The following is a 72,089-nucleotide window of genomic DNA, read 5'->3' as shown; positions in this document are numbered from 1 at the left end:
CACCTATGTTATTCTCAGTTTCTTTACACACACACACACACACACACACACTTTATTTTATTTTATTTTTTAAGTAATCTTTACACTCATTGTGGGGCTTGAACTCACAACCCTGAGATTGAGTCATGTGCTCAACTGACTGACCAGCCAAGTGCCCCCCCACACACCTAAACCTAAATTTATCAATATGCCTTGATTTTTTTTTTTGTCTGTTTATCATTAGTTCTTTCACCACACACTTTCCTTCTAAATTCAGTTTCCTTCTTGCTGAAATACATTTTTGGTAGCATTTTCATAAATATAACCTGTTTCAGCCTTTGTACATCTTAAAATGCTTTTTTTCTAATTTAAAAATTCCAAGGTTTGATGTTCTCAAGTTTCACCATAGTGTGTCTAAGTATGGATTTTTTTGGTTACCCTACTCAGAACTATTTGCTCCTTGAATATGAAGATTCATGGTTTCTTTCATTTTCAGACTGCTTTTCTCCCAATCTCTTATTCTGGAAAGGATATTAATTAGATTTGTTAGACATATGTCACAGATTCTCATTCCATACTCCCTGTGTCTTTTTAAAATTTGTAATACAATTTATTTGTCAATGAGTTCAATTAGTTGATTGAGGAATAGCATTCATACAGTATGTTAGGTATCATGTTACTTAACTCCGTATTTATCTATTATATGTATGTAAATCTAACCCACTGCATTTAGATGAATTTTCAAATCTGTTTTCAAATTTACTAATTTCTTTTTTGTGTGCAATACACTGAATAGTTAATATACTGAGCTTTTCCTTTCAATTATTATATTTTTAATTTCTACGATTTTCACTTTATTCTTTTTCAAAATTGCTTCTTTTTAGGAGATACTGCCCTTACAAGTCCTTATCTATATCTTTGGATATTTAAAGCAAATTTTTATTCACATTGTTCCATGTTCTATTGGTTTTAACCTGTGAATTCTTGGGGCACCTGGGTGGCTCAGTGGGTTAAAGCCTCTACCTTCGGCTCAGGTCATGGTCCCAGGGTCCTGGGATGGAGTCCTCATTGGGCTCTCTGCTCAGTGGGGAGTCTGCTTCTCTGTCTTTCTCTGCCTGCCTCTCTGCCTACTTGTGATCACTGTCTGTCAAATAAATAAATAAAAACTTTTTCAAAAAATGTGAATTCTCCTGTTTGTTGAGATCCTGGGTCACATGGAGATGTTTCTTTGAATGCTTCAGGTTTTAGTCGGAATCTATCTTCAGAGTCAGTTGTTTTCAAAGGATATGTCATGATTCAAGCTTGTGAAGTCATTATTGTGGGTAGTTTTATGTCTACCTCTGCCAGTCCCATGGGTCTCTCAACCAGTTTTTACAATAATTTCATGACCTAACTTTCTTTGACCAAGTGTATCATATGAACTCAACCCCCTATCCCCACATAGTATTAGTTTAGATTTCTCCCAGATGATTAATTTCCAACCATGACCTAGGACAGACAGCCTATTTTTCTTGCCAAATTCCCAGTACAGTGGAAAGAACTTTTCTAGTCCCTTTCGGGTTCTTGGTTTTACACTGAGAGTACACCTTTTGCTTCCCGTGCCCCCAGGTCAGCAAACCCAACTTTTGTCATCTTTCCCAACTCTCTATTCTCAAATTAAAACCTCAGTGACTTAGAACATCCAGAGCCAGTAGGCGCACAGCCCATCTGGCTTTTGCTGCCATTCATTGCTTAGCTTCAGATTACCTGTCTTTATGTCTGGCACCACACGGGTGTTTTTATTTCTTGTGTTTTGTTTTCAAGCATCAGTATGGTTGTGGCTGGTTTTGTGGTTGTTACATTCTATTCAGTAGTACTAGCTGGAGCAAGGAGGAGGGGAGGCCAGTCAGCCATAATGGCGAAGACCTCAGTTCCATCTATATGATACCACAAAGAGAATTTGCATTCCTCCATATCTTTAGTTTGCTTACATTTTTACATTAAATAAACCAACAGGTCACATAGGCTGTCTTGAAAATGTAATTTGAGGGGCACATGGGTGGCTGTCATTAAGCATCTGCCTTTGGCTCAGGTCATGATCCTGGGGTCCTGGGATGGAGCCCCGAATTGGGCTCCCTGCTCTGCAGGAAGCTGCTTTTCCTCTTCCACTCCCCCTGCTTGTGTTCCCTCTCTTGCTGTCTCTCTCTCTCTCTCTCTCTCTCTCTTTCTGAAAGAAAGAATGAATGAAAGAAAGAAGGAAAGAGAGAGAGAAAATGCAATTTGAATTCTATTGCTCTTCCTCTGTCTTCACATGTCATGGTTGTCAGAGATGTCAGTCTTCTAGGGGACAAGCACTGCACCACATGCAGATTTGCATTAGCGTCATAGAAGAACGAAAATAGACACAAACTTAGAGTAGCTTGCATCCTGTTTCTGAGGGTCCTATTTGCAAGGAAAAACATCTTTTCCTAAGCTGGAAACTTTCTTCTTGGCAACTCTATTTCATAGCTTCAGACTCAAAATGTAACTTTCTTTTTGGTTTGGCAGTCGTAATTGGTGTCTTCATATTATTTCTCTTCTTCTTTAGAATACACAAGTTTTGCTCCTGCTTTTGCCTGCCACAACCAAATCTCAAGAAACTGGAAGGTTACTGGGTACTAGCCACAGTCATTCGCTGCAGTCTGTTTAACCCAATACTTGGTCAAATGTTATGAGATTTTGTGTGTGTGTGTGTGGGTAGGAGAGGTAAAATTATGAAGTATAAAACCAGAGTGACAGGAAGGTGCTAGGAGAAATGTTCAAAACATTGGTGTGATTTATGAACATATGGCAAACAGATGTGGTGGAGGAATAGGGACCCCATCTCCTTTTATAAATTTGGATCACATTTGTGTCCTTCCCACATCCCCCCAACTCCAGGTTCATAATATGCTTTATTAAAATTCTCTGCAGGGCATATAGATGATTAATAATTGTTGATGACAGAAATTTGGTTTTGGTAAGCTGCACAGTGAAAGATAAATACAACGAGGCTATTTTAACCTCTGTACATTAAGCTTATTAGAGTAAGTCATCTCTGTAAGATGGTCTGTGTTGAGATTGTGTGTGATTTATGGAAATGTCACCAATGACCTTGGTTCTGGAAAAATTCTTAAAATCTCTTTTGTTGTTATCATCACTTGAGTTTCAGTTGTCACCAGGGAAAATCATTTTTGGAAAAAACATAATCAAGGGTGGTTAAAATATGTTTCAAATAAAATAAATATTGGGTAGCTATCTAGGAATAAAAATACAAAGGAAGGCTAGAGATGGATATTGGAAATAGAAATTTATTTGTAACCAGTTTTAAATGTGGTATGGAAGAGAAATGAATGGATAGAGAAACATTGGAATATTGCCTTTTGATTCTTTCCTCAACTCTAACATGTCTGGAAAATTTGGATAAACCTTTTAATTCTTTCTCCCTTTGTTCAAAGAGCAAGTGTTCTGGAAGTAGTGTCCTCAATACAGTTTGAAAAAAGAATTAATAAAATAAAAAATCCTAACAGGCATCTATGTGGCAAGACATCCAAACAGTACAAATGTGTTTGTAGTGAAGAATTCCTTTTCCTTTCATCCTTCTCAAGTTCACTTATGTAGAAGCAAATACTATGAGTTTGAAATTATTAAGAAAAGGTCCTAATATTATAAGCCAGCCTTTCAAATAGGAATATTGAAATTTACCACAAATTTTATGTAGTAACCGTACTATTTACCATGAGGTAATAGTCACTTGTAAAGCTGGTAATTATAGCAACATCATATAATTCCCACCTCACTCAAGGGGTATTTTGAGGAAATTTTAAAAAGGATAAAAGGGAAAAAATCAGAAAATGATGAGAAAAATGCTGGAGGCCTGGTGATTACTGATTTGGTGAATTTTGCTCTGGCTGGGACTCTGATAGGCAGAACGAGACGATCATACAGCCCAAACACTTGATTTGCAATTTCCAAAATCCCTCCACTTTTCCCATCCAAGAGTATGGCTGGCAGTTGTCTGGAAGTTGAAAGGAATGATTGCTGGATTGGGCCTCCTACAAAGTGTTAGAGAAGTCAGCATGAGGCAAGTCTGTGCTTAATGTGTGAGGTTAAAATAGAAAAAGAACCGAGAACCTCCATGCTTTTCTTCATGCCCTCATTTTTCACTCAATTAGGGTGAATTATAAAAACAGTAGTAAAAATGAAAACACACATGGTAACAATATCCTAATGCGTTTGAGAAATAATGCAGAAGATGGACTTAACCACCTCAAAAAATTTTGGGAAACTGTTCAGGGGTCTAAATGGAAGTCTGGTATTTTGATTACCTAGACAACTTTCCTTCATTTCTGTTCACATCATCAGCTTCTCTCTCACCTCTATCAGGAATGACTAATAACTCAAGTTTTATACTTGTTTCTTAGAGAATGTATAAAAGAGCTTCCCTCAAAAAAAGAAAAAAAAAAAAAAAAGGAGCGTTGTTGCATTTTTTTGTGTTGCTGCAGTGTTTTGTCCTCAGTCTGAAACTGGGTTAAGACACTTGGGCTTGAATAACTGGCAAGTCTCTTGATTCTTTTCTAAATTGAAGTGCCTTGGTGGTTAACAATTGAAGAATGATTTACAATTTCTGGAGTACTTTGTGGGTTTGGTTTTTAAAACTAGTTCTTAATATTCAAGCTACTTGGAAGCTGGAGCTTCAATAATAGCTAGTCATTTCAAAAATGTGGAATTTATCCAGTTTTGAGTAAATACCAAACCGATATATTTTCAAAAATGTAAGTTACCATAGTCAATTGTCTTGGAAACCAATGGAGAAGCAGTAACTTTTTCCTCCAAATTGTAAACTAATTTGATATTAGATATTTTAGAACTAAAGAGAGCAGATTTTCTTGTGCAGATGACATAGTCCTGATACAGTTCCCATTCACTGTAGTGTGGCCCTACTATGACATTGTAAATCTCTATGTCTTATCAGCTCAAAACTTGAGAATGAAGAGGGAGTTAGATTATTTTGTGCATTTTATCAGAACAAAAGTTAATGTTACATTAACCCAAACTTTCAAAAATAAATTCAAATATGTTGGTGTCCTATTGTATGATAGTTATGAACTATCCTACCAATGGGACTGGTTCAGCTCCTGACTACTCTTAGCTAACATGAAAAAAAAAATGCCTGCAACTTTGATCTTTCTTGAAACTAGTCAATAAACCATTGACAATATGTGTAAGCTGAAAAGCATTAAAGAGACGAGGCAACTATATAATTAAGAACTTGAAAACTATCTTTACATCTCACCTAATCTATTCTTATCACCCGCTACATTGCTGAATAAAACCTTTACTCATTTTCTCATCAATTCTACAAGTAATTATTCAGCACCCCTTACATATTAAGTCTTGATAAGAACTAAGTGTGTAAAGATTTAAAAACAAACAAACAAAATGAAACAGCAACTAAAACCACCGTCTCTGACTTTTAGTAGTTTATCTTGAGGGAAACAGAAATACAGCTGTCTAATAAAAATTGTACACAATATGACTGCTATAATAGAGATATTTACAAAATTCTGTACACATACAGGAAAAGGAAGGACTTGCTACCTCCAGAGAAGCTAGAAAGAAGTCATATAAACTGTGTCTCATGTTGGTGTTTTCTAGAGGTGAGATTAGAAAGAGCTGTGAGCAACAACACAGAGCTGTGAACAGGAATATTTGGGAACAGATACTGGTAAGGATGCTATTACAGAGTGCCCTCTATATCATATTAAGAAATTTACTATATTCACTATATAAGTAATGAAGAGTCTTTTAAGATTTACATGTAGAGAGATGGACATGATCAGATTTGAGTTTATATAAACCACTCAGATCTATAAAAAATGAATTCTGGGAAATAAACCTGGTGAGGAAGAACAAACAGAAGGCTATTGAAAAGATGGTAATATGAACCAAGAAAACTGCAGAGGGAGAGGATAAAAACAAAGGGAAGGAAATTAAATTCCTCAGCCCCAAGGCATGACTATATATGTTCATCCCTGTGTCTATCCATGCCCTCCCCCAGCAAGCTCTCTCTCTAAACTCTTCCCACATTCTACAAATTTCCCATTTACCTCTTTTAAAACTATGACATATTTCAGACATTCAGAGACCATATGGACTAATTTAATAAATACCTGTGACCCCACTACCTTGTTTAGGAAATAAAACATTAATATGAATGAAGGCTTCTATGTGACCCTCCATGTTGGCTCATGTCGCTTTCATTTCTTGATTTTTGTTGCTTACTAATGTTCTAGTATATAAACACACAAAGACTTATTTATCCATTTTTTATACATAGATGTTCAGATTGTTTTCAGTTTTTTGATGTTATAAGCAGTGCTGCTATAAAAATTATTGTATATGTCACTCTCTTTGCACATGGGGACTTTTTAACGTATGAACATAGAAGCACAATTCCTGTCAGATTGTGCGTTTTAAGCTTCATTAAATATTGCCACATTGTTCTCCAAAGTGTTTATATCCATTGTATTCTCATCAGCAAATTAAAAAATCAAAATATATTAAATTTAAAAATCAGTAAAATAAAACCACTTGGTGTTCCACAACTTTGCCAATATTCAATATTGTCAGACTTTTCAATTGTTACTGGATTGTGTCAGACCTTTTAAGCCATTGAGGATTCTCTGGCTTTTACTATAAGTGAGATGAGAAGCCTCTGGGGGAATTTGAATAGAAGGACAAAATGATCTAAAAATCATTCTGGCCATTGGGCTGAGAACAGAACTATAAGGAAGTAAAGGGACAGAACCAGTTAGACTAGTTAAGTGGCTGTTGCGTAATCTATTCAAAATGTGATGGAGGATTAAACTAGGGTGGTAGCAGTGGGAGAGAGAGAATTAAAAACAACCAGACTCTAAATATGTTTAGAAGGTGGTGACATTGTGAAAGTAAAAACAATGGATTTGCTCTTAGCTTGCAGGCAGAGTATGTGAAAGACGCCAAGGTTTTGGATCAGTAACTGAAAGAATTCAGTTGCTGTTTACAAAGATGGGGAGGAATGCAGGAGGACCTGGTCGGAAGAAAAGATCAGAAGTCAACTATTGGGCTTGATGTGTTTCGGAAGACTATTAGATGTCCAGCTGAAAATAGATAAGTCTAGAATTAATATGATAGTTTAGAACTAGAGTAAAAATTTTGGAATTTTTATCATAGAGATAGTATTTAAAGCCTTGATACTAGAAGCCGTCACCAAAATAGTAGTATAATCAGAGAAGTAAAAAGGTCCATGGACTGAGCCCCATTTTTAATGGGAGATAAGGAGGAATAGAAGAGAAAAACCAAGACAGTGTCTATGCCAGAAGTGGTGGCATCCCAGCAGGGGTGTCTTGGTGGCTCAATCCATTAAGCCTTTGGATCAGGTCATGATCCTGAGGTCCCAGAATCGAGTCCCACATCAAGCTACCTGCTCAGTGGAGAGTCTGCTTCTTTCCTGCCCTGTTCATGCTATCTCTCACTCTCTTTCAAATAAATAAGTTTAAAAAAAAATTTATTTGTCTCCCCTGCTGCTGACAGACCCACTAGGTTGAGAGCTGAGATTTGACCATTAGATTAGCAACATGGAAGGTCATTGCTGATTTCTCAACAACAGTTTTGGTGGAGTGGTATGGGTGAAAACCTAAGTAGAGCATTTTTTAAGAGAGGACAAAGGGAGGAAATAATTATTCTTTATGTGATTTTTGCTCTAAAGGAGAGTAGGGAAACAAGACTTGTACTTGGGTGGTAGATTGGGGTCGAGAGGATTTTCGTAATATTGGAAGAGTATTAGCATATTTATCTGCTTATGGGAAAGATTCAAAGAAAATGAGAAATGATAATGCAATGAAAGAAGAGACAGATTCTGGAGTGATGTCCAGGAGTAGCAGATTAGTGAAGGGAGTAGAGACAGTTCTTCAGTGCTGGCCAGGGACAAGGCAGAGTAAATGGCATTGCTATGAGCCGAGGGATAGAAGTGGTGGTAAGAAGGCAAAGAGTTGATGGTTTCTCTGTGAAAAGAGAAAATAAGCAACAGCCAACGGTGTGGAAGGAGAAGTGTTAGAAGTTCTAGTAGAGAGGATAAGTATGGCATAGTGACATAGGAAAAAGAAACTTGGAATTGCTCTTTCTGATTTGCAATCTGTTTTGGATTATTTCACTGTACTGGTCTTCTAGCTTTTGTCCTTGCCCCAGATTGATTCTCTTTAACAAAATCATGTTGTTCCGCTCGAAACCTTCCAATAGCTGTACACCTTGCTCAGAGTCTAATTCAAAGTCTCTCACAGCTGCTACAGAGTCTAATTCAAAGTCCCTCATACCTGCTACAAGGCTCTATACTACCTGTTCCCATGTTGCCTCCTTAGCTTACAGTTTGCCTTCTGCAACTGCTTTCCCCCTCCTTCACTCCATCAAAGCAGGACAACTGTGTCTATTTTGTTCACTACTGTATCGTCGGCACATAATACAGTGCCTAGTACATAATAGGCACTCTAAATATTTTTCAACAAATTAAGCAAAAACAGTTTAATGATAAACAAAGAAGAAGATAAGCAAGGTCACCCAAACTGCCGTCTTTCTCTGAATGGATTGGGTTTGGGACAGACCGGTAATCCAGCCTTTTTTTTTTTTGGTTATAAATTGGGAATGTTTGGGCCAGAGAGATGCTGTGCTCATTTAAATGCCACTTAAAATTGCCTATATTTTCCACTCAAAAAATTTAAGAGATGGAAATTCCAAATGTTTTTTGTGTACAGGGTGAGCTACATAAAGTTTGCAGTTCACATATATTTACATTCAGGCATGGACTAACATAAGCTAACCTCATTCAGTGCAACAAACAGAGCCAAAGTGAATAAAATTCTGTAAAGTGTATTGTATTGTGAATGTATTGTCCGTGAATACAGTGAATTATTGTTGCTGAATACATTTTTTTTTTTTTTTACATTTTATAATGCTCTCACTATGAGACTAACAGCAGAAAATTCTTCATAGTGCCAGAATGAAGAACAGGCTTCTTTTATCATTATTTCATAAAAATTGCAAATTGTGTTATTGATTCTGTTCCTTTCTTTTCTTTGGCTGTAAAGAAACTCAGAGTCAAACATATGCCTCTTGTTTTTGTCAAGCACTTGTGAGCTGTGAGTTCATGTCTGCTCCTTCCATTATTAAAAATAACCACATAAATAACTAGATACATAAGAAGTGAATCATGCATGATTCAGTGATCTGTTTCTGTGTATCTGATATGTAAAAGGAAAAGCAAAATAATACCAAAAGGAAGGTTCACCTCTCCATCAGGAAATGTGCTCAATTTCTAAAATGCATTCTGAGTCCTAACCTTCCTTCTTGCTTCATCTTGTTTATTCCAACATGCTGTTCTCTTAAAACCAATTTGATCTCCCCCATTTAATTTTAATTTCATTTTGCCCTATTACCTCAGAGGTTCTCCATGTTTAGGAAGGATTATTAGTACTTCTAGGTTTCTGCGAGGGATCAAAGCTTAGACAGAACAGGTGAATCAGAGGAAGAAGCCATAGCCTTGGTCTACGCCACTACATTGGTTTTCATAATGATGGTTTTTCTTTGTTCCTCCAGTACCATTTAGATTTATACTGGAAAATGACCAACACCCAAAAATTTATCTCTTAATCTTTCAAAGGTATTGATGTAGTGGAAGCAGAGAACTTGACAAGACTTTAAGTGGCTTATAAAAATAACTGAAAGAGCTTAGCCTCCCTAAAATTAGGAAATAAAATGTCACCATGAAACATTAAACCACAGTTAACCCATCATGTTGTCAGTGCCTGAGAGCTAGAAATTATTGAAGTTACTTCCAGTCTTCCTCTTTTCATGAAAACTGGTGATTTTAGAAGTGCAATGAAAGTAATTTTGCTCAGAGGAATGCTTGCTTCCTTTGTTGCCATGCTAGAATGATCCACTGGAAAAACCCTTATTAGATCCAGCAGCAACTGACTCAACCCCATAGGAAGGAGTCAGTCTGTCCCTATCCTGCTATGATGGGTGGAAAAGAGTTGAACTGGGATCTAACTTCAGGAAGTAACAGAGTCCCTAGAGAAGTCTAAATAGTGGCACTACTTAAAACGTCAGCCACATTTAATCGTATGAGCATATCATTTTCCCTAGAACCACCAGAATGCCCATCTAGATAATTTCAAAGTATCATTCATAAAGTTGTAGTGCTAGAAATCACTAGGTGTGGAATCAAATTATGCATTTTAAATGGGATTTTGGATTTTCAGACATAGAGAGAAATATACCAAAAATGAACTGCAGTTCTCTGGGATTTATATTGCCCAGATTCAGATACTCTCCCCACCTCTCAACCCCAACCAGTCCATTCAGTCAGTTGGCGCTTGGGGCATTGCAGAACCCTTCCCTTTCTAATTTCTGGTGGTGGTGGTTGTTGTTGTTTTCCCCCTCAAAATGCTGCTAGTATGAAATCGATAAGAAACAAAAAGAGAGAGGAGTCTCCGAAAGAAATGTGACTCTAGTCATCATCTTAATGAAATGAGTGTTGAGATTGGGGAAAATGCAGATATGAGAATGAAGGAGACGACTAGAAAAAAGGAACAAAAGAGAACAAGAACCCCAAAGAAGGTAGGATAACTGCGTCTTTATCTTCTTCTATGGACCAAAAGCAGATCTTACGCAAGGTGAGAAGCACCCATTTGTCTATGTGCCATGTCAGTGGCACTATTTTGGGGCAAGTCTATAAGGTCAACAGAATTAAGCTGGCAAGAGAACACCAGCCCCTACTTTTCCCTGGAATTTTTTTATTCTGCTCTTTTTTTCTACTTTTGCCCAGATAGTTAACTGTTTTAGCTCAGCCTCTGATACAAATTTTACCTGTATCATGACACTAAGCTGAAGAACGTGGTTTTTCTGGAGAGGATTCTTTCAATGAATAGGTATTTCAGTAACATTCACCTCCCATTTCACCAAGATTCTTCTTAGGAACAAAGAATCACCTACAGTAAGATGTATTTTCCATAATTTTATTTATTTTTTTTAATTAATTAATTTATTTGACAGACAGAGATCACAAGTAGGCAGAGAGGCAGGTCGGGGGAGGGAGCAGGTTCCCTGACCGGCAGAGAGCCCGATGCTGGGCTCTATCCCAGGACCCTGGGATCATGACCTGAGCCAAAGGCAGAGGCTTTAACCCACTGAGCCACCCAGGCACCCCATATTCTCCATAATTTTAGAGATAAAACTCATTTTAGGAGATCTTTAAGGGTGAATATGTTTGTTAAAAGTATTAGTTTCTGTCCTTAGAAAAAGATTTAAATTGATAAGCATAGAGATGATAATAATAACAATACCACAAATACAGCATTTAAATGTGTCACATGCTGCTCTCAGCATTTTACATTTATTAAGTCAGTCCTTATAATAATCCTATAGGACTGGTATTATTGTTATCCCCAATTTAGCAATGTGATAGTCCCAACCAAGGTCCAACAACATATTACTGAAATACTTAAGACTCACACCCAGGAAATCTGGCTCTATAACTTGAACTTTTAACAATGTTATATTCAAATAAACATTTGTTAGATGAATAAACAGGCAGATTAAAGAATAAAAGGGTGGTTAAATTCAGTAGTTTCTAGATATAGTTCTTGATATGTATTTTGGTTTTTTGATGTATTTTGGTTTGTTGAACTAGAAACCCTTGTGTATGTGAGTTTTATTAATGTCTGGAGATCCAGAAAAACATAGACACACACAAAAAACCCATCTATACCTGTGTGAGTGTGTATGTATATGTGTGGCAGAGGGGAGAGGGAGGGATTATTTAATTTAGAAGGTTTGCACACTAGAGTTTTTAAGATAATTTGAATCTAACAAAATGAAGACTATCTTTCAAGGACCCGTCTGGTAAATTGGACTGAAATTGGGTCTATCAATTGTATGACAACTTAGAAGAAAAATTTGGTCTAACAGTTTAAGAACCTTCAGAAGTAAACAGAGAATGTGGATTGAAAACAAATTCTTCCTTTTATTCTGGTAATTGATTGATAAGTTTGGAAATAAAATTCAGTAGCTCTCACTTTCTTGTCTTTCTTAGATCTGGCCAAAGAGAGAGAGAAAGATAATACATAAGCCTAAATAAAGTCAAGAGAAGGATTATCTATGATTCTGGTGAATTTGTGCCTTGTTAAAAGATTTTGTGTGGGTATAGAGCTACTATACCAGAGTTCATTAAACCACTCGCAGAAGGAATCTATAATACATGACACCAGACTCATAAAGTTCTTAGGCCACTGTAAGGCAGAACCACCATTGTCACAGGTATGTTTTTTGACCAACAAAAGTGATGGATTTAATATTTTGAAAAACCGAGAAAGCAATTGGGCTTCTTTGTTTCTAATTATAGTGCTTTCCAAATTGAGAGAGTGATGGATAAAAAATATATATATATATATATATATATATATATATATATATACACACACACACACACACACACATATATATATATGATGTGTGTGTTTACTTAAAACCCATTATCAATTTAGAATGGGATTGCATCCTCCCAGGGTAGCACAGATTAGGTATGAGAGTATTCTCTGTTAAGTTTCAGGGCCGTCCCCATCAACTGTAAACTCACTAGCGGGGATATCCGGGGATATTTTGGCCACGTATTGTCTTTTGCTGGTCACAGGGCCTAGAAACATAATCTATCCCCAGTTCTTCCACCTTGTGGGATTTGACCCTTGCTCTAACTTTTCTAGATTGTGACATCAGATAGGTTGCTTTCTTTTCAGCTTAGTGTCATCTATAAATTTGGCGAGCTTACCTTCTCCAAGCTATAGATCCATGTACCAAATAGAAGCCAAGGGCAGAACCATATAGTTCTTTAGCAATTGCATGCAACATTTATTAAGAAATTGATAAGTTGGGGCGTCTGAGTGGCTCAGTGGGTTAAGCCTCTGCCTTCGGCTCAGGTCATGATCTCAGGGTCCTGGGACTGGGCTCTCTGCTTGGCAGGGAGCCTGCTTCCCTTCCTCTCTCTGGCTGCCTCTCTGCCTACTTGTGATCTCTGTCAAGTAAATAAATAAAATCTTAAAAAAAAAAAAGAAATTGATAAGCTAAGGAACTAATTTTTGGACTGACTAATCATCTTAAATGCTGACTATAGTGGATGTAAGCTAGGAGAGTAATCAATTTGACAAAGGACTTACTAGATACAATTGAAGGCATTAAGATATGTTATATTTAAGTGAGATGAGAGCCCCCTAATACTTCAAAAGAAAATAAAATGTACTTCAAGGGACACCTGGGTGGCTCAGTGGGTTAAAGCCTCTGCCTTCAGCTCAGGTCATGATCCCAGGGTCCTGGGCTTGAGCTCCATATTGGGCTCTCTGCTCAGCAGGGAGCTTGCTTTCTCCTCTCTCTCTACCTGCCTTTCTGCCTACTTGTGATCTCTGTCTGTCAAATAAATAAATAAAATCTTTAGAAAAAAAAAAAACCTACTTCAAAATTGAATAGTAATACATCTAAAAGAAATTATATTAAACCACATTTGCAAATTATTGCATCCTTACGGTATATATATAACAAAGAACAGGTACTCAGTTGAATGAGTAGACGTAATAAAATGAAAACTACCCTGCTTGAAATCAGTTTATTAGTAAAATAGGCATTCTTTAAAATGTGCCTAGATGGTTTCTTTTTTTACATAATACTTTCATTTAAAAGCTATTCTTGTTATGTCACTCTCATACACTCAGTCTCTTAATGGCTTTCTGCTCCTTACCCTGTTACTTTGCCTGCATTTCTAAGATGTTCTACAATTTGACTTCAACATGCCTACCCAGTCTCCAATGTCCACAGCCTCCTGATTGTCCCCAAAACACACCATGTACACATTCTCATTGCTTGGCTCAAGTTCTCCAGGCCTAATGCGCTCCACTTTTCTGTAAATTCATCCAAATCTTGCCCATTCTTCAAGGCTTAGCTCCAATCACACCCTCTCGCTAGCAAGCTTTCTTGTATAGCTCCAATCTGCTTGTCTCCCTCTCATCTGACATCAGTTATTCATACAATGAGTATCTGGATGCTAAGTGCCCAACATTGTGCCAATAGCATATGTAAAACACACTTTCCCTGCTTTGCCATCAGACTGTTTGGATTTGAATTGTTACTATGCAACCTTCTAGCTCTTTGACCTTGGGCATTTTCTTAACCCCTTTACAGCTCTATTTCTTCATTTGTAAAATAAACTAATAGTGATACCTATCTCACTATACAGTTCTTCTTATTATTTTTAAACATTGTATTTGTTTACTTGAGAGAGGGAAGGAGCATGACGGGGGTGGGGGGTGGTGGTTTGGGCCGAGGAAGAGAAACAAGCAGACTTCCTGCTGAGCAGGGAGCCCAGAGTCACTGCTCCATCCCAGGACCCCAGGCTCATAACCGGAGCTGAAAGCACCACACATAACTGAGCCGTCTAGGAACCCTCGTTTGTATTATTAAAGGAGATAATTACTTAAAGATAACTACTTTTAAAAAAGATGATTTGTTAAGCAAAATATTTAATGAATCTTTGTTGCTCCTCTGTTTTGTGAGACGAAACAATAAACAGGCAATTGCAACCAAATAATGAGTGTATTGATAGTTGTGCACAGGATGCAAAGCCACAGGAGGGACACGTGACCTAACCTAAGAGATCAGGGAGGCTTCCTGGAAGAAGTGATTCTTAAGCGAAAGACTGAAGGATGAATAAAACACCTACAGCATTCAACTGTCCATACCACTCTCCAACTGCAGGCTCAGCTTTATGTGTAACAGCATTCTGTCATAAGTTTATGAGAAAGATTTTTCATGGAATTGGTCTTTGTGAACTTGTTCCTTATCCATAACACCACACACGCAGTTCCTTCCCTAAACCAAAACCCACTCCCACCTGCACCCAGCTTTCTTGGGACATTTTAAATAAAAGATAGGTGCTTTTACCAGGGAATTATGAATTCACAATATGATTAAAATACAGAAATAAAATGTAACGTATCAAGTCAGTAATTTAACAATGAAACAATGAAACAGTAATTTAACAATGAAACAATTTCCCTTATGACTAAAACCCAGTCTCATCAAATGACTGGAGGTTATAGTTTCTTCTCCAATCATTTTTAAAATTCTTACTAGGGCCTCAGTTGTAGTCACTCATCTCCAGGCTTCTCCATGCCCACAGGCTACACTGTTACAAAGAACGGTTGCTCAGCTGCATGCTCCGGTACCCAAGTTATGTTACAATCTGCTCATTAGCACCCAGTGAGGGAAAAAGAAACAAACCACATTCCCCTGTCCATGGTATACGCCATCTTCATTTTATTTTTTCTCCCTTCTTTTTCATTTTATTGTTACATATATTTTCTTGCTATTATTGTTTCATGTGTATTAATCTTACCTCCAGTTTTGCCTGCTTCTTCCCCTTGCTCCGATGGATTGTAAACTAGTTGAGGACAGGAGGCATGAAGGACTGCTGCATCCAACCCTGCAGATGGGGGGTGCCCTGCTTAATCCAGTGGTACCACCATCAGTGCACAATATGAACACCCACTGTGGCTGAGCAATGTGGTTTCCCTGGGGCTCCAGGCAAGAGTTCTTTTTTTTTTTAATATTTTATTTATTTATTTGAAAGACAGAGATCATAGATAGGCAGAGAGACAGGAATAGAGAGAAGGGGGAAACAGGCTCCCTGCCGAGCAGAGAGCCCGATGCGGGGCTTGATCCCAGGACCCTGAGATCATGACCTGAGTGAAGGCAGAGGCTTAACCCACTGAGCCACCCAGGGACCCCCCAGGCAAGAGTTCTTTTGTACTGTCTTGGTGTATCTAAGATAGTCAATCAATAAATATTAGTTGTTTAATTGATTATTGATTGTTTGAAGAGACAAGCTCATGTTTTTATGTTTTTATAATCAATAATCATTTAAAATATTCCATGAAGTTTTCATCTCTAGTATTTGAATATTTCTTTTCTAATGATATATAATCCATTTTAAATAATCAGAATAAATGTTAGACTGGTATTAAAACACTTAAACACTGTTGAAGACTAGATATCCGTGTCAATGTAAAATTTTATTTTGAATTAATAGATATATTTGTATCTGTGCCAGTAATAAATCCATTACATTAAATCAGACTTGGATATTAAAAGCATAAATTTACCAGATTTTTATTTTTCCTTGTAACACCTCACAAAATATTCTTTAGTTATTTATGAAACAGTGACTAAGGCAAAACCCTTCTGTGAATATATATTTCATTTGAAAATAAACAATTCAACCAGTATGTTTTAAACTAACACCAAAATGGATAATTCTGGAAATAACAGTTACACGATAATATGTACTACTGCTTGGTGGTTTCCTTCTTTTGGCTGATTTCATGATTTACTGTATTTTCTCCAAAACTGACTAAAGGGAGGTTTTTCTGAGAGGAAATAGAATGCAACAATCATATAAACTTCATAGCTTAACATGTAAGTAACCTCAGAGAGAGCTCACAGATTCACATTATAGAGGATGATCGCTCTAAATTATTTTATAAAAAGCAAATGCTATAATGACTTTACATTTGGAATCAATTGAAATGCACAAGAGCTTTTAGGTTGACTTTTGAACCCCTTTGATTTGTGGCACAGATAAGAGTAAATGATGGACTAATTAATTTGTGCACAGTTTCTTGGTGAGTTAACGAACACGGTAAAGTCAATAGTTGGCTATTTCAGGCTACCTTAAGTGCGTTAAGCACTTTAAACTCTTTGTTTAAATCTGGGGGCCTGTCATTGGTACTTGAGGAATGTTTTCAGCTCCTTAGCCATCCTTGAGACCGGTGTTTCAAGACAGGGCCTCTTTGATTTTCCATCTTGCAGTAAACTGGCTCTTGTTTTATGTCCCCTAAAGTGTTTGTGGGGCTGTGGCCTTGCCTTAATTGCTGCTTCCTACAAGTTGTTCATTCTGATCAAGATCGACTGACTCACCCTTCCTAGAGCTGCTCCACCCCCGACTGAGGGCCGAGCATGCATGGGTGCCCGTACACGTATAATTTTGTCTGTGTGTTTGTGTTTGTCATTATGGGTTGCAGAGAAGAGAACTACGATGCATCATCTGCTTCCTATCTGTACTTCCTATAGGGTCGGTACTCCCTTACTTATTTTCTTTAAACTTCATGATTTAGAAGCCGAAAGTATACTTGCCCAATTAAAGCATATTTAAGGAGAATACAAGGAAACAAGTGAGACCAAGAGGCCACATCAGCTAGTCAAGGTTACACAAACAGAGCCAGAGCTTATGCACGGGACTCCATACCTGCTGTCCTGAGACAGTTTCTCGTTTTCTACTTGCCACAGAAGCTCCTCAGGCACTTGTTCGAAATGTACATTTATGGTTCCCACCCCGCTCCACCTCATGGAAACCTAGGGATAGGTCCCAGAAACACTGTGCTCGTGTATCCAGAAAGTTCAGGAAATGATAGACGTTTTAAATGATCAAGAAATCCTGGAATAAAGGATCTGAAAACCCAAATGACTTTTCCACTTGAAGTATAGTTTTATGGAAAGTGTCAGGCACCTGAAAATAAGGGTTTATAGTGACAAATGTCTTTTCAGGACTGATTATGGCCTTATGCAAAGTTGATGCCAATAAATCTTTTCTACAAAGCCCAAGTCTCAGTCCAGGCTGGCAGTAAATCATTTTCCCTGGCACCACAATTCCAAAAGGAAAGCCAGTGAGGACAATATTATGAATGTTGCTTTCCTGGCGCTGGCCATCTAAAGATTAGTCGCACTGGCATAGCTTTTTTCTCATGACCTGTTTTTAAATTAAGAATAGGAAAATATAGTCATTTATCTAGGTAGAAAATTATAAAGACTGGAAATAAGGAAATAAACCAGAGTCTAAGATCTCCAAGGGGAAATCAGTGTTCTGTGCATTAAATGAGCAGGCTATTTTTTTTTTTTTTTTTTTTTTTAGTGAATAAAGTAAAAGTATAGCACAGTAACATTCAATGAGACACCAAAAGAAAATAATGTTAATTTATAAAAAGGACCTTATTAACCTACAAGTTAGGACTGACTAAGGTTATTAAGAATTTCTAAAGCTATTTTTTTTTCTAAGAGACATTCTTCATTTTCCTCACTATTTCACCTTAAATTTGGTTTTAAATAAGGTCTACTATTTGTTTTTTTTTTTTTTTGCTTTGTCTTATTTTTTAAGCCTACAATTGCCAGAATCTCAATCTATGTTAAATTTCTTGAATAAAATCGCTATTAAGGAGAAAGTGTTTCTGCAAAGGCATTTTAGTTAAAATAAAAAAAAAAAGTAGAAGAAGAAAAGAAAAAGTGAAGTTTTAAAACAGCTGGTAGCTAGCAAAGACAGAAATCAGAATGCCTAGTAATAGCAGGAGACCAGCTAATATCAACAAGAGATGGCCAGAGGAAGGAAGCAGTTCCATTGATTACAGAAAAGAAAGACTATGGTTGACTTCAAATGTCACTAATTTGGGGGAGAGGGGAGAGAATGTGATCTCAATATTGGTTCAGTCCATCTGAAAAAAATCATAAAATGTGCATAATCGTATCAGGTATTTTGTGAGTCAGGCTCATGAACCTAAGAGGAAAGGAAGGTTTCTTGATTAATGCTACCTGGAACCAGGGAATGCGTGGTCTAATTTATAGACTTCTCTAATTCTGATTATGGATACATAGGAATAAGTTGAAAATATAATCTTTTTTTTTTAACTTTTCAACAAATAATCCTTCAAAATGTATAACAGGATAATTTTACCCCATATCAAAAAGTTGGGAGTGTGATGGGGAGGGGGCAGTCATCCTTTCTTGGCTCACCTTGGAGCTTCTCTGGCTGAGCCAATGCAGTCAGAATGGGAAGGGCTACCAAGGGGGAGAATGCAATAGTGGATTTTAATTCAGGCTTTTTTTTTTTTTTCATGAAAGACGTGGTAACAAGGATGAAACACTCAAAGAGCTGGGATGCCTTGCTGGTTATGCCAATTCTGCCACACAGGCACAGAGACAGTATATGAGTTAAGGTGAAAATACAAGTGCTGCCTGTCAACCTCTGCTCATTCATCTGGCCACACTGAATATTGATAACTGCCCTAGCTCTTCTGTATTCTCTCTTTGAGGTAGCTTTCCATATTTCTGTGGATTGGCTACTGGCTATTAGAGATACTCTGGAAAAAGGAAAAAAGGCAACTCTTATTGCTTGGGTTTCTTTAAAAGATTTTATTTTTTCGGGCACCTGGGTGGCTCAGTGGGTTAAGCTGCTGCCTTAGGCTCAGGTCATGATCTCAGGGTCCTGAGATTGAGTCCCACATTGGGCTCTCTGCTCAGCAGGGAGCCTGCTTCCTCCTCTCTCTCTCTCTCTCCTTGCCTCTCTGCCTACTTGTGATCTCTGTCAAATAAATAAATAAATAAAATCTTTAAAAAAAAAAATAAAAGATTTTATTTTTTCATTTGAGAGAGAGAAAAAAAAGAGAACACAACCAAGGGGAGAGGCCGAGAGAGAAGCAGGATCCCTGCTGAGTTGGGAGCCTGATGGGCTCAATCCCAGATTTGGAAATCGTGACCAGATCCAAAGGCAGATGCTCAACCATCCAAGCCACCAAATGCCCCTATTGCTTGCATTTTAAAAATCTAAAGACTTTCTACAGCAAAGATTCTATCTACAGGGTCAGTTTATAACTCCTGCTATCACTAGGGCAAGACAGTGAGACTTTCCTTCCCCATAAGCACCAGTCTGCCCTTGTATCACTTCATTTCACCTTCAGTGCCACCAGCGATGCTCCTTTTTTTTTTTTTTAAAGATTTTATTTATTTATTTGACAGACAGAGATCACAAGTAGGCAGAGAGGCAGAGAGAGAGAGAGGAAGGGAAGCAGGCTCCCTGCCGTGCAGAGAGCCCGATGCGGGACTCAATCCCAGGATCCCGGGATCATGACCTGAGCTGAAGTCAGAGGCCTTAACCCACTGAGCCACCCAGGCACCCCAGCGATGCTCCTTTTAACATAATTTTCTCTGAAGAAGATGCTGAAGAAGCGGGATATCATGGGACCTTGCGTAGGATGCTATGATGAAGGGATGATGGTCTCTGGCCATGAAGCAGTCAAAACTCAATACAGAAGTATGACATCCCAGGCAGGAAACCATGCTTGTCAAAGGACCAGCCACTAATGATTAATCCAGATTTGCTTTTGGCATCACTAGATTCCTCTTCTGGTCTTATTTTGTGTGCAGCCCAGAGGAGCCTGATTTTTTTCTGTGGAAAATCCAGTGATTGGATTTTCTTCAAGGCTAATCAGTAATTGATTAACCTCCTTCCCTTCATTTGGGCAATTGCTCCTCATCACTAAGAAGTTACCTCTTAGACTAATGTGCCCACATTAATATTTAAATATTTAGATCTAGTACCTGTTCACTAGCTTTACCATCTTGAAAATTATATTTGCAAAAACTATAATTTGTTAAGCTCATCTTTCAGAATGATACACACTTCCAACTTTTAAAAAAGTGTTGCAGGCCCAATTCCTGATTTTCAAAAATAAAGTTATGTAGTGTGTATCGTTGACATATTTTTCAGCTCACTCAACAATATCATAAGCACTTGTTTTTATGACTACTGATTCTGATAACAATTAAGTATGATTACTCTAATGCCATATCAATTCTTTAATTGGAACCAGGTATAATAAATTATGCTACATAGAGCTTATGATTAATTAATTTGAATATTTGCTTCCATTTAGTATGAAACCAAATAAAAATATTTTTATAAAAGGTAAAAGATAAAGAAAATGTTATAATGTTTAGAATATAGGGCGCTTGGGTGGCTCAGTGGGTTAAAACCTCTGCCCTCGGCTCAGGTTGTGATCCCAGGGTCCTGGGATAGGGCCCCACATCAGGCTCTCTGCTCAGCGGGGAGCCTACTTCCTCCTTTCTCTCTGCCTGCCTCTCTGCCTACTTGCGATTTCTGTCTGTCAAATAAATAAATAAAATTTTTTTAAAAAATTAAATTAAAAAAAAGAAATGTTTAGAATATATTCATGAAAATCAGTATCACCATTTTTTTTTAAAGCGAACACAAAAGATATATTTTAATCCCTTTAAGCATGGCCTTTAGAGTCAAAATGGTCTCACTTGCTATGTTAACTATGTCCCCAGGTTCTTTTAAATCCTCATTTTTACTTATATGAAAATAGGAGAAATGTTAACATTTTAAAGCAGTTAGCACAATGTTCAACACATCATGATAGCAATAATTAATTGTTATGGCACATTGTGTTTATGTTTACAATTTTGTTTCTCAAAGTCGATAATCTCAAAAAATTTGTTGCACTATAGGAACTTGTAAAAACCCAAATTATGAAAAGAAAAATCTCTTCCTTGGGTTTGATTTGAGGAATATTATACCCTGGAAATTAACAGATTTAATTAAAATGAGCCTGTGGGAAAATATACTGCTTATGAGAATAGAATCAAACTTCAAACTTGTCATGCCCCCAGAGGAACTCCTCTTCTCTGACTCCTCCTTCATCCCTACTTGGTTCATGGCTTTCCCATTTGAGTCTTCGTTCCAGGTTCTCAGAGTAAAAACAGCTGAGTTACCCTTGACTCCTCTTTTTTCTTTCCCATGCCAGATCCAATTCAACCACAGATCTTGATGGCACTCCCTTCAAAATATCTGACTATTTATTTCCACATCCATTGCTATTTCACCTGGTCTAGCCTGAAACATTAAAAATAAAATCTCATTCTGATCTGCATCTCTGTAAATATAAATAAGTGTTAAAATATCCATGACTACTCTTTCCAGTTTCCATTTTGTAGTTTGAGTCTAATCTTTAAGAAATTCTCTACAGATATTTTAAAATAAAAACCTCAAAATGAAGACAACTATTTATTTTGTGTCATAGCCTCTGCTCTTTGTAAGTAATGCAATAAAAACATACCATAAAATTCTTACTCAAATAAACCATAGCATACAAATGTAGTCATTGCAAACTTCTAAATGATCGTTTACTGATCAGTATTTAATTATCTGTACAAGCTGTATTGCATTAAACAAGCATTTATTCTATCATTAACTGGGGGGTGATCCTTTGTAGCATCATTTCTATATCTTCTTTGTTTCATTGCTTTTCTTCTCTTGGAGAAGTACTGGGACCATGAAAAGCACCAAAGAAGAGGAAGACGACATGTGTTATTTAGCCTTTCACACTGATCTTCACTAACCCGTGTTTTCATGAGCACCAGATTCACCAAGTTTTCAAAGAGGAACAGCAAGTGTTTGATGATGAAGGGAGTTTGGATTTAATTTTCACTTTGAGACACATGGATACTATTGCCTGAAAAAAACATCGGCATTCTGAAGATGTTCAAGCGTTCTTTCTCCAGGACCTACCAATAGCCCCAACTGCATATGAGACTCTGGTGGCTCTGAGAGCTGTCAAAGCAAAGATGTTAGAAAACAGCTGCCTCTTTTATTCATCCTTTGAGATCAGACAAAGGTGTTGGTGGACTTTCCTGCCACCAAATCCTTACACCAGCAACTTGCACACAGAATTTGCTCTTACAGAAAAGTGATTCAAATTATATGAGGCAAAAGAAGAGCAGTAATAAGAAAGATAACTGGGTCCTGCAGTTTACTGAGCACTTTCCATGTACTCAGGACTATTTCAATCACATCTCACATATTGTTTTTCATCTCTAGAATATAAATAGGCAAACAGTTATGGGCCACCCTTAGAGGAATGGCTTCAAGTAGAGTTATGAAGAGCTGCCAAAATCTTCAGGGCAGTTCTAAACCACCTTACAGGGTGCCTGGGTGGCTCAGTGGGTTAAAGCCTCTGCCTTCAGCTCAGGTCATGATTTCAGGGTCCTGGGATCAAGCCCTACATCGGGCTCTCTGCTCAGCAGGGATCCTGCTTCCTCCTCTCTCTCTGCCTACCTCTCTGCCTACTTGGGATCTCTCTCTCTGTCAAATAAATAAATAAAATATATTTAAAAAAAAACACCTTACAGACAAGTATTTTTAAAGGTTAAGGTAGGAACTTTATGAACACAGTGATGTATTTATTTATTTGAGAAAGAGAGAGAGATCGTGTGTGTGCGCACAGGTTGGGGAGAGGGACAGAGGGAGAGGGAGAAGCAGACTCCCCGCCGAACACAGGGCCCGACACAGGGTTCTTATCCTAGGACCCTGAAATCATGACCTGAGCTGAAGGCAGGCACTTAACCAACTGAGCCACCCAGGTGCCCAAGCACAGAGAATTCTACATAGGAAATCCTTCACTGATATAACAGTCCTTTGAATAAACACAGAGTCTGAGACACTCAACGGTGTGACCTAGAAGTAACAATAATCTTGTCAGCATCACTAAAATAGTTTGTTAATCATCCTTAAGTATTTTTTGTGCACCAGAAGTTTCAGATGTACTAGATTTTTTTCAGAATTCCTGTATTGTTTAATGTGTTGTTTCTCTATTTCTTACGTATATATTTTGATTTTTTTGATCAAGAAAAAAATTTTCCTGTGTAACTCTTCCTCCACTGTCAAGACCAACATTTTACTATTTTCCCCCCTAGAACTAGAACAATGCCTAATGTACCAGCAGATGTTTCTAATTCGGAATGTCTTATATTCTTTCCAGGGAAAGAAAAAGTTTAAACTTAAGTAGCTGCTCTTTATCACTTGATCAGGTGGTGGAAGAAAAATATCACTGTTACAAAGTACCTCTTCTTTAGCTTTCCTTCTTTATTCTGCAAATTTTCTCATTTCCATCTTGGAGGCAGCAGCTACTAACAGCCAGTTCACATCAAGGCTGTTGCCCAAACCCTTTTCCTAAGATCAGAATAAGTTTAACCACAAACTTGAACTTAAATGCAAGCATCAGATTCTGTGTTGGGTGTTTTTGTTGATTCTGGCAGTCTTTTAAGTTTTTATTTATTTATTTGACAGACAGAGATCACAAGTAGGCAGAGAGGCAGGCAGAGAGAGAGAGGAGGAAGTAGGTTCCCCACCAAGCAGAGAGCCTGATGCAGGGCTCGATCCCTGGACCCCGGGACCATGACCTGAGCCGAAGGCAGAGGCTTTAATCCACTGAGCCACTCAGATGTCCCTTGGCAGTCTTTTACCACCTTCTTTTGGTTCTAGCACCCAGCTTGTGTTTCCCATAACCACACATCACCCTGCTAAGCAGCTGATGTGTTTCAGAGAAGTGGCTGGATGAGTAGCACTTGTGACTCAGGCCTAAACTAATTAGCATTAGCTTGGTCCGTGATTAGTTCAGAGAGACAGGAGCATAACCTAATTTAGTGCGACTGGAACAAAGCCTGAGACTTTAAACCAAAGGTTGAGGGAATAGGACACATCAAGTACATTGAAGAGGAAACATGCAGCTTGAGAGCTATTGGCATCGAGTTTAGAACAACCAGAAAGATTCTTCTGAGACTGAGCTGAGATCTTGGAGGTTTTTTATCACATAGCATTATCCCAATAAAAACCCAAGTAATACAGCATGAAAGATTTGATCAGGTTCCAGATATTTGAGATGTATCCTCCTGACTTAACCCCATATTAGAATATTACCAGCAAAAAGTTAGATAAGATATATCAAGACAGGATGATAACATTTTTAATGCTATGGAAAATAAGTTCTCTATCTGCTAAGATTATTAAGCTTGGAAAATTTGAACCTGATACTGGAAGCCATCTTCCCAGACACAAAGAGGGATTCATTCCAGAATGAAGCTAATCAGAGATGGTGATGAAAGGCAGGTAGAGTCAGAGGGAGCAGAGAAGAAGAACCAAAAAGCAAAAAGGCAAAAGGGAAAGCACAACTTGCAAGAGAAAGAAGAGTGAGGCAAAGAAAACAGAGAAAGAAATGAATTAGAGGCATCAGTTTTGCATGCATATGTTAGGTTACAATTGCCCCTGTGGCTGGCATTTTCCATATAGGAAATACAGATATGGAAACTGTAAGTATACTTATTCAGCAGTCATGCAGTGCCAAACACTGTTAAGTGCTCTCATTAAAAATCTCTAAATCAGTGTAACCCTAGGAGATTGTTAAAATGAAAAAAACCTTGATATGTTAAAAAAAATAATAAAATATAATGTGTAAAAACTGTCATAATAGAGAAAGATAGTAAATGCTTTGGGAACACAAAAGAGATGAACTCTATGAGTAAATGAATATGGGTAAGTATATGGAGAAATAGTTCACATAAGAAGTAGATAAAAACTGAAGGATAAACTGATGCTTAGTAAATAAATTATCAATGAAGACAAGGGGAAAGCTTGTCTTGGTATTAGGGACTTTTAAATTCATGTGTGCTATTAATACACCTCACTGGTTTTCTTCAGTGTTTTCTTTTTAGTTGAAATTTTGCTGAACCCTCTTGAGAGAAGATGGTGAGCCACGTTGCCTGGTGTGGGTGTGTGATATTAGAAAGCATCAGCTAGACGAGATTACACGACCAATTCCGTGGGATGATCCAAATGGCAACTGAGTAACTCCTGCTCCTCTTTCCAAATACTTCCTCAATTCATCTAAAATGTTTCATTTCCTTCTGTCACTTTACATGAAAGCAATCCAATTAGAGATTCATTTGAATAATCAAGTCCATTTTTCAAAATGACAAGATAAAAGGTATTGGGGGAGCGGGAGGGGTTAGAATTCTTTATGCCTTAGCATTAGTTTAGACTAATACTTGCTTCCATCCAGCCACCTTACAGGGTATAAGAGACACGTCCAGTGCAGATGGCGATGTTGTGGACCGTCAGAACTGTACATTACAGTCAGAAAGATCTGATTTGAATCTTGTCTCTACCTGTTGACTAGCTTTATGCACTTGAGAGAATTATTTGATGTTGGAGGTGTCTAAGTTGCCTCACTGACAAGTGAGGGAAATGTGTTCATACGCTATTGTTATGTCACGTACACACGTTGACTAGCACAGTGTCCAAAGCCTGGTGAAGCAACCAAAAAATGGTAGTTATTAATATTAGGATGGAGAAAAAGTGGTAATTTTGTAGCAAAAACAATGAGATCCTGGGTGAGCGTAAGAAAGCAAAGGCATACTTTGCCTTTTCAGTACTTTTGCCTAAGACGACAGTGTGGCGATTAATGGTGGAGTCGAGGTGCAAATACATCATCACAAGTCTAATGCTTTCAGTGACAGTGGATTAATATTGCCTCAACAGCTGATCTCTTCCATGATTCTCTCTGGTTTTTTGTTTTTGCCGACTGTAACTTCTCTTCTTATGACTTCTCTTCTTCCAAAGATAGGACACATGAGTGCTTAAGGGAAGTATAAAGAGTATCTTTAAAAAAGGTGAATATTTTAAAATTCTGTATTTTGGCCTACTTTGCAAAGCCATATTTTACCATATCTAATTTTTTTCAAGTATAATTAACAAAGAGTGTTATCTTAGTTTCAGGTGCCCATTATGATGGTGCAGCAATTCTATACATTGTTCAGTGCTCATCACTTTACACTTGATCTTAGCCAAAAGGCCGAGAAGCGATGTTGTGCTCATCACTTTAATCCCTTTCACTCTCTCACCCGTTCCTTCACTCACCATCCCCCAGCAACCACCAGTTTGTTCTCTATATTTGAGTCTGTTTTTCTCTCTCTCTCTTTTTTCATTGTTCTTTTATCTTATTTCTTCTTAAATTCCACCTATGAGTGAAATCATACAGTATTTATCTTTCTCTGACGACTTATTTCACTTAGCATTGTATACTCCAGATCAACCCGTGATTGCAAATGGAAAGATTTTGTTCTTTTCTATGGCTGAGTAGTATTCCACTGTATGTATATACATCTCCTTTATCCATTCATCTATCAATTGACACTTGAATTGCTTCCATATCTTGGCTATTATAATGCTGCAATAAACATAGAGATACACGTATCTTTTTGAATTAGTGTTTTCATATTCTTTGGGTAAATTCCCATGAGTGGAATTGTGGGGTCATATGGTAATTCCATTTTTAATATTTTTGAGGAATCTCCATACTGTTTTCCATAGTGGCTACACTAGTTTGCATTCCTACCAACAGTGCCGGGGGGGGGGGGTCCTTTTTCTCCACCTTTGCCAACCCTTGTTATCTCTTTTGTTTTGCTTTGTTTTTTAGATTTTATTCATTAGAGAGAGAGAGAGAGAGCTTGAGAGCAAGAGGAGGGGCAGACATGGGGGAAGAGAATCTTAAGCAGGCTCCATGGCCAGTGCAAAGCCTGATGCAAGGCTGGATCCTATGACCTGGAGATCATGACCTGGGCTGAAACCAAGAGTCAGATTCTCAGCCAACTGAGCCACTCTGGCTCTGCACTATGCCCCGCCCTCACCACCTTATTCTTCAGGTTCTTTCACACAGGTTAGAGCAAACTCAAAGCCACACCCTTGAACGGTGACAGAGCAAAATTCTATTTCAGTTTGTTTTTTTCCCCCCAGACCTGGCTAATGTAGTTAATGGACAGAAGCAACTGCATTTTTTTTTTTTTTTGGCAACTCCATTTTCTAATCAGCTATATAAACTACAAACCTCAAGGCAATTTTTCTCTTGCCAGTGGCTGCCCTTGATGGCAAAGTAATTACCGTATTAACAGCATTCACTCAAGTTCAACTTTGAGGATTTCTCCCACAAAGCATGCTGGAGAAAAGTGCCAGGCCACAAGGCAGGTTAATAAAACAACTTTGCCTTCACCCTGACTGTGTAAATGTAAATGCCATGCTCTCTGGTCTATTTCAGCTGTGTAAGGCAGAGGTTTTTTTGTTTTTCTTTTTCAGTTTTAGTGTATAGCAGTATATTATGGTGTAATTGTTTATGGGACCAGTGACTCCACAGTTTTAAACCTAATATTTATGTCTTGAATATGAAATACTCAAATATTGTTTTGTGCATCTAGCAGGGTTGGTCTCTGCCATGACACCATACTGAATTATTTTTGGTTCCCCAGGCTGCCTCTTGCCCTCAGGTCTTGCACATGCTGAGCTGCTGAGAACCCAGTACACTGCTCATTGACTCCTTTTGCAAGTCTAACCCCTGTTCACCATCCAGGTACCAGTTCAGTTACCACTTCCTCCAGGAAGCCTTCCCTAAAGTCTTAATTCTGAATTAAGTGGCATGCAGTCCTGTATGCTCCTCACATTACATTTCCATTGCTTCTTTACTTAGTGGAATTCTCCATTAGACTGAATTTTCTGAGATCAGAGACACTGTTTTGTTCATAGAATACCTTTAGCAGCTGGGAGAAAATATTCGTCATAGTATCTTTTCAGTAAATATCTGTTGTAGTATATTTCACTTTTTGTTCATAGTTATGTTTTAGGGATTTGGGTTTGGTTTTGTTGTTGTTGTTGTTGTTGTTTGGGGTTTTTTTGTTTGTTTGTTTGTTTGCCCTGTGCTATAGTAAGCATTTTCTCCCTTCAGTTAACTTTGGCTAACTTTGATGGCTGTGTGGTTTTCTTTAGAGATGTAAGCAATGAGATGTGAGCAGATATGACATACAGCACATCTTGGTGGAAATATTAGAAGCACTTGCATGGTTTGACACTGCTCCTCTTCTTCCTACCTTCCACAGTCAGCAAATCATCTTTCAAATAGTGGCCACTCATTCTGTTAAAAAACAAAATTCAACCTAGTAAATTTGAAGATCTTTGTTAAGGGATTCATGAATCGGACAGCATCCCATGTAGTATAGAGGGAAGCTCCCAGGAATTGTACAAAACAGAAGTTTTTTATAGGAAGGAAGGTGGGGCAAAAAAGTTATGAGCAAAGGAAAAGGATTGTATCCGGTGAGGTCAGGAGCAGAAGGTTTTATCCTGCAGATTGCCTTACCTTCTTTTGAAAGATGGAGAGGGCCCAACTGGCCAATTATTGCATTGGTGTTGATCAGAGAATTCACAACTGACAGTTAATATTACATCCGTGGGGGAGATCGAAATTGCAATTAGATTTAGGATTAAGTCCCAGTTTGGAGACTCAGCCTAAGTGACACTATTTTGGGTCTGCGGTTTCCTTTTTAATAACTCAGACTTGGTTCAAAGAGAGAAGACACGTGATGCAAGCCAAGCCCAAAAGCCCACTAGAGCCAGGTCATTTGAATGACAAATGACTGTTGTAAATTGCTGAGATTTGAAGATTGCTTGTCATCACAATAAAACTTCATTAATAAAAAAATTGATACCTAGAAGCAAGGCACTACTGTAACAACAAAAAATTAAGATATGTAGTATTTGCACCATGCCTACTATGGGAACCCTAACATTAAAGGAGGCTGGAAAAATGCTAACCTATACTATCCAATGGTGAAAATTTTGATAAGACTGTCACCTGAGATCACTTGAAAGGCAGAAAATACACCTATGTACTTGTGACTTTGGCAAAGACTTTTTGAAACAGAATGTTGCTTACTGGGCATTATAGAAAGAGGTGAGCTGAGAAAATAATTAGCCTTTTTTTTTTTTTCAACTAAGTATGGAAGAGAAAGGGAGAATCCAGAAATCCAGAGACAGAGTTTAAAGAGAGTTTCTCATCTCCAGCCAGTAAACTATTTACAAATTAAGATAAAACCTCAGTGCAAAGACCAACTCCAGGGCATGGAAAGTCATTTTCTAGTTGTGTGTGCTTTTTCTTACATGGAATAATTTGAATTATTTTTAGTGAATTGAAGCATACCAGAAATTTAGCAACTTGAGCATATTCTGAATATGAAAATACCATTGTAATATGTAGGCAATTTTAAGGATAATTTCAAAGTAACTTTAAAGTGAATAAATGGAAGAAAAGCAATATATATTATCTCTTCTCTTGTAGAAGCCCATTATAAAGATTAGAAGACATGAGCAGTTATGCAAAATTAATATTATAAAGTGCCTATAAAATGTTTTGTCATCCTTCACAATATGAAGAGCTACTATTTTTATTCTATTAAATTAAAGTACACCTAGTTAAAACTATTACTATTCCTGCTTATTACTAATAAGACTCAAACTTGAGAGCAATAACCAAATCAAGACTGTTGTCACAACACTATTTCTTCAGACCTCTGATTCCTTTAAAGTGATCCCTGGTAAGTCATTTCACTTGTACAAAATGGCTCAGCATAAAGAGACCATAGATTTGGCCCAAAGAAAGTCAAAGAGTTCAAATTATCTGTAATGAAGCCTAGAAGAATGTCTTCTAATTATAGGATATGGTTATTGGCAGGAGCCATTAAGAGGAAACAAAAGTATCAAAGAAATGAACAATATTTTTGAAAGAGTCATAATACCCAAACTGACACTAGCCTGAATTGAAAGGAGTTATGATTGTTTGAACAATAAAACTATTCTTGAGCCCTCAACTTTCTATAGGCAGGCTGAGGAAGCTGTTCAGTAGCCACAAAGGGAAAGAGGATACAGGAAAAGGAAGGACCTCCTGGAAGATGATGCAAAGAGTCAAGAAGGACCACAGACTATGAATCTACCTTCAGGAAACAAAACAGAAGACTTATTAGGTTTTCTACACTAACTCAGGTTAGTAGACCTTATAGCAATTCCTCATTGGGATTTCAGAATTGCTGTGGGTAGGTGATTGCTTGCTTCTCCCTTTCTTTCCCTTGCTAGACAGGAGTGTTTATTATGGGTTCCACTATTTTATGATGGCTCTGTGGCATACAAATAACAAGTCAAGAAGAGCCATGTTTGAGCATAATATAAATTCTAAGAGCCTGAATTTCAATCTAGATGTTTTGATTGAATGAGACCTTAGAATATTGTTAGAATAGGGTGACTATGTTTGTTTATAGGAAGGAAGTGGACATTTGTAAACAATGGCAGGTGTGGTAGATTGCATTATTTTACAAATATTCATTCCCTCCATACCCTTGCCATGAATCTCTGTGAACCCAGTATACTTTCTTGCCCACAGACTTTAGCCTAGGTCATATTACTTTCTTCCGCTGAGAGAATATCTCAGTAGAAGCTTTAAATGTTCTTGCATATTTTGCATGTATCTAGTCTTTTGATTTTTCCCTCCAAAATGAGAATAGCCAAAATGTCCAACGTGCTGGCTCACTCCCTCAGCCTGGCCAAGGATGAAAATACATGTTTCACGGAGGCAAGATCTAGCTTTATCAAGCTCAGCTAAATCCACCAGAACCATCATCCTCATGAACTTGAGCACATGTATTGTTATAACCCACAAAGACATTGGGGTTATTTGTTACTATATCAAAAGCTAGCTTACATAAGTTTTGAATGAATAGTTGCTGAAAATAAATAAGGAAGAAATGTATTATCCATAAAAATGCTTGGTTTATATACAAAAACCAAGTAAGTGTCTGAATGTACATAACTAAACAAAATCTCAATAAAAATTATTTGTAGGTGGAACTTATATATACTACTTGAATTTCTTGGATATTTGGTTAGTTGGACAGAAGTTCTAACCTAAGTCAAAAGAACTGACCCTAGATTCAATAGCATAAAGGGGATTTTAATACGTTTTACAGATCACTTACATTTCTTTAAAATGAAAATCAAGAAGTATCTATAAACCCAAAATTGTAAAAGAAATTCCAGTATACATTAGAAGATGGGTCACCATTTCCAAGAATCTGGATACTTAAAGAAGAGCCCTGCAGATTTAAAAAAGAGAATGCCAAAGTTGAATGTTTGGGACATTGATTGTTTAATGTTGTATATGCATGCCCATTTGAGTAATAAAAATCTTTACCTGGAATGTAACTCGATTATATATTACTTGTTCTTTGAATTTTCTTCATTCTGTAGTAAAGATACTTATTAACTGGGAAAAAAAGACCAAAGAGTTTTATTTTAAAATGTGTTTTGAATAGCATCCATGTGTCACTGAGAGAAGAATTGAATTGATAAATGTGGAAAAACCTCATGGAATTATGAGTTCAAACATTACTTAGAAGAACAGTATGGAGATTCCACAAAAAGTTAAAAACAGAACTACCTTAGGGTCTAGCCCTTGCACTACTATTTATTTACCCAAAGGATACAAAAATACTGATTTGAAGAAACATATGCACCCTGATGTTTACAACAGCATCATCAACAATAGCCAGTTATGGAAAGAGCCCAAATGTCCATTGACTGATGAATAGATAAAGAAGTTGTGAGTGTACAACACACAATAGAATATTACTCAGCCATGAAAAGAATGAAATCTTACCATCTGTAAAGACATGGATGGAGCTGAAGTGTATTATGTTAACCAAAATTGAATCAGTCAGGGAAAGACAAATACCATATGATTTCACTCATAGGTGGAATTTAAGAAATGAGACAGATTAACATAAGGAGGAGAAAAGAGAGAGGCAAACCATAAAACAGACTCTTAACTCTAGAGAACAAAGTAGGGACTGCTGAAGGGGAGGTGAGTAGAGGGATGGCTCAAATGGGTAATAGGTATTAAGGAGAGCACTTGTGATGAGTACTGGGTGTTATATGTAAGTGATGAATCACTAAATCTACTCCTGAAACTAATATTACACTGTGTGTCAACTATCTGGGATTTAAATAAAAACTTGAAAAAAGAAAGTTAATTAGAAGGAATATATACAGAATGAAGTTATCTAAATAGCCTTACTTAAGAAAGTCTGTCATCTGACTACAGAGCTGACTAATTTCCTTACTCATCTTTTTTTCCCCATCATTCATCTTTTTAAATGGTTTTGCAATTGTGAGAGTTAGCGTCATCAGTGTTATTTTTAAATTCTTTTTTTGCAACTAGTACATTTTTAACAGAACAATATCACAAACATTTCTTTAGCAGTTACACATTATAGAATTTTTATTCAGCCCTGTCCAAATATAATTGCTATATCCAACCTAAACAATTAAAATCTAAATTGTGAGGTAGTAGAGATTGAGAAACAATCTCATTACAATGAATCAGCATCACTAGAATGATTCGCCTAGTTCAAGTTACCAATCAAATGAGTTAAGGGACGTGGTTAATATTAGATTTATTATATTAGTAACATTAAATTTAAATGGTAAAACGAATAAGCAATGTTCTGACGTAAGTTGAGAAAAAGGGGAGAAACCAAGGAAGAAGAGATGGCCCAAAGAACATTCTTTGGGACCCTTGTGCAAGACCCCAACAGCTGTGCATTTTGGCAACATGTAGTTTTATAATTAACAACTTATCAAGCCCTTCCTTGTGTGTTAACTTTTGAATGTCCCAGCAGCCTAGTGAAGGAGGCCGACTCAGAATGTCCATTCTGCACAGGAAAGAGACTGAGCTCTGAGAGGTGGATGCCTCTGCCAGGCCTGTAAGTTGTTTGGTGCACAGAATCAGAATTTATACTGAAATCTCCCAGCACCAAATCCAGGGTTCTTTCCATTCCATTTTCAGGGACCCATGGAAAGGGACTTAAGATTATGGGCACTTAAAGACCAAAAGAAAGATCGGGATGATGAGGAAGTGGGAAGTAAGAAGTGGAGATAAACACAGAGAAACGAATGAGTATAAAATAAAGCACATTTCCTTTTGAAGTGATTTCAAGTGTGAAACTTCTGGGGGTGCCTAGATGGCTCCGTCAGTTAAGCGACTGACTCTTGATCTCAGCTCAGATCTTGATCTCAGGCTCCTGAGTTCAAGCCCTGCCTTGGGCTCATGCTGGGCAGGAAGCCTACTTAAAAAAAAAAAAAAAAAATCAAGTGTGAAACTTCTTTGTAAACTTGAAAACCTATAAATAGTATTTCTAAACTGTGCCCACTCCCACATGAGGGAAAGGAGGAGAACGACTCCCTTCTTTTCCCTTCTGCTTCATTTTCTTTTTAATTTTTTTTTTGTTTTTATTCAAATTCCAGAAAGACATTATCTTTAAAAGCTTGATTTAAAAAAAAAAAAAAGCTTGATTTATTTATTGGAGAGAGAGAAAGCATGTGTGCACATGGAAAGAGGGGCAGAGGGAGAAAATCTCCAGCAGACTCCTTGCTAAGCCCCACTTAGAGCTCAGTCCCACAACCCATGAGATCATGACCTGAGCTAAAACCAACAGTCCCATGCTCAACTGACGGAGCCATCCAGGCACCCCTAGAAAAGACATGTTTATAAGAACTGGCCCCATTTCATGGATCTCTAATTTTGTGAAGTTTTAAATAATGAATCATATCCACAAAAATAATAGAAAGGATAAGAGAGCAATGGCAGGGTCATAGGAAAGCTCTATTTTTAATTTCTTGAGGAATCTCCACACTGTTCTCCAAAGTGGCTGCACCAACTTGCATTCCCACCAACAGTGTAAGAGGGTTCCCCTTTCTCCACATCCTCTCCAAAACATGTTGTTTCCTATCTTGCTAATTTTGGCCATTCTAACTGGTGTAAGGTTATATCTCAATGTGGTTTTAATTTGAATCTCCCTGATGGCTAGTGATGATGAACATTTTTCATGTGTCTGATAGCCATTTGTATGTCTTCATTGGAGAAGTGTTTGTTCATATCTTCAGCCCACTTTTTTTTTCCTGAATCTTTTTTTTTTAAATCATTTTTTTATTTATTTTCAGCATAACAGTATTCATTGTTTTCGTACCACACCCAGTGTTCCATGCAATCCGTGCCCTCTCTAATACCCACCACCTGGTTCCCCCAACTTCCCACCCCCCCACCACTTCAAACCCCTCAGCATGTTTTTCAGAGTCCATAATCTCTCATGGTTCACCTCCCCTTCCAATTTCCCCCAACTCCCTTCAGCCCATTTTTTGATATGATTGTCTGTTTTGTGTGTGTTGAGGACTTCTTTATAGATCAGGGATATCAACCATTTGTCTATACTGTCATTTGCAAATATCTTCTCCCATTCCGTGGTTTGCCTCTTTGTTTTACCCCAAAGATACAGATGTAGTAAAAAGAAGGGCCATCTGTACCCCAATGTTTATAGCAGCAATGGCCACGGTCACCAAACTGTGGAAAGAACCAAGATGCTCTTCAACAGACGAATGGATAAGGAAGATGTGGCCCATATACTCTGTGGAGTATTATGCCTCCATCAGAAAGGATGAATACCCAACTTTTGTAGCAACATGGACAGGACTGGAAGAGATTATGCTGGGTGAAATAAGTCAAGCAGAGAAAGTCAATTATCATATGGTTTCACTTATTTGTGGAGCATAACAAATAGCATGGAGGACAAGGGGAGATGGAGAGGAGAAGGGAGTTATGCTGTTATGCTGAAAAAATAAAAAATTTAAAAAAAAAGAGATTAACAAATAGCCAGCAACTATCTTTCTTAAAGGAGAACTGGTATATTGAGTCCTTCATGAATCCATTCATTGAATAAGTATTTGTTGAGTACCTGCTACATACCAATCTTTTGATCAACTAAAATGAAACTTAAAAGAAATGACTCCAGGAGTCATTTTAACTCCAGGAGTTAAAATTTAACAGATGTGTCAAGATTCCTACATGTGAAATGGGTAATAAACTCATGGTGATAAATGATTTTTTTTATTAAGAAGAATGGTTCACGAAATCAGTTCTTTGGACACATAAGAGACTGGGTTAAATAAGGTGCTTTGTTGTCTGGAGGAAGCTTAGGCCACCTTTGGGTGAGGCCCTCACTTCATCCACGACTGGCGTCTTGCCAGGCAGCACCCACTCGGCCCTTGCCCACACCATGGCTTCAGTCTCAGAGCTCGCCTACATCTACTCGGCCCATGTCCTGCGTGACCATGAAGTGACAGTCACAGAGGAGAAGATCAATGCCCTCATGAAATAAGCGGTGTAAATGTTGAACCTTCTTGGTGGGGCTTGTTTGCAAGGGCTCTGACCAGTGTCTCATCAAGAGCCTTGTCTGCAAGGTAGAGGCTGTTGGACCTGCCCCAGCAGGAGGTTGTGCTCCATCTACCATGGCTGCTTTCCCACCCTGCTGATGAGTAGGAGGTGGAAGCAAAGAAAGAAGAATCAGGGGAGTCTGATGATGACACTGGCTTTGGACTTTCTGACTAAACCTCTTCTGAACATGTTCAATAAAAAGCTGAACTCTTAAAAAAAGAGTATCTTCCTTTCTCTCTTTTTATAAATAGGACTGATTGATGGAAGGAAGGAAGGAAAGAAAGGAAGGAAGGACAGTCTACAGGGGAATCTTTTCAATTTCATAGAGGAGTTAGACTTAAGAGAAGTTTGGCCTTACAGGTGCACGATATTCATTTAGGTGAGTTCTAAGAGCAAGAACAAAGATGTAGGATGCAGGAAAGAGAATATAGCAGTATGTTAAAGAGAGTAAATTACTAAGAGGCTTGCTACTACAGGTAGTACAAGTTATATGCATATTTATACTTGAAAACTTCTGCATGCTTCAGACAATACCATTATAAAGGAAGACTATGGCTAGCACAAGTAAGATGAAAGTAAGCAGGTCTGTCAAGATCACAAGGGCCTCTAGCTTCTTTGGCATCTTTTGCTAGCTCACTGGATATCACAACTAAGGGAGAAGCATGGCTAGAACACAAGAACCTATGCTGACTTGAAAAGTTTAAGTTCTGCTTGAGAAGTACCGATCTCTGCAATCCCAACTGTTTTCATGAAAATAAGAAAACTTCTTTCATGAATATACATTGTTCATGTCTTCACTGAGCTGTTGCTGCCTGAAATGGGAGAAACTTTTAATGGTACTTGAATGGCTTATGAGTGTATAGGTACTAGTATTGTTTCGTTTTGTAGAGAGCAAAGTCAAGAGATTCCCTATGCTAATTCAACTTTTTTGGCTACAGTTCATAGTAAGAAATACATCTTAGACTGCAATCTATATACACATTCATAACTAAGATGTAAGAAATACATCTTTGACTGCAATCTATATACACATTCATAACTATGTCTATATTGATAAATGTTACACATACAAATTGTTACAAAGCAATACATGCTTAATGTTTATATGGCGTAGATAGTGTTTACTGTTTACTGTAACTGTGGTGTCAGAAGGTATAAATTTCCTTTATTGTCATTGCTTTTGTCTCCCCTGTAGTCTTTGGGTTTTCATAGAGACTCCTTCAATAGCATCTGAGGCTTTTAGTTCTTTTAGCTTCAATCGCATGATATTATACAGGAGCCCTACTGATATGCAGCAAGGTGTAGGGTGAGGGGAAAGTATGCTACGGGCCTGTGATTAGGTCTTGGTTTCTTAGTGGGTCTCAGTTTTTTAGTGAGTCTAAGCTGGGTATTTCCCTTCCCTCAGGCCAGTTAGGTTTACTAAAACCCCAGTCAGTTAGGCTCTGGTAAAACAGTTTCCCTTGAGGGTAGACCTTGCTAAGAACATATTTCAAAATATGTTCAAAATATGGTTTCTTTTCCCCTTCTCTGTCTAGAAGTACTAGGGGATTTGTCTCCCATCTTCTCAGCAAGAACAGGTAAAACTCTAGAAATGGGAAAACTCTAGAAATGGGAGAGTCCCATTAAAACTGGGTCCCCGTGGAGTTTTTAACTCCTAAGCTATTCTACGTGGAGCTATTTAGTAATTCATCCGTTACAGTTCAAAGTATTCTTACAGATAGAGAGGTTCTGCTACTGGCTGCTTCTCCCGCACTTCTACTCCTGGTATCCTGTAATTGTCTCTATCTTCCTGTCTGTCTCTCTGTTTTGGGTAGTAACACTTTGTCCTTTACCTCAGTTTTTTTTTTTTTTTTTAAGATTTTATTTATTTGACAGAGAGATCACAAGCAGGCAGAGAGATAGACAGAGAGGAGGAAGCAGGCTCCCCACTGAGCAGAGAGCCCAATGTGCGGCTCGATCCCAGGACCCTGAGATCATGACCTGAGCCGAAGGCAGCGGCTTAACCCACTGAGCCACCTAGGTGCCCCTGACCTCAGTTTTCTAATAAGTCTCTAAAAATCGATGACTTTCAGTTTGTTCAGCTTTTTCTTGCTGTGAGGATAGGAATGACAACTTACAGGCTCTTTCAATACTTTCTATTATGTGCACTTAATATGTGTTTTTCTATTCCATTTAATTCTTATTTTAAAATATTGCTGGTTTTGTGGTGCCTGGGTGGTTCAGTCCGTTAAAGGTTTGCTTTTAGCTCAGGTCATGATCTCAGAGGCCTGGGATTGAGCCCTGCATTGGGCTCCATGCTCAGAAGGGAATTTGCTTCGCCCTCTGCCCTCTCGACCCTCATGTTCTCTCTCTTTCTCTTGCTCTCTCTCTCTTGTTCTCTCTCTGTCTCTCAAATACATAAATAAAATCTTTTAAAATACATACATGCATACATACATGCATACAAATAAAAATAAAAAATTGCTGGCTACAACCCACCAAACTGGGTTAATTTGGTGATTTATAAGAGTATTTAAAAGAAACACAACTGAATTATTCTATAACCTTAAAGTGGGGAAACTATGACTCCAGGAGCAATGAAAATGATGAGTTTGAGTAGATAAAAATGTGAAAATAAATACAGCTAAATAAAAAAGCAAATGACTGGCTAAGAAAAAGTATATGTTATACATAAATGGTTCGTATCTCTAATATATATAGAAGCTCCTAAAACTAAAGAAAAAAGGCAATCCTATAGAAAAATGGTCTAGATATATGAACAGAATTCATAGGGAAAAAATGAAAATGGCTGTTAAACATAAGAAAAGTTTTCAATTACATTCATAACAATAGAAGTGTAATTTAAAACTTCACCGAGTTATTATTTCTTTCTTATCAGATTGGGAAACATCCAAAAGTCTGCAACACAAAAGCAATTTAAAGTATTTCAACTTTTCTGTTGAAAAGGCCATGAAGAAATAGCATATTAATATGTTGTTAAGGAAATACAAAATATTTCTAACTTCTGCAGTGAGTGGAGTTTGTCAATATATAGCAGAATTACCCAAGCACTTACGCTTTGATTTAGCAATCCGACTTCTAGAAATCTACTACAAAGCTATGTTGAAAAAAAACCAAAAAGATAGCTTCACAGGAATTCACTGAAATATTATTTGTAGGGATGCCTGGGTGGTTCAGTAGGATAAGCATCTCCTTGTTTCAGGTGATGATCTCGGAGTCCTGGGATTGAGCCCTCCAACCTGCTCCCTGCTCAGTGAGGAGCCTGCTTCTCCCTCTCCCTATGCTCCCCACCCCCCACCAATGCATGGGCACACTCTCTCTCTATCTCAAATAAATAAATAAAATCTTTAAAAAAAAAAAAGAAGAAGAAATGTTATTTGTAATAATAAAGATTGTGAACAACCCCAATATTTATTAATAGAGAACGGATTAAATAAAACCTTGCTGTATCAATACAATGGAATACTTTGCAGCCCTTAGAGGCCAGAGAAAGCTCCCTTGCCCCTTTCATGTGAGGTTACATTGAGAAGTCAGCAATCTGCAACCCAGAAGAGGGTCTTCACCAGAACCCAACCATGCTGGCATCCAGTTTTGGACTTCCATCCTCCAGAACTCTGAGAAATAAATTGCTGTTGTTTATAAGCCACCCCATCTGAGGTGTTTGTTTTAGCAGCCCAAATGGAAATGAACTATAAAGCCATAGAAAGACATGGAAGAAACTTAAATGCATATAATTAAGTGAAAGGAGAAAAACCTACATACTGTATGATTCCAACTATATGGTATTCTGGGGGGAAAAAAAACTATGGAGACAGTAAAACAATCAGTGGTTTTTAGCAATTAGGGAGGAAGGAGGGGAGAACAGGTGGAACACATGGGATTTTTAGGGCAGTGACACCACTCTGTATCATATTATATTAGGGCATACATGTCAGCATACATTTTCTAAAACCCAAAGAACATCCCAATAGTGAACCCTAATGTAAGCTATGGACTTGGAGTGGCAATAATGTGTCCACATAGGTTCACTGATAATAATAAATGTACTAAGGTGCAGAATTTTGATAGTAGGAAAGGCTGTATGTTTGAGGGCACAGAGGATATATGTACAGAATCTCTGTACCTTCTGTTCAATTTTGCTGTGAATCTGAAACCACTCTGAAAAATAAAATCTATTAATATTTTTAGTAACAAACTATAGAAATGATCCCTGAAAGTATAATCTTGTTATTATCATAATTTTTTAAATAAGGAACACAAACCTGACAAATGGTAACCAACAAGAGAAAAATATCATTTCCCACCAAAAGGAACCAGTACTCATTGGACAGATGGTTGATTCCAGTTCTGAATCAGGAAATTTACTGATGAGCATTTTGTCAGCCAGAAAGCCAAGAAATTATCAAAGGCTACTATGGTCTTGTCAAAGAGACTCAGGTGTCAACTTGGCCTATTGACTTGGGCCTTTGAACATCAATACAGGTATTAACCACAATGGATTGACACAAATCCAATATATTCAAATTTGTAAATTCAATAATTAATAAACTTCACTGATCATCATTTTCTTGATAATGGACTATACATCAGGGAAAGCAGATAATTGATATTGAGAAAGTTTACTTTAGGAAAATCTTCCATCTACTAAAAAATAAAGAAATGATGACATTTTCACTATTTTATAATCCCTAATAAATTAATTTCTATAAACAGTAATCCTCAATGACTACTAACATCACTGAGAGTGAGACAGACAGACATTATGTACATATTCAGAGAATTATACCTATGAAGAACTCTCAATAAAAAATATCAAGCCCAAATCTATCAATATCTAACTACTAATTAGTAAGAAATTAAAGGGATGGAGGACCATGTTAAATGGTACCATGGAAATGTAAGCAGAATAGGGGGAGTAGGGTTTCTGTAGGAAAAACCAACTAGTATCTTTCTTCAATAGCCATCCCAAAGAGAAGAGAAGGAGAGAGAGGAAGAGAGAGATAAGAAAAGACTGGGGGGAGAGAGACAGGGAGGAAGAAAAATTGCAAATAAAATAGGAAAGAAACCTACATATAAAAAGAAAATAAGGGGCGCTTGGGTGGCTCAGGTGACCTGACCTTCGGCTCAGGTCATGATCCCAGAGTCCTGGAATTAAGCCCTGCATTGGGCTCTCCGCTTGGTGGGGAGCCTGCTTCCCCTTCTCTTTCTGCCTGCTGCTCTGCCTACTTGTGATTTCTTTCTCTGTCAAATAAATAAATAAAATCTTTTGGGAGGGAGACAAACCATAAGTGACTCTTAATCTCATAAAACAAACTGAGGGTTGCTGGGGGGAGGGGGTTTGGGAGAAGGGGGTGGGATTATGGACATTGGGGAGGGTATGTGCTTTGGTGAGTGCTGTGAAGTGTGTAAACCTGGTGATTCACAGACCTGTACCCCTGGGGATAAAAATATATGTTTATAAAAAATAAAAAATTAAAAAAAAATACCAAGAAAAGAAAAAGAAAATAACAATAAGATTGATATATAAACATCATTTGGATCCTTATTTAAATATTTATTTTTAGAGATTTATTTATTTTAGAGAAAGGGTGCATTTGAGTGGGAGGAGAGGCAGAGGGAGAGAGAGAGAGAATCTCAAGCATATTCCACTCTGAGCCCAACTTGGGGCTTGTTCTCAAACAATCAGAATGACCCTTCTGTACAGAAGTCTAAATAATTTTGTATAAGCAAAACATTCCAATATATGGCCAACTTTTGACACTTTCTATCATGATCCATTTGGAACAAAAAAAAAAAAACCCATTAAGTGGGTTTCAGAACGACGACAAGGACATGTGCTGTAGAAATGTTAAGAAGACCAAAGCCAAAAAGGCCTGGAAAAGGTCATTGGATTTAGTCAGAGGTCAATAGTTACCCTTGAAAGAGTTTCAGTGGAAGGTTTGAAGAAAAATATTTGATTAAAGCTAAAGAAGTAATATGTTGTGAAGGAAATCAAAACCATGGGTCATGAATATTCATTAACTATCTGAAAGAGAAAATCTGAGGGAAAGAAGACTAACTCCATGGGTTGTCACTGTCAGAAAATTATCAATAGTGGAAAAAATCTGTGCACATGCAAAGACAAATAAGAATATATCAGTGGAGCCTGTCTAGGAATGATGCTGAAGAGTGAGAATGCTCTATCTGAGGAGTAAGGGAAAGTCCTAGAGCAAAAGTAGCAGCCCTTAATCTGGAAGAAGAAGAAGAGCTTTTTTTCTGAGATGATACAAAAGACAAGTAATGTCCAAAGAGGGCTAAGTGGGTCACGATGGAAGAGAAGAATTCCTAAGGGTCAGCAGAGTCGAGGGAAGGAGGCAGATGGCCAGGAGGAGGCTGTAGTTAGAGAAGGAGAGAACCAAATGTATGATCTTGGAGAAAGAACAATGTTTACCCCCTTGAAGGATAATTAAATCTGGGAGATTGAGGAGATAACTTAGGTTAATGTTGAATATAAAATGAAAGGGAGCAAAAATATTTATTCTTTAATAAATCAGTTTTTTTTAAAGATTTTATTTTATTTATTTGACAGACAGAAATCACAAGTAGACAGAGAGGCAGCCAGAGAGAGAGAGAGAGGAGGAAGCAGGCTCCCCGCCGAGCAGAGAGCCCGATGTGGGGCTCGATCCCAAGACCCTGGGATCATGACCTGAGCAGAAGGCAGAAGCTTTAACCCGCTGAGCCACCCAGGCACACCCAATAAATCAGTTTTTAATACATATAATATGGAAAAATTTGGAAAGGGTGGTAAGATCTTTCCCCTTATTTATCAGCTTATTTCATTTGCTTATTAAAAAGAACTCTCCGTTAAACTCTAAGTTCTATGGGGCAGGCCATGGTCTGTCTCGTTTATTTTTGTGCCATTGACATCTAACAGTGGCTGGAAGATAGCAGGTAGTTGGTAAATAATAGTTCAGAATTTATAGGTGTGCTTTGGTTCAGGAGGCAGAGTGGAAGTGCAGGGCACAAATGATAGGAATACTTAGTTATCACAGAAGAAGAAGACGGGGCTTGTGAGTGAGAAAAGAAGTCTCACTGATAAACATTTTTGAATCATGAAGGTGAAAATGACCTCCCAAGTCTTCTAATCTTGATTCCTGTTTCCAGGAAAGGCTCGCTAAATTGTTCAGCCTTAAGAAGCAAACTCAAGCAGGGGCGCATGGGTGGTTCAGTCAGTTAAGCATCTGCCTTCAGCTCAGGTCATGACCCAGACCCTCATTGGACTCCCTGCTTATTGAGGACCCTTCTTCACTCCCTCCCTCTTGTGTTCTCTGGTGCGCGTACTCTCTCTTTCTCTCTGTCTCTCAAATATATAAATAAAAATCTAAAAAAAAAAAAAAATCAACCAAACGATTCAAAATACCAGGTCATGATCCCAGGATCTTAGGATCTAGCCCTTCCTCGGGCTCCCGGCTCATTTAACCTGCTCCTCTCTACCCTACCCCTGGCTCTCTCTCCCACTCTCAAATATATAAATAAAAAATCTTAAGAAAAAAAAAAACTCAACCAAAAAGACTCATAATACCAGCAAAAACTACATTTCATTTCATTTCATCACTTGATATTTTTATTATTACCCAAATATGAAGAATAGAAATATAATCACAAGCTTTCCCCCTTCAAGAGTTCACTTTCATTTCCTGCACGGAGCAGCATCACTGATCTTTTTGAAGTCATCATTCCCATAATACTTGGGCTCTCACTCTCCACCCCTAATGCCTACTCCAGATACACCCAAAATATAAGGCCACTGTGAGAATTACAAGTTCTAAAACACTGGATGACTATGAAGAGAGATGGAAAGCAAAGGCATTATGTAACACATTTCAGTTGTGCCAGTAGGTCTTGGTGTTTCTGACTCAATAAGCTGACTCCTCTTCTAAGACTAACAAAGCAGTGCAGCATCCAGCAAAAAGCATCAACTTTGGGGCCAATGATCTAGATTGGTTTTTGAATCCCAAACACAATTACTTGCTTACTATGTAATTCTACTTAAATTATTCAACTCCATACAATGAGGATGATAATAACTTGTAGTTTCAGGTTGGTTTTGAAAATTACAGATAATGTCTATAATGTACTTGGTAAAAAGCAAACACTCAATAAAGTGCAGCTACCAATATTTTTATCCAAATACTCTATTTTGATAGCCAAAATGCCACAGCTAGGGCCATAGTTAGGTATTATGAGTTTCTGGCCATAGCAAGTGAAAAGGGGCAGTGAAAAATGAGTCTAAATACAGAAAATTACTTGAAAATCTGTTTTCTAGAAAAAGATCTGTGTGGGAAACAGATCCCACGCCCCTCCTCTCTATTGCAAACTGCAGGGCAACCACAGCGTTCATCTCCAGGAAAAGACTGGAAATATTTCTCTGAAGAGGGTAAAATAGAGGAGTGGAAGATAGCAGAGTCATTGGTATGCCTCATTCACACTAAAATTTGTGGATATTAAATCAATATTTACATTCTAAATGCTGAGCTATCCTGCCTCCTCCCTCATTTAGCTCCCAGGACCCTAATAGCCAATTCTCTAATCTGCAAGCAAGAAATTGGAAGTTTTATTTGGGCAAAGTAACCAGCCAATAAAAGAAAGACTAAAGATACTGAACATCAGAAATTCAATGGAAAAAAGAAAGAAAGAAAGAAAGAAATTAATTCAGTGAAAGGACAGACCACCAATAGTGAAGCCCACAACTGGTAAGCACTGCCCACATACTCAAATTTGCAGTCAGGTTTTCAATGGGCTTCTCTTTGAAAAAAAAAAAAAAGAGTGACTAAGGATCACCAGACAAGGGAATGGAGACTATTAAGAGAGAAGAAAAGTTATACATCCTAAGATGTATAAGAAATAAATATTATAACTATAAGGCAAGGTTAGTATGCTATTGAAAATGGAGGAGGAATTATTCATAATTTTTTAAAAGTTCTTTTGGAATTTAAAATAATGCAGAAATCAGAAACTCAATAGAAAGATTGGGGAATAACACTGCAGAAACCTTTCAGAGAATAGAGTAAGAAGACAAACAGACAACAAGAAAGGTAGGCAAATAGAGAACTAATCCAGGAGATCCAATACCCAAATAAAAAGATTTCCAGAGAGAGAAAATACACAGTGAAGTAGAGGAGATTATCAAAGAATAATCCACAATATGTCCCCAGAACTGAAGGACAGGAGTTTGCAGATGGAGAGTCCTGATGAATGTATCTGCTTTGGCACACTGGACGAAAAATGAGCCACACCAATGTCAATTATCATACATTTTCTGAACACTGAAAGGAAAGAGAAAACTCTACCCACTTCCAAAAAGAAGATACAAAGAAGAGTCAGGTATTAGAATGGCTTTGGACTTCTCAACAGCAGCCCTGGAATCTGTAAGACATTGAAACAACGACTTACAAAATACTAAGATTTTTAACCTAGAATTTTGTACTCGGACAAAAGAGTACAATCAACTGCAATTGTACAATCAACTGCAAGAGTACAATCAACTCTGACAAAAGAGTACAATCAAAAGAGTACTAATCAACTGCGGGGGAAAATAAAGACATATCAGACATCTGAAGTCATGAAAATTGAGCTGCTGTTACTCTCTCAGTAAACCGTTGGAGTATGTGTTACACTAAAGGAGAACATAATCCAGGAAAGAAAAGGTACATACAAAAGATGTAGGAAATTGGGAAAAGTCAAACAACTCCAGGGGAGATTTCTTCAAGAAAAATGAAATTAAGAGAACACCTAATATGTCTGGATGTATTTGGAGGGATATAAAAGGCGAAAGATTTATGCGGTCTGGGGCGCCTGGGTGGCTCAGTGGGTTAAAGCCTCTGCCTTCAGCTCAGGTCATGATCTCAGGGTCCTGGGATCAAGTCCCGCATCGGGCTCTCTGCTCGGCAGGGAGCCTGCTTCCTCCTCTCTCTCTGCCTGCCTCTCTGTCTACTTCTGATCTGTCTCTGTCAAAGGAATAAATAAAATCTTAAAAAAAAAAATTTTATGCGGTCTGAAGAGAAACCAGACTATATAGAAGGATATAAACAACTAAAAGTGGTTGAAATTAAATCACATATTTAGTTGAAGATATAAAACTACAAACCAAAGGATTAAATATGTAAAATCACTAATCTAAAAGGGAAAAAAAAAGAAAATGAACTAATAAAAAGAAAGTAAAACTAATCCCAGTATAGTATGTGGCTCAGCAGGAAATATCATTGAACTATTTATAAGAATTCAAACACAATGGAATATTACTCAGCCATTTAAAAAAATGAAATCTTGTCATTTGCAACAACATGAATGGAACTAGAGGGTATTATGCTGAGCAAAATAAGTCAATCAGAGAAAGACAAATACCATATGATTTCACTCATAAATGGAATTCAAGAAACAAAATGAAGGATCACAGGGGAAGGGAAGGGGGAAAAAAACAAAAACACAAACAAACAATAAAACAAGACGAATTCAGAGAGGGAGAAAAACCAAAAGAGACTTTTAAGCATAGGAAACTGAGGGTTTCTGGAGGGGAGATGGGTAGGGGGATGGGGTACCTGGGTGATGGGCATTAAGGAGGGCATGTGATGTGAAGAGCACTGTGTGTTATATACAACTGATGAATCACTGAACTCTACCTCTGAAACTAATGATACATTATATGTTAACTGAATGTAAATAAAATTAAATTTAAAAAAGAATTCAAACATTGAATATTGATTTAACTAACGTAATGTAACTATATTGGAAGGAGAAGAGTACAAGGGAAAAATATATAGGTGGGGGAGATAGAGACAGGCAGAGGGATGAATGGTTTCAAACAGAAACAAATGCTAGATCTTTATCTGGAGGGAGATGACATGAGATAATATCTAAAATCAAGATGTAACAATAAAACCATGTTGCTTAGGAATATACAGGCAAGTTATAAATAACAAAAAAAATAATTTTGTTCCTGGAAATTAGGAAATAAAGGAGTAGTAAAAGAGGGAATTGTTTTACAGAACAATTTAAGTTAACTATGTGTATGCATATCTTGGAAAATTTAAAATACACAGAAATGGAAAAAGGACAAAGAACAGCTAGCAAGCTAGCTTTAGATTCTTTATAGTAATAATTCTGATGAAGAGTTAAGAGGAAAACAGTTGGCTTCTACAAAGAGGTGACCATTTGAACAAATATTGTGGATAGTGTAAAGAGTGATAGAAATATAGGCTCATGGAAGTTGTCTGCCTCTGTGTTTGGGAGGAGAGGGCATTGGCCCTAAGGACATGGATTGTGTAACTAAAAGTATATTATACCTATCAATAATTTCCAATGAAGTAGATTAACTCTAGACACAAAGGAAGGTAATATTTAACAATAATACTTCATAATCTACAAAGTTCCTAGAGACACTGCTCAATGTTAATTTTTAGGTTTACAATCTCACATATTTCCCTGATATTTAGATTGAATTGAACTGAATTTAGTAAAATATCAAAGAAAACATGTGAGTCCTATTCTGTTATTCTGTTGGACCACACATAAGAAAGGACCGTAGTAAGAAGCAAAATTCTTTAGGTTTATAAATTTCTGATGTTTTAATGATTTTTCCATTAAAATGCAGCAATTTTCAAAAAGAGGTTTATAGTTGTTTAATAACAGAGCATCCTATTGAAGACAACACTTGGTTTTTATGGCACATTTTTCAAAATTTTAATGATTAGGTTAAGAATGAATATTTTTTAGCTTTTAATTGTAAATTAAGAATATTATGTATATAATCATTTTAAGAAGTAATCTAATAGTTTTATCATTTAAAAGGGGAGATTGGGGGTGCCTGGGTGGCTCAGTGGGTTAAAGCCTCTGCCTTTGGCTCAGGTCATGATCCCAGGGTCCTGGGATGGAGCCCCACATCGGCTCTCTGCTCAGCAAGGAGCCTGCTTCTCCCTCTCTCTCTTCCTCTCTGCCTACTTGTGATCTGTCAAATAAATAAAATCCTAAATAAATAAAAGGGGAGATTGTTGGTGTGCTTAGGTGGTGAAGTCCATTAAGTGCCGACTCTTGGTTTTGGCTCAGGTTGTGATCTCAAGGTCATGATCTCAAGGTCATAAGGCTCAGCAGCTCAGCGGGAGTCTGCTTGGGATTCTCCCTCTCTCTCCTGTCCCTACCCCTGCACTCGCACATGTGATGTCTCTCTCTTCCAAATAATAAATAATTTTTTTAACTAGAAAAAAAAATAAAAGGGAAGATTGTTTTGCCAGCTTTAGCCAAAAAATTTCAGGAGGAAAATTATAATAAATGTTTTTATATCCTGGCAATTTTCTTGTCATAGCTTATATCTGGTGACATGATATACCAATTAATAAAATACTAAAAAATTCTTTATAAACAATTTTTTTTAATTAGAGGGTTTTTTAAACTCAGAATCTTACATAATTTGCCTTTATATATGTGTGTATGAATGTATGTATACAGGATCTAATTAGATTGTCCTTGGACATTACTTAGTCCATTCCCCGTTTTTGTCCAAAGAGGAAATTGAAGAACAGAATGGTTTAGTGGTTCTCTAATGCTAATATGACACAGCTGATTGGGGGAAAAGCAGTTAAAAAAAAACAAAAAACACCTTGGTCTCCTTATCCTCAGTCCCATTCTACTTCTATATCATCGGTTGTAAAAGAAATAGAATTTTTGGTCATTATGAATTTAAATGAAAAAATGTTTAAAGTATAATTTATTCCTTGATGACAATAGCAGGAGGAAAAGGACTTTTACAAATCATTCAATCAGAGTTGGGACAGAAGAGATTTATTAAGGAAAATGGGGAAATTTTAGTAAGGTTGTTGATTGGCAATATATCCCAATCAAATTTCCTTCCTTTCTCACTCTTCAGTCTGTACAACATGGAAAGATGGAACTCTGGAAGAAAACCAGGCTTACTGCCCTGAGAATTTAGAGAACTGAGTGTGGGTCTGTCTGAACAGCTAAAATCTAAGGTGAAATCCCCTAAATGAAGGAGCAACTGAGTGAGAAACCCAGAAATCTGCATGTGAATTCCCCTCAAATTATTGGCTGACTGCCTGTAAATATGCCAGTAACAATCCAAGGAACCTAGCAAAGGTAACAACTGGGGAAGGTTCTAAGAGCTAAGCAGAGATTTTAGCTGTTGCCCACCACAAGTAAAACATACTTTGGAGCTGAAATCCAACTGAGTTGGGTGACCTTGGTAAACATCACGGACTTTCTATGAAGTTAGGAATAAAGACTAAAGACTACATCACCAAAACTAAAACATAAACCTGTCCTTAAAAAGTGAAAACCAAGCTTCCCCAAGTTAAGGGTGATCTGGCTGTAATTTAACTGACCGCTAGAACAAAACTCAATACTTTTCAGAGGAAGATCCAGAGACTCTGCAATGTATTACCCACAGTATAACAATAAAAAATTACTAGAAATGGGAAAATGTGACTTAGAGTCAATAGAAAGAGACCAACAAAGGACCTAGGTGTTAGAGTTGGCAGAGAAAGACTTTAAAATAACTGTAATAAATACATTTAAATGTCTACAAGAAAAGATGGATATAACATATAAAGAAATGGGTCATGGGGAATAAAGATTAGAAAAGCAGAAAAGAAACTGCCCTTATTCAGAGACAACATGATTCTCCAAAAATCCATTACTTCCAATTAGTGAATTCAGCAAGTTTCTAGGATATAACAAGTCAGTATTCTTATACTATTTCAACAATCAATTGGAAATAACGTTTAAAATAAATATTCTTTATAATAGTGTTAAAAACCACTAAATATCTAAGAATAAATTTTTGAAAAGGTATAAAAGATCTCTACTTTGAAAACTACAAGGTTGCAGGAAGAAAGGCTTAAAAAGTAAAGAAATACACCATGTATATGTTGCAGGATATTGTAAAGATATCATTCCACCTAAAAATGATCTATAGAATCAGTATAATTCCAACTCAGAATGCCGGGTTTTTTTTTTTTTAATGGAAATTTGTAGTCTAACATTGACTGTTAACTGGAAATACAAATGTCCAAAATTACTAAAATAATCCTGAGAAAAGAAAAGACAAGTTGAAGGACTTAGACCACCTGATTTTAAGACTTATTATAAAGCTATAGAAATTAAGACAATGTTTTATTGGCATAAGAAAGGACAAACAGATGGATTGAAAAGAACAGAGAATCTAGAAATAGACATCCCACCCCATGCCCATGTATATACATAGCCCATTGACAGAAATGTCAGAAATTCAATGGGAGTAAAAGAAAATATTTTCAACAAATGATGTTAGAACAACTGGATATTTGTATATCCTGACTGGTACATCACAGCATATAAAACAATTAACTTGAGGTGGATTGTAAACCTAAAAATAAAAACTCTAAAATCCTTAGAAGGAAGCATAAAGAATATCTTTGCAAGAATGCAGTAAGCAAGTATTTCTTGGTATATAAAAAGCAGTAACCATAAAAGAAAAAAAGAAGATACATTGGACTTTATCAAGATTAGAAACTTCTGTTCATTAAAAGATACCCTTAAGAAAATGGAAAAGAAAATGGAAAAATCACATATTGATAAAAATCAATCAAGGCTAAATGAAGTTGTACCATTCAGCTTGCATGCAGTGGATATACAATTTTAACACAGGTCTTTTGATGTTATTCATATTTTGTTCTGGAGAAATAGAAATATCATAAATCTTGACACTGCAAAAGTACAGAAGTTGAAATTTTAAAAATGGGCAGCAGAAATGGAAGTTTGGATAGTGATGTAAGTAGCATCTTACTGACATGAAAAGTAAAGAGAAAAACTTCATAGTCAGACGGAACAGGCAATAATGATTTCAGTATAATATTTAAAGTCAATCAGTAACCAATACAAATCAAAGTAATGATAGGATTATTAAATCCTAGGATTAATAGGATTATTAAAACAAGTAGTAAGTAACATGAGTAGACTAAATACTCACCTTTTATAGTTGAGAAATAACAGATAATATCCAAAGTTGATAAGTCAAATACTAGCAGTGAAACATAAACATTTAACCTGTGGAAAACTGATTTAGAGATGAAGGGATAAGAGGATTCTGCTTTTCATTTTATGTCCATTCTCTAATATTTAATTTTTTCCATACAGTGCATTTATTCCATTGTTTTTAGACAGAGAGATTAATAGATAATAGGAAAAGAGGGAGGGAGAGAAACCTACATACCTAGAGGTTATCACTGCATAATGAAGTTTCAATGATTTCTTTCTTCATTACAGCTGTCTGAATAATAGCCAACAATATTTTTAAAATTGCAATAGGAAAATAAAGCTGATTTCCCTTTGAAGAACCAGAAAAAAAAATTTTTTTTAAATTAAGTGAATTACTTCAAATTAATTGAATACTTTATTGCCTACCAGAAAATAACATCTGGAACTTTCTGGTGGGAAAACACTTCAGAATGTCAAAGTACTGTTAACTTCTTGGTTTGGATCACTATGTTACACTGAATACAAACTACTGTTATTTCAGTTGAATTCTGGAGTGTCCTTCACCTCAAAGTGCCACGTAGGACTGTAGAATAGTTCCCTACAGTTGAGCAAAAAGCTCTGACAATAATAAAATTACTGTCAAATGTCACTGAGTTCTTTGCAATTATTGTGGGAGTGAAGAAATCCTAAAAATACCCTATGGTAGTGTCTTTACCGTTTCTACTGACATAAACTCTTTTGGGATTCTTCTCTAAGATGAAGTCTACACCCATAATTATGTCATCATGCATGCAGAAGTGTCATTTTTGCTCAATTCTTGTAACTTGTTTATAAGCCTGGAAGAGCAATAGCAAATGGTGATGGCCAGAGCCATCTGCCACTTAGATACTAGTGTTCCCACTAGAACTGTAATGTTGGTTCATCTATATCCTAAATTAGGTGTGTAGAGAAAAAAAAAATACATGCCTGTAAGAATGCATTTTATAGCTAACAGAGTGTTGTTCCAGAAACTAGTCATCAGGTTATCTTGGCCATTGTAAATTCAGTACATCTGGGAATTATTCTCGGGAAAACATTGGGTAGAAGCTCTAACTAGTGGCTTGGACTTTGACTACTGGAAGGACTGGAAAAAAGTAAACCACATGTGAAGCTTCAGTGTATAACCTACCAAGTTAATTCCATGATACATGATGGTGAAACCTTGATCAGGAATTCTTATTGATTTTGTAAGATTATATTAATGGTTTATGGTAGACTCCTTCACAAATGGCAATGAAATGTTCCCAATTCTCCTACTGCTTTATTCCTAAGTCTGCACCAGATATTTGCAATCAACTAATGCTGTGTGTGTGTGCATTTTTTCCCTTAGTTAAATTTAGGATTCTGTAAGAACCTTGCTTGCGTAAGTATAGTGAAATAGTTAAAAGTAGGGATGTTGATGTCAGATCTGGGTCTGAATCCTTCAAGCTCAATTTGCTAGATAACCTTCATCAACATAGTCAATGTGAACGTCGGTTTTCTTATCTACAAAAAAGGAATGAAAACACAACTCAGAGAATTGTTGTAAAATTAAATATGATAGTTTGTATAAATCACCTAATGCAGTGGTTCCCAAGTTGTATGCATACTGGATTTTCCTGGGGAACTACAAAAAGACCTACTGGCTCCTGTGTTCCATCCCTAAAGGCTGTGGTTTAATGGGTCAGTGGTGTGGACTGAGTTTTGAAATTTTGTTAAGGTCTCTAGATGACCCTAACACAACAGGTTTGGAAACCACTGACCTAGTGCATAGCAACACTGGTATAAGGTGCATATGGCCTAAGTGTTTTAAAAACATTATCTAACTTAATATTTGTAATAATCCTAAGAGGCAAACACTATATAACCCCTAATTTTCAGATGATAAACTGGAGTTTAGACATATTTGATACCATAATCAAGGCCAGGTGATTATTACAAAGCAGAATCAGTATTTAAGCCCAGTTTGCCTGAATCCAAAGCCAAGCCCTCAGTTGTAATTCTACCTAGCCCCAACCAAATTTCCTATCCATACGAAACTTGAGGTAAGGCATATTTACAATCTCAGTTTTGGGGGAAAAAAAGAAAGAAGAAAAGAAGAAGAAAAAACACGTACGTGTGTGTCATTTGTCGTTAAGTAAATGCAAATTAAAACCACAATGAAATACCACTACACACCTAACAGGATGGCTGAAATTAAAATAACAGACCATATCAAGTATTAACACGGTTGTGGAACTGCAGGTAGAAATAGAAGTGTTTCAGCCCTTTGGGAAAAAAAGCTGGACAGGTTCTTTTTTTTTCTTTTTTTTAAGATTTTATTTATTTATTTGACACAGAGAAAGAGAGATCACAAGCAGGCACAGAGGCAGGCAGAGAGAGAGAGGAGGAAGCAGGCTCCCCGCTGAGCAGAAAGCCCAATGCGGGGCTCCATCTCAGGACCCTGTGATCATGACCTGAGCCAAAGATAGAGGATTTAACCCACTGAGCCACCCAGGTGCCCCAGCTGGACAGCATCTTAAAAAATTAAATACACACCTACTGCATGATTTAGCCGTTCCACTCCTAGGTATTTACCTGAGAGAAATGAAAATAGACATACACAAAAAGACTTGAATACAAGAATTCATAGAAGTTTTATCTACAATAGCCCCAAATTGGAAACAACCAAATGTCTTTCAATGAGTGATTGGATAAGCAAGTTATGGTATATCCATGCAACATCCAACATACATGGATAAATATCAGAATAATTATGCTGATTGAAAACATCCAAGAGAAAACCAAATACATGCCATATAATTCCATTTATATAAAATTGTAGAAAATGCAAACTAATATATAGTGACAAAAAGCAGACCAGTCGTTACCTAGACTAGGGTAGGGGAGGTAGGAAGGATTAGGAAAAGACTCAAGAAAACTTTGGACATAATAAATATGCTTAGTACCTTAATCATGGTGTGGTTTCAAAGGTGTATGCACTTTTCAAAACTTGGACATGTTTTCATACACTTTAAATATGTATAGTTTTTGTATCAGATATATCTCAATAAATTTATTGAAAATGCAATTTTTTTTTTAAAAAAAAGCTCTTCTCTCAGGGTGCCTGGAGGGTTCAGTTGTTGAAGTGTCTGTCTTCTGATGGGGTCATGACCCCAGAGTCCTGGGATCGAGCCCTGCATCAGGCTCCGTGCTCAGTGGAGAGCCTGCTTCTCCCTCTGCCTCTGCTGTTACCCCTGCTTCTGCACTTTTTCTCTTTCTGTCAAATAAACAAATAAAATCTTAAAAAAAAAAAAAAGCTCTTCTTGTTTAAAGACTTCATAAGCTAACTAGAAAAGCATTACATATGATTGTGATATGATTTGTGATATGTGATATGAATATGATTTTTATTTTTTAATAGTTTCTTTTTCTTATATGCTGCAGTGATTTCTGATAAGGTTAAGCTTCATTTTTCAGTAATGAAATAGTGCCTTTTTAAAAGCCTGTTATATTGTTTAAAGATAGTACAAATACCTTAATTGTCTAGATGAAAATAAAAACTTCTACTTTAAAAAGAAATTAGGAATATCATAGACTAGAGAGAGCTGTATAAAATTTTACAATATGATTGCTTTTGTAATTCAAAAAGTAATTCAAAAAGTAATTCAAAAATTCTTGAGTGTATTCAATAGTTTGCAGATTTATCTCATGTATCCTGATCCATTTGTTAATGGGCAATTATGAGAGCACACTGTTGGTGAGAATATCCATTCCGGTAACTAAAAATATATCTGCCACACTTAAGTCCATTTAATTTCTGAGGGTCAATTTGCTGGAGCTTTTGTTTGTCTTTTTCTCCTTTCCTCTCCAAAGGTAAATGGCACAGCAGAATCTTTGGAGACAAAGTTGCATTTCAACAAGCTGGTTTGGGGATTTGTTCACGTCCTGTGCTTACAATTATTTATTGCCTTATAAAGGTTATAGGTAGGTAAATATAACTAAAGGTCAATGAAACAGAATATTTTACAGAACACCCTATTTGCTTAACACGTTAGAACTTCTAGCATTTGAAATTATTTTCAAGAACGAATATATTAGAATTATTACAACTGAAATATTCATAACATATCCATATAGATAGGAATAGATTTTTTTTCATTTTTAAAATACCTTTTTTAATATTTTTTTTTTTTTAAAGTAATCTCTACAACCAACATGGTGCTTGAACTTACAACCCTGAGACCAAGAGTTGCATGCTCGGGGTGCCTGGATGGCTCACTCAGTTAAGGGTTCGATTCTTCACTCTTCTTCATTTTGGCTCAGGTCATGATCTCAGGGCTGTGAGATTGAGGCCCTGGTAGACATGCACTGGGTGGGGAGCCTGCTAAAGATTCTCTCTGTCCCTCCCCCAGCTCCAAAGGGAAAAAAAAGAAGAAAGAGTCACATACTCTACTGACCGAGACAGCCAGGCACCCTGGAATAGCAGATGTTTTGTTTTCTTTTAAAAATTTATTTAAATCTTTAAATAAGAGAGAGCAGGGGAGGGGCAGAGGAGTGGGAGACTCTCAAGTGGACTCCTCACTGAGGGCAGGGCATCCTCTCACAATCCTGAAATCATGACCTGAGTTGAAACCAAGCATCTAATGCTCGACCAAGTGAGTTACCCAGATGCCCCAAATAGATGGCTTTTAAATGCCTATAGAGAAGATTCCACAACTTTACTTTTATAATCTATTTTGTGGTAACTTTACCTTCAAGCCGGGACTAAAAGTAAATTCTTGCTTATTCAGAATTTTAATGAATGATATATTAATAACTAACTTCATATACTGGTGAATAGGAGTTGCCCTATGTAGTATACCTTAATTTCCAATTTATAGAAGAAATGTGTTATAATGAAATACATGAAAACAACGCCCTAGAATACCTAAACGATCTTAAAAAAGAAGAATAAAGTATGAGACATCACTCTTCCTGATATTAGGGCCATTTGTATAATGACAGTAATCAAGGCAATTGGGTATTGGTGGAGGAAAAGATGGATAGATCAATGGAAAAGAAGAAAATCCAGGAAGAGACCTATACTCTATCCATCTCAATATCCTGTTTGTCATATTATGTGATAGTTTTGCAAGATGTTAACATTGGGTGGAACTGGGAAATTGTACAAGGGATTTCTCCAAATTATTTCTCACATGTGTACATAAATCTACAATTATCTCAAAATTACAAGTTTAGTTTTAAAAGGCAGTAAAATAATAGTGAATGGAATGGAATATAATTACTTTGTTTTGTTTTAAAATGAAATACAGGATTTTACAATTCTCAGTGGTTTTTATTATAAAGATGAGTTAGCACATATAAAGAGGAGAAAAAAACAACTCTTTACTTGAAATTTTTAGTTAATTCAATTTTCGATGAATAGGCATTGACTATACACAGAATTTCAGTAATAAGACCTCTGATGGTTCTGCAACATTTTCCAGGTTTCAGGAAGAGAAGCCATAAGCAACTTACCAACCCACAAATCTGTTGGCCTCCATGCATGACCTAGGTCTAGGCCACCTGATTGGTTCTCATGTAATGCAATAAGAAAAGGGTGTTCTCATCAGCACATCAGAATATTTAAATTTTGCCTGTGAGTATCTATTTCACAATCCTGAAATATATAAGCAAAAATACATCAAATTGGGACACAACATTAAAATATGGGTATGATGTTATTTTTGCCCAGTATCCTTGCAAGTAATCTGACCTATGATATTATAATGGATGTTATCATTGTCAAAGTTTTGTTTTGTTTTGTTTTGTTTTCTCTAAAGTATGGTCTTTCCTATATTTTTAGAAGAGATTAATATTGTAAGAGTGGGCTGGTAAAATGTAATATATTTTGAATTAGATACATTTTCAAACATAACCTCACAAACTTTTAGAAGTGGATGGATTGTTGAAAATGTTTCATAAATGCTTCATACAAAAGTCCCCATTTTTTTCCCCTGCTGCTCCATTTCTGCTGCAACCATCTCAACTCATGCTCTTACCTCGAATGACTTGCCTGAACAATTAAGCAGCCTGCTAATTTCTTAGCTCTGACCTAGTCTCACTTCCCACCCTAGTCCCTCCCCCTCACCATCCCCATAGTGATCTTTCTAATAGGAAATCGGCTTACCCTCTGCCTGCTTGGAATCCAACCACTGCTTCTGATTGCCTAAAATATATGCTGGGCATCAAGGTCACCTAAATGGAGGCCCAGCCTACCTGCCACTACTGAATACACATCCTGTACTCTATCATGGGCGCCCTTCTCAGTCTTCTCAGAACACATCATGCTTTTGTTCATGTGGGTCCTTCCCTCTAGAATGCCCATCTTTGCCTCTGCCTGGTCTATGATCTCACCTCCTCTCTGAAGCTGTCCTCAATATCCTGAGGCAGTTCATCACTTCTCTTTTTTTCCCTCTCTCTGGGGATTTTATATGGAATAATAGTTACTATTTCTTGAGCGCTTACTAGGTACCAGGCACTGTGCCTAACTAAGCATCTTACAGACGTGATCTCATCTAATCTGCCCAGCAGCCCTATGAGGTCATGTGGCACTTTCACACTGTCTTCTCATTCATTGTTTTCATGTCCACATCCTCACTGGAAGAGACCAGTCTTGTTTGTCTTATTGGAACCAACTCCTCGCATAATGCCTGATAAGATCAGGTGCTCAGGAAACTGAGTAAATGTTTGTTGAGTGAATGAATGATGGAATGAGTCAAATGAAATAAACAAATACAATAGGGTGCCTTAGAAAGTAGCTTATTGGAACTGGCTTCCCAAACATGTATGTGACCAGAGCCCTGGAATATGCTTCCTAATTCAAATATCTCTCTCCTTGCCCCTGGCATGCTGCCTCAAATCCCCATGGTTCTCAAGAATGCCCTGTATTTATTTTTTTATTCTTACTGCCACCAACCTAGATTGGACCCTGTCTTGCCTCTTATTTGATCTACTCATCTACTTTCATATCTTCTCCTCTTTAGTTACTGTAGTCACTTTGGAAGAGATCGACCTTCCTAAAATACTCATCTGATTATATATTTCTCTTGCTCAAAAACCATATGTTTTCTAGAGGGGGTTCTTTTGCCTGATTTTCAACAGTCTCTACAATCCGACTCCTTGATCATGCATGTTACCTTTTATTTTTTATTTATTTTTTTTAAGATTTTATTTATTTACTTGACAGAGAGAGAGAGATCACAAGTAGGCAGAGAGGCAGGCAGAGAGACAGGGAGAAGCAGGCTCTCCACTGAGCAGAGAGCCCAATATGGGGCTCGATCCCAGGACCCTGGGATCACGACCCAAGCCGAAGGCAGAGGCTTTAACCCATTGAGCCACCCAGGCGCCCATGTTACCTTTTAAATCCTACGGTCTAATCAGTCTAAAATAGTTGCCATCCTTACTCCATGCCTTTGTTCACTATGCCTTCTCTGCCTGTCTGAGTTGCCTCTTTCCCTATATTGTCTGTAAAAATTATATCCTTTCCATAATGCTTTCCTAGAACATCCCAGTCAGGAAAGACCTCTGTTTTTTCCTACATGTTCATTACATTAACAGAGGGCTTCTGAGAGACATTTTATATTTTAGACAACTCCCATATTCAAAAGCTAGCTCTTTGAGGGATCAAGTAGACCTTTTTTGTTAACTGCCCACCTCATAAATGATCCCCTTTTTAAAGAAGTGCCCCCTTCCCCATGGAAGGATGAGTCCTCTGCAATGTGTTTCTGCCATATTACCCTGTGTCTCAGACCATAGGTGAATAGATCAGAATGGGCCCTTAACTATCCTGGGCCAGAGCTTCTCAGAGGCTAAGTTCTTGTAGGAAAGGATCCTCTGAGCTTGGATCCGTCTCCTAAAGGCTGAAGCTGGGGCCACCGGTAGTGCTGTATGTTGAGGCTGTGTCCCTTCAGAGGGACCATTTTGTTCATAGAAGCAAAGGGCAGCCATCTAGGTAGATGCAGCTTCGGGTGTGGGGTACAAATACACGCAGTGACCTTGAGTAGCCATAATATTTTCCTTTGTAGCTGTGGAGGCAGAGAGAGCTGGGTTGCAGAAAGATCACCTCCAGATATCTGGTGGTGAAGGCCAGGGGAAAGACGAAACCAAAAAAAATCCCCCAAGAAGCAGCTCTTTATGAAAATTAAAACATGAGCCAGCAAGAAAAGAGGGGGCAGAGGGAACCAGTGCCTGGTTCCTGTCAGCTTTCCTGATCCTGGGTCCAGGCCCTGAAGAGACCCATTCCCCGTGGTGTTGCTGAGAAAATGCAGGATTCTTTCAACAAACTCTTTTTTAGCTCAGGGACAAAATGAGTTGTGCTTTCATCATCTAATGCCATGAGGCTGAGAGTAGATTATTAGAGAAACTTGCCACATCAGGTATCTGGTGGATACATGTCTTGAATGTAGGTTAAGACGGCTGATTCAACCCTCGCCTTACATTAAAAACACCTGAGATGTTTTTAAACCTACCAATTTCTACATCTGACTACAGATCAATTAGATGCGAATTGGCTCGAATGGGAGGCACTTGATACTTTTAAAAGTTTCCCTGATGATTCTAAAATGTGATCGGGAATTATCATGGGCTAGATGTTATAAAAGCACAAACACGAGGGAACACTGGTAGCATATTAAGCTATTTTTTGGTTAACTCATCTGTGCTAATTGGTTATCAGATTACACAGTCTGGGAAAATACCTGGGCAGTAAGGCAGGGTCAGGATGGCATCAAAGCCTTAGGGGGAAAAAAAAAAAAAGCTTATAAAAAGAGGGAGGATAGGCATTGACTTTAGTCCATATTTTTTCAAACTGCAAATTATGAGGGCACTGGGAGTAGTTGCATAAACCAGTAGGTGATCAAGTAGGAGATGGGTTACCATGACTCTTTTAAATCTCTCAGATGTATTTTCTTTTAAAATATTTTGCTAAAATGTTAAATTGGAAGTCATGCTTCACAGGCAGCATGAACTTGCAAGAGTATTAAAATATAACTCTTTAAGGCTCTATGCTTGGGGCACCTACCTGAGTGGCTCAGTCAGTTAAGTGTCCGCCTGCAGCTTAGGTCATGATCTCAGGGTCCTGGGATCGAGTCCCATCTTGGGCTCCCTGCTCACTGGGGAGCCTGCTTCTGCCGTTCCCCCTGCCTTTTCATTCTCTCTCTCTCTCTCAAGTAAATAAATAAAATCTTTTAAAAAAAATGGCTCTATGCCCAATTTCCCCCACATTGTTACATCAATTATGACTTCATCTTGCTCAAAATGTTGTTGGTACATATCTTAATGCATTCTGACTGGTATTGTAGCTCATTTAGTGTTCGTCTTTTGTCTTCTACTTAAAAGCTCCTTGAGAGGAGTAATTATGGTATTGATCTTTGTACCCTTCACAAGGAACCTTCTACAATTAGAGTGTTTTAGTTTTATTTGTTGTATTAACTATATCATTTAGGCATAAATTCTACCGCCAGTAATGGTCAATGATACCACAATGGCTTAAACGATGGGTTCATTTTTCTCCTATAGCAAGAAATCCAGATACAGGCAGTCAGAGGCTGGCACAACTTCTCAAAGAAGCCATTAGGGATGCACATTCTTTTCATTTCTCGGCTTCTGCCGTCCTTACTGTTTAGCTACTCACCCATGGACATTACAATGGCTGCAACAGGGGCACATCTGCCTTAGGCTCAGGTCATGATCTCAGGGTTCTGGGATCCAGCCCAGGGTAGGACTCCCTGCTCAGCATGGAGTCTGCTTCTCCCTCTCCCTCCCCCACTTGTGCTCTCTCTTGCTCACTCTGCTCTCTCTCTCTCTCTCTCAAATAAACAAAGAAAAAAATCTTAAAAAAAAAAAAAAAAAAAGATGACCGCTACGCCCATGCATTATATTTTTTTGCAGGCAAGAAGAGGACAGATTCAAAAGGCCCAAAGGATCATTCTGGCCCAATCTATCCTTTTAAAAATCTTTTCTGGAATCTCAGCCATTAACACTTCATTGGTTAGAACTAGACACATATTTATCCCTGGACCAATACCAGAAAATAATTAGGGAGAAAGGAATTATGGATTGGGGTTGAGTCAGACAGAAACATTCACATAAGGTTTGATTGTAATTAGAACTGAGGGGAATGTTACCGATTATTTGGCACCTCTTACTGAGATCTGACAGATGAGAAAACTGTGGGCCAGAAATGTCTGAGATCCACAGCCAAGTAACGGCAGGACAGAGAATAGACTGAGATCCAACTATCACCATTCCTAGGCCATTGAATGTTCCATACATCCACATACAGATCATTAGAAGTTCCTACGTTAGAAGCTCTGAGTCATTCCTGAAAACAGAATTTAGAACATTGGAACTTTGTTCAGATGTCTCCAAAAGAACCTTTCCCTTCCTATAAACATTCAGAGCAACAAATGGGGAAACAGACCTTCCAGACTTCCTTTGACTTAAAAGATGGCAAAATAAACCTTCAGACTTTCTGGGAGACAGGCATGTCCTCCATAAGTTGTCCTCTTGGTTCTGTGTAACTTGCAAGGTTGTTTTTTAAAGTCCTAATGCAGAACAAATTCATTACACAGTGAAATCCAAAAGTGGTCAAGTGCAATTCCAGTATTTTCTCTTTTCCCTTAGTATATACTACCATTGAGAACGTTTGCTAGGAAAAAAAAAAATTAATTTATTGTTACTATCAAGTGATCTTAATACCCTTGACACCCCCAAAATAAGGTTTGCTAATTGTATGACATATAAATAATTATCATTCCATAATTTTTCTCTTTCATCAATGACCAATCTTAGCTCTTTAGGTATGATAGACACATTCCTCAAAAACAAAAACAAAAACAAAAAACAACCAAAACTTCACTTCAACCAACGAACATTCTACAACAGTTTCAATTATTAGTTCTCCACATCTATGATTTTTATCATCATGAGTAAATGCTGAATAAGTGACAGCTATTATTAAGTTCAGGTGAATGTAAGTTCAACAACAAGACAACAGATATACATCTTTGAAACAGTAAATCACATTAAAACAAAATCAGTTATATTTTTATCTTGTTTAAACATATTTGGGCCTGGATATCTGGGACTCAGTATTTCATAATAATATCATTACTCTCATACAAATATGCCTAGCTAAGCATATATGCATTTAAACCATTCATCCATCTGCTGTCATGTACTACTTTAAGGATTTATTCAGCAATAATCTCGCTACCACCACAAATTCTGTTGGGGAGACGGACTTCTATGAAAATTCTACTTCATAAGCTATCATTTTAAAGAGGGAGGTACAGTAAAGAGATGTTTTACCATACATTTTGTAATAACCCTACATAGTTTTTCTAAGTCAATTTTAATCTGTTTGGGGTGTGTAGTTTATCGGTTATATTTCAGTTTCCATGGCAACAGATGCAATCATCACATACACATTCTGCAGCTGGGTAGACAGGCAGTCTCCTCTGAGACTTTAACTTGAGAATACAGCAGTGTGTGAGTAAGAGGCAGGCATTCCTCCCCTCCAAGAGCCTGAGAACACCACTTCTAGGATACCAGTCTCAGGTGATAGCCAAAGCAAGGCTTCCAAATGCAACTCTTTCTCCAGCTTTCTCATGGAACAGTTGAGACATCTTTACCCAAGGCAGAAAGATACTTCCATTTCTGCTTTTAGAATTTGGGACTTAGGTTAAATAAAACACAATGGAAAACTGAACACTTAAGTACCTGGTTCCCATCCATTTCTTAAAACTGCCTGTGTTTCTGAAGTGGAAATTTATAAAAATTCAGTTCAGCTGTTCTGAAAATAAAACTCAGATGATGATGAAAAATAAAGTTGTAGAAGTCACTGAAAAAAAAGTAGGAACCAAAGAAACCTTCAGTAACAAAAAATCCTTGAGTCTTTCTTGATGTCTTGAAAGTGAGATATCATAGGTTCATTTAGCTACTTCTTCCAAATGCAACCAAATAGTTGACTCAGTTTCAAAAAAAGATGCTTTATTTTTTTGTTATAGGAAATCTGAAAAATACACAAAAATAGAAAATAAGTGAACCTTATGTATACATCTCCCCGATGCAGTTATTAACAACATTCTGATACTTGTTTTATCTATAAACCTCCACATGTTTTTGACAGATTATATTAAAGGAAATCGTGTCATTTCACTCATACACATCTACTGTATCTCTGATATAGGAAATTTTAAATATAAGGATTTTTAAAAATCTAAGGATATTTTTAAAATATCAACTATATTCTTATCTATAACACTTGAAAAACAGGAATCCTTTGATTTCAGAAATATTCTGAGTTAATAATAATATGAAAAGGGATGATGTTAATAGTTGTTATTCATTATTTAACAGATTTGTAAATAAATGACTTCCATGGAAGACTATGAAAGATTTATTATTCCTATGGAGAGCAAAATACTTAAATTTTTTTTTATTCTGTCCTAAATATTTTCATCCTCTTTCTAGATGAGGCACCAATTTCTAGTCAGTTACTATCATTTTGCAATAGTGTAGAGAACACCCATCAAAGAAGTTTATTTTAATTGAAATAACATTGGGAAATCTCTGATTCAGTCTTCAGTTCCTTTTTAGTAGGCCCATAAATCAGTGCCAAGAGGTTATCTTTACCCATATGCCTGTGATTGCTTACGACTCTTATGTGTATGAAATCTGTTTCATTAAAAGCCATTGATTAAGCTATTTCTCCATGAAAACCTTTCTTATATATGACTAGTATTCCATTTGTTGAGTGTCTGTCTGTCTTTGCCTGTCCACTTAACTTCTGTGAAATTCCCTCTGATGTTTTTCCTTATCTTTCCTGGTTAGTCTATTTCTTTGTTCATCTGTGAATGTTTTTCTTTCTCTTTCTCATTTTTTCCCTTCATTTTCATCTTTAATTTCCTTACTAATCTCTGACTCTCCTTACTAGTTTTTAAATTTATTGACAATTAGGCAATATTCCTTATCCTTAATTCTAAAAATAGATGAGAAAAATATTTGGGGCTTGTCTAAAAGAAAATAAAATGGTTTTACACTTTTCCTCCCTTTTTTAAAATTGAGATATCATTGATACATAACATTGTGTTTCCAGGGCACAACGTAATGATTTGATATTTGTATATATTGTGAAATGATTGTAAGTCTAGTTAACATTCATCAAAAATGGTTTTTCCTTGACTTTCTTCCTTCTTTCAAAGTAGTAGCTCTCTTAGCATGTTTGTTTAGGGGGTATATTTAGTCATGCTAATAGGTACATTGCATGTTTACGGAATATGGTTTCCAAATTCTAAGCAGTTTTGTAACTAGAATTTTACTCACTCTCATGGCCTCTATGCTAGTAGGATAAAGAAAAGTGTACAATGCTCTGATTTTTGGAAAAGGTCAGTGGTTTAGAGAGTTTCGAAATGTCACTCAGCAGATGGGTGTAGACCCCTCATTGCTCATTATTTATTTAGTTAAGTTTAAAGGTATTCCAATTGGATTCTGGCATTAAATACAGATCTTATGGGTCTTTTTAAAGTCTTACATCTCGAGGATGTCTTAGAGACAATATACTCTAAAAGTCCTTCGTTTTAGGGTGCCTGGGTGACTCAGTGGGTTAAGCCTCTGCCTTCGGCTCAGGTCATGATCCCAGGGTCCTGGGATGGAGCCCCACATCAGGCTCTCTGCTCTGCAGGGAGCCTGCTTCCCCCCCCCCTCTCTTCCTGCCTCTCTGCCTACTTGTGATCTCTCCCTCTCTCTCTGTGTGTCAAATAAATAAATAAATGAATAATCATTTTTTAAAAAATAAGTAAATAAAAGTGCTTCGTTTTACTGGTTGGGAATTAAGACTAAGGGAGGCTAAGTGACTTCAAAGGGTGGCCTTTTCGGGCGCTTGGGTGGCTTAGCAGGTTGAACCTCTGCCTTCAGCTCAGGTTATGATCTCGGGGTCCTGGCATTGGGCTCCACATTGGGCTCTCTGCTCGGTGGGAGGCCTGCTTCCCCCGCACCACTCCACTCTCTCTCTCTGCCTGCCTCTCTGCCTACTTGTGATCTCTCTGTCAAATAAATAAATAAAATCTTAAAAAAGAAAAAAGAAATGGGCTCAGAACTAGAAACTTAATGACTACCAGTTCAGTACTTCCCTTACAATTTCCAAAAATAAGGGGTGATTACATGTTACGTGGTGTGAGAAGATAGCACTCTCTCACATCAGCATAACCTGCGTTGTGAGTCTTTTTCCAGGGTGCCTGATGCTTTCACACTCTTTAACCCAGTAGGTCTAGAACATTAAAACACATTTTAAGGACATTTTAACACATTGGTTAGATCAAAAGGTATGGAAGACAGTTTAATCTGCTTTCACGCAGAAATGCAACTACAGTAGCCCCTCTTTTCTGAGGAGGATACATTCCAAGACCCCAGTGGTAACCTGAAACTACAGATAGTATGGAATCCTATATATGCTATGTTCTTTCTTAAACATACACACCTATAATAAAGTTTAATTTATAAATTAAGCACAGTAAGAGATTAACAACAACAGTAATAAAACAGAACAATTATAGCAGTGTACTATCATAAAAGTAATGTGAATGTGGTCTATCTCCAAATATTTCATACTCCACTCACCCTTCCTTTTGTGACAGTGTGAGATGATAAAATGTCTATATTGATAAGATGAACCTAGGTGAATGATACAGGGTTTGTGACATAGCATTAGGCTACTGTTGGTCTTCTGATGGTAATCAGAGGAGGACCATCCGCTTCCAGCTGACTGTGGATAACTGAAACAGTGGAAGGCAAAGCTGCAGGTGGGTGGGGGCTGGGGGATGGGGGGACTCTAATGGTAACTTACTAGGAATAAGTCAGCTATCCTTGCAAGGGAATTTCAAAATAAGAAACTCCTCACTAATGAAGCAGGAAATACTGGAATATTTTTCTAAAACAGCATTCAAGTTTGCATCTGTGAAAGGAAAAGGATGTCCACTCTTTCCTTTGTCTTTAATGATTCAGTGTATTTATTGGCTTCATAGAGCCCCTGTCATTTTTGTTCTGTTTCATTAATAAGTTCCCGAGGAACATGCCACTTGCTTTAATTAATGATGACGTATAAATGGGTACACAGCCACATTCTAATTGTGTTTAAAAGGCCTTCATAATAACAGTGATGAAGAAGATAAGAACATACATGTCCTAAATACTTAATTATTTGATTTAATTCCAATGCCTTTTGCTTTCTAGAAATAACTTCAGGAAATGTGTTGGGATGACCTATTATTTTGAGGCATTGTTAGCTTTATTTAATATTTCTCTCACATACTTTTTTAAAATTGTTAGCCTTATTTACATTTTTGTTTAAAATGCCTGTTTTAGGGGGTGCCTGTGTGGTTCAGGGGGTTGAGCTTCTGCCTTTGGCTCAGGTCATAATCCCAGGGTCTTAGAATTGAGCCCCACATCAGGCTCCCTGCTTAGTGGGGAGTCTGCTTCTCCCTCTCCTTCTGTCTCTCCCCCTGTTTGTGTTCTCTCTCTCTCTCTCTCTCAGTAAATAAATAAAATCTTTTAAAAAATAAATAAAATACCTTTTCTATGACACACAACTTCACTGAAGGGATACATTATTAACTGCTCATTGTAGGTTGGAGTTAGAAGTACTAATGAAACCACTGTCCTTGATTCTATGTGTCTAATGAGAAAAATAAATAAGTAAATATTAGAAATGTCACTTTGGGGACGCCTGGGTGGCTCAGTTGGTTAAGCAGCTGCCTTCGGCTCAGGTCATGATCCCAGCGTCCTGGGATGGAGTCCCACATCAGGCTCCTTGCTCAGCAGGGAGCCTGCTTCTCCCTCTGCCTCTGCCTGCCATTCTGTGTGCCTGTGCTCACTCCCCCCCCCCCGATAAATAAATAAAATCTTAAAAAAAAAAAAAAAGAAATGTCACTTTGGTGAGGTTATTAACAACGTTAAATTATAGGGAGGTTCCTCTAAAGGGGAAAAGGGATGATAAAACATGTCTACTTGAAATGGCTTCATAGTTTAAGCAAACAGCGTAGCCAAAAAAGAAGAAAAAAAAAAGTCCCACCCAGCAGGAAATGGTAAGAACGGCCTTAAACTATTCCAGAGAAATAGACCGATTCAATAAAAAGGCAGAAAAAAAATCAGCCCACAAAATCAGTTGAATTTTGACTGAAATTGTCAAGGATTTAGTCTGGAAAAACACAATACCAGGAAATCTAAATTTCTTAAAGAGTGTTGGAAGCGCAGCCCCTTGGAGTTCTCCTGCTCCCTCTGCCTCTCTGCCCCTTTCTCCTGCTCATGTTCTCTCTCTCTCAAATAAATAATTCAAATCTTTTTTAAAAATTGAAAGTCAAAGGATTTTTTTAAAAAGATTTTATTTATTTATTTGCCAGAGAAAGAGAGAGAGAGAGCGAGAGTGAGCACAGGCAGGCCGACTGGCAGCAGAGGCATAGGGAGAAGCAGGTTCCCAGCCGAGCAAGGAGCCCGATGGACACGATCCCAGGGCACTGGGATCATGAGCTGAGCCGAAGGCAGCTGCTTAACCAACTGAGCCACCCACGCATCCCAAGTCAAAGGATTTTTCCCTCTTACTTTGGATTTACTGAATTTCTAGATAGTGCTCTAAATTCTACCATTTTGACAGCAACTGGGTACACTTAAATTTTCAATCTTTGTCCCATGCTATAAAAGGGCAGAGTCACTGAAGATAGCCACTCTTTCTTAAGAAGTCATGCTTTGAGAAGATAGAACAGTCCTAAGCAGTAAACTAAAGCTTTACATTTACCTTACACTGTCACTCATACATTCCCACTTAAGATTTGTATTTTCATTTTCTTTCTAGACCCATCTTTAAATGTAAGAGCTTGCCTTACATTTGTTATTTTCTTTTTATAGGTCAGGAAATCCTAACTTAGGTAAGTTAAATACATGAAAAGTCACACCTTGACTGGTGCAAGGATGTTCTGGAAACCCTGTCTGCTGACTCCAGAAACGTGCTCATAACATCTCTACTCTATTCCTGAGTATGTACGCGTGTCCCTCTGAATGGGAACTCATCGTCTAGGGTAGAAAACAAGCATTGCCTTCCCAAATGAAGAGGAGGCTGACTCTGTTACCCACTCTTAGAAATTCCATGGACGCCAAAGACTTCAGTCCTCCTATTTATTCATCCTGCAACCCCTACTGTAGCCTCTCTCTTGAATTCAAATTCCAAAGCCATAGCAGTCATTTCTGACATGACAGAGACTCAATTTGACCAAATGGAATGCTCCTTTTCCTGAAATAATTTTCCCTGCCAAAGTCACTCCTAATGTTTTCCTTCTTCCTCTTGCCCCACATCCTGTCAGTTAGAGAATGGTATCCATTGTTTAGTTGATTCAGTCCTTAAATAGTTCCAGGATGTATGCTGTGCTCCCTGAGGTAAAATCTGCCCCAGGCACAGGCCTAGGAGCAAAGAATATCGAGGTAAGTCGCTGTCCTCTGGGCTCACAGTGAATGGATTTCCAATTTTTATTTAATGTCTTTCGCATCCAACAATTTCTTTCCATTCCCACTGCCAATATTTTAATCCAATTTATCATCTTGTCGGGATCAGACCCTTGCCCGAGTGTCCTAGCTGCCGTCTGTCTGCTTCTATTCTCCCTGCTTATCCCCAGCCTGAGCTCCCATCCCTTATGCTCTATCTAACCGCTCGACTCCCTACCAGCAAAAGAATCGTTCTGAACCTGCTACGCAATTCTGCTTCTATACTGCTAAGTCTTTGATGGCTGCTATTTGCTGGCTGAATCATGTTCAAACCTATCAGCCTGTTCTTCAAGGATCTCTATAATCCTCCTCTCCTCTTATTCAGCCTCATTCACCGTCATAGGAAAACTTGATTCTCAGATTCCCTCAGTCAGAACCGCATAGACATCTTATTAGAAATATAGATTTCTTGGGCACCTGGGTGGCTCAGTTGGTTGAGCAACTGCCTTCAGCTCAGGTCATGATCTTGGAGTCCCAGGATGGAGTTCTGCACTGGGCTTCCTGCTCAGCATGGGGTCTGCTTCTCCCTCTGACCTTCCCCCTCTCATACTCTCTCTCATTCTCTCTCAAATAAATAAATACAATCTTTAAACAAAAAAGAATATAGATTTCTTGTCCACCAATGAATCCGTTTCATGCACTGCATCTAAAAAAATTGAACAACAATCCCCAACATCTGGCAGCTGCCCTAGCAATCACAAGTAGGCCATGGTATTCTCCTGTTGAGCCCAAGCAATTTCACAGAACACCAGCATCAGACAAGGCCACTTGGTGAACATGATCACCAATCTGTAATCAAGTGTCAGCAGTGACACTTGATTGGAACTCTGCCCAAACCACAAAAGTGACAAAATACTCCTTGTCCTGAATGGTATGATTGATTGCACTGCTTTACTAATTACTTTTAGAGTATTGCTTGGTTTCTTCCACCTTCCAGGTAAGAGTTATGAAGATACCCAATCACAGAATTACCCCTGCTTCTTTTTTTTTTTTTTAAGATTTTATTTATTTATTTGACAGAGATCACAAGTAGGCAGAGAGGTAGGTGCGGGGGGAGGCAAGCAGGCTCCCTGTCGAGCAGAGAAGCAGAGAGCCCGATCAGGGCTCAATCCCAGAACCCCAGGATCATGACCTGAGCCGAAGGCAAAGGCTTTAACCCACTGAGCACCCCTACCCCTGCTTCTTGACAGCATCTAACGTAGACCAAAGCCCTGTTTCCTTAGACCCTCTCCCAAATTACTAGCAAAAGTTCAAATATTATAGTCTTTTTTTTTTTTTAAGATTTATTCATTTATTTTAGAGAGAGAGAGAGCGCGAGCAGGGGTAGGGGCAGTGGGAGGAGAGAAATCCTCAAGCAGATTCCCTGCTGAGCACACATTCAGACCCAACGACTCAGGGCTTTTTTCTAGGACTCTGAGATCATGACCAGAGCCCAAATCAAGAGTCTGCTGCTTAACTGACTGAGCCACCCAGATGCCCGTATAGTAAGTGCTTTCTAACACCCTCTTACTAAGATACCACGTGGTGCTCCCTCTTTGCAATGATCCATAAACCCAGCCTCCTTCAACTGCAGGTTTATTCTTGGTTGCCTTTGACTAGAGGGTATTGACAGAGCATGTGAATTCTCATTTTATTGTGCTTCTCAAGTGAATCCAGAGAGGAGACCAAGAACCACTACCACAACCAAACCATTCTCTACTTTTTCCTGTAAACACATCATATGCATTGTTACTTATCTAAAACCTTTCAATCCTTCTAAGCTAACGTATGGTCCCCTTTATCACTGAGGGCCCCTTGGCCCTGCCATCCCGCAATATCTGCTCCTTCACCAAATTCCTACCAGTGACACCCATTTGGAACCCAATACAACATACTGCACTGCTCCTCATCCTTTAACATTGCCTGCCTTTCCTCTCCTTAAAAGCTACAGCTCTTCAACATCAGACTTCTCAGAAGAAAAACGATCAGTTCTAATCACTATCAACGAAGAATCTTCCTGAACATCGCTTTGCAATGTTGCTTCTTTGTTCACACTCCTTTAGTGGCTGCTGTTTCTAGCAGAATTCAGTTCAGATATTTCAGCCTATAATGAATGAGCAAGCTGAGACAGTTCAGTATAAGGCCCATCAACGCAAAAGATGGCGAGTGAGTTCTAGAAATGTCAGGTCTCTCTGCTAGGGCCAAATCTAGAAAGCAGAACCCAGAAAGGTTTCAAAGGCCAAACAGGTAAATGCATTGCTGAGCATGCAGTAGGAAGGTAATAAATAATGGGAGAAATGAATGAAAAGTAATTAATGGATCTTATGTGTCTAGCAGAATTTTTTATCATCAGACAGGTTTGAACAGTCCTACATAGTGATTTTATTTCTTTCCAATGTGTTCTCTATCTTTTAGAAAAAGCATGCATATAATAACAGGGTTTGGTTTGTTTGTTTGTTTTTGTTTTTGTGAAGACCCTTTTTTACTTCCTATTTATTTATTTATTCCTTTATTCATCACATTTTCCATGTGTGAGGCACTGTGCTAGGGACTAGTGATACAAAATTAATCAAGAAAGACAGAGTTCTGCTCTCATTAAAAGCACATGATTTACTGGATGGAAATGGACAATTAAAATTAAATTACTCTAAATTCTGCTACAGTACAAGGGCTATTGGACTATGTGGAATGGACTCGGGGAAGGAACAACTTAAAATGGACACCTAACAGATTCGGAGTTAGTCGTTTAATAGAATTGTAATGAATCTTTAAGATATAGGTGAAGGTCTTTTTAAAATACACTTTAAGCTACTTGCTTAAATGAAAATTTTTAGATATCAAAGTTTAAGAAGTTATTTTCTAAGGTCTTTACCACCCAGCTAGTGGTTGCTAGCTGCCCGCTTTTAAGATACTTCATTTTTGTGTCTCCAACATTCGTGTTCTTTATCTATGTCCTTTTATATGAGTACAATTCCTTTTTTTTTTTTTTTTGAGAGAGAGAGAGAGAGAAATAGGGTGAGAGGCTCCATGTCCAGTGCAAAGCCGAACTTGGGGATCCATCTCACAACCCTGAGATCATGACCTGAGCTGAAATCAAGATCAGTTCCTTAACCAAGTGAACCATCCAGTCGCCCCATGAACACATCTTTCTGTTCTAAAGAGTATTCCATGTTGAAAGATCTTATGAAGCTTTCTTTTGTATTAAATTCACTTATGGCATAGTGTCAGATCAAAAAATGGATCCTCCACTGGGAAATAGCTTGACCCATCATGAGTACTAACTTTAAACATTCCTGGGAGCTGTCACTGCTTATGCGTATTGTTGTTTAATTACTTTTTTCCTAATATTATACAGACTACATGGGTAGCACATGACAGAAAGGCAGGGTCCATGTCTATCTTATCCATGGCAGCATGTCCTTCCAACACCTAGCACCATTTCTTTTTTTTTTTTTTTTTTAAGATTTTATTTACTTATTTGACAGACAGAGATCACAAGTAGGCAGAGGCAGGCAGAAAGAGAGGAGGAAGCAGGCTCCCCGCTGAGCAGAGAGCCTGATGTGGGGCTCGATCCCAGGACCCTGAGACCATGATCTGAGCCGAAGGCAGAGGCTTTAACCCACTGAGCCACCCAGGTGCCATTTCTTGCACCACATCCATGATATAAAGAAA

General features: G+C 37.6%; 1 long non-coding RNA gene and 2 pseudogenes across 1 annotated transcript; 1 reads left to right on the top strand and 2 right to left on the bottom strand.

The window, feature by feature from the left end:
• Nucleotides 1-35,462: 35,462 nt before the first annotated feature.
• LOC101683342 lies at nucleotides 35,463-36,038 on the top strand (annotated as a pseudogene).
• A 3,979-nt stretch (nucleotides 36,039-40,017) lies between these two features.
• On the bottom strand, nucleotides 40,018-40,090 carry LOC123391497 (annotated as a pseudogene).
• A 15,404-nt stretch (nucleotides 40,091-55,494) lies between these two features.
• On the bottom strand, nucleotides 55,495-62,906 carry LOC101675987. The gene is made up of 3 exons (XR_200786.3): nucleotides 62,631-62,906; nucleotides 61,330-61,557; nucleotides 55,495-56,526 (listed from the first exon to the last, which is right to left on the bottom strand). It is a non-coding gene; the product is annotated as an uncharacterized LOC101675987 (long non-coding RNA).
• Nucleotides 62,907-72,089: the final 9,183 nt, after the last annotated feature.

The sequence above is a fragment of the Mustela putorius genome, unplaced genomic scaffold, assembly GCF_011764305.1.
Source record: "Mustela putorius furo isolate JIRA1106 unplaced genomic scaffold, ASM1176430v1.1 tig00000228_pilon_pilon_pilon, whole genome shotgun sequence".
Lineage (NCBI taxonomy): Eukaryota > Metazoa > Chordata > Mammalia > Carnivora > Mustelidae > Mustela > Mustela putorius.
This window is presented reverse-complemented; position numbering and strand designations above follow the sequence as displayed.